Source organism: Notechis scutatus, chromosome 6, assembly GCF_049901735.1.
Source record: "Notechis scutatus isolate UNSWTSFEM ecotype Mainland chromosome 6, rNotScu1.2, whole genome shotgun sequence".
In the NCBI taxonomy this organism is placed as follows: Eukaryota; Metazoa; Chordata; class Lepidosauria; order Squamata; family Elapidae; genus Notechis; species Notechis scutatus.
In genome coordinates this window covers 49,131,021-49,183,223 of record NC_142014.1, presented here as the reverse complement: position 1 = coordinate 49,183,223, position 52,203 = coordinate 49,131,021, and the positions used below count along the sequence as shown (strand labels likewise).

The following is a 52,203-nucleotide window of genomic DNA, read 5'->3' as shown; positions in this document are numbered from 1 at the left end:
TGTTTATTAGAGAGTAGGTTGTTTGTTTCTAAGTGGAGGATGATGGATTGGTTAATAATTGATTCCACGACTTTACAGGTGACTCAGCATAAAGAGATTGGTCTGTAATTTTCAACTAGGCTGGGGTCTCCCTTTTTGAAGATGGGGATGACCGTGGCTTGTGACCATAGTTTTGGCAAGGAGCTGGTCCTGAAATATTTTTCAAAGATTATGCTTAGAGGTTCAGCTATGGCAGTGGATAGCTTTTTTAAGAAGTAGGCACATATTCCGTCCGGTCCAATAGATAGAGATGGTTTTAGATTGCGTAGTGCTTTTTCAACATTGTCTTCTGTAAAATCGATATGTGTTAGATCATTGTAGTTGTCTGTGGTTCGAGAAGGAAATACTGAGCATGATCCATTGCTGTTTACAAATACTGAGCCAAAGAATGTGTTAAAGAGGTTGGCTTTAATAGTGTCGTTGTTGCAGTCTTTACCATTAGGTCTATCAGGAGTGGGATGGACCGTGAGTCTTTTAGTTTATTGTTTACAAAACTGTAGAAAGCGCGGGTGGAATTGGTGGGTAGAAGGTTTTCTTCTTGTTTAATGTGATAATTGGTGCATTCAATTTTTATCTGGTGGCATAAATTTTTGTATCGGCTTTTGAAGTTGGCAACGTGACCAGATTTGTTTTTCCGCCAAAGTGATTTCTTTTTGGATTGAAGCTTCCTTATTATTATGGGTAATTTGTTTTTTCTGGTTTTGGGGGTTGTTAATGGTACATATAGTTTGATGACTCTTTTGACTTCAAGTAATTCTGTATTAAATATTCTGTATTGCATTAAACAAGAGATCAGGGGTGAGCAAATTCTGGTCTGAGGGTCAGATCTGGCCTCCTGCCTGTTTTTGTATAGCCTTCCAGGTAAGAATGGATGGACAGGCAATCATAAAATCATCATCTTCAATCAGGACCCCTGGTGGCTGGGGTTTAATCATTTCAGAATATGGCTAAAATTGTTTTTAGGAGTAGCTGGAAGCAGCAAGATAGAGAAAAAGTTTTGGCTGCCGTGCAGATTTATCTTAATAAGAGACATTTTCTCCTTTTATGAAATGGAGCCTGCAGAAAAAAAGCACCCATAGCAATCAGGGTCTTGTCAGATGTGTCTCTTGGGAGCATCATAATAAGTATATTGATGTAGTTGTATAAAGATGACATGAACATCAAATATAATGGAAGCTAACAAATCATGCCCTTATAAGCTTCCACATGGTTTTTGGAATGGTTGTAATTGCACATTATAGCTGCAATATGAAGTTCCATGGTCCTCAATATATTGCTGTTGCTTTAAATAAAAATAAAATAACTGAGGCTGTGTGCTAAAATCAACATAGGCAGGGTTATCTTAAGGTTTATTTTATTAACAAATCCTTAGAAACAATATAGCTCAGTGGGGGGGGAAACACAAAAACAAACCAAGTTCAGGCTCCTTTAAATACATTTGGACATACCGTGTGGTTTATATAGCCTTTACAAAGAACAGTTTACAGAAGGAGCGTTATGACAGTTGCTTGCAGCAAAAGCCCTGAAGAGTTCTGCAGCAATTTCCAATCAAGTGCACCAATCAAACACAGATCAATCATCTCTCTTATACATACACACAGACATATATATTCTCTCTCTCTCTCTCTCTCTCACACACACACACACACACACACACACGGCTGTCACTACTTAGAAGGAAATGTTTCAGACTTTCTACTCAAAAGGGCTTATGACAGAAAACAGAAACTGGTTTTCTTGGTAATTTTCTATGTACTCTTCATTTTCCAATATTGGCGCTTTCTTACTTTTGAAGAACAAAGGTGGGAACTTGTTTTAACTTTAAAACCAACTCCAACAAAAACACCTGGTTGTCTGGATAAACAATAATGACACTAACACAACAGTGAATCCTATAATACATCAGCTCACAGGCTAATGAATATGACACAGGCTTGAATCAATCTCTGTGGCCTTCTCAAGGCACCACCTCCTGGCAGGGCTTCAGGAATATTCTGCCAAACACGCGAAACAGCATCAAATGGAATGCAAAAACAGTTTCAGTGAAACCAAGGCATTTTTATCAGAGCTCACATAGCTCTGCAGATAAAGAATGCCCTAAAAATCTTGCCAAATGATGCAGTTTTCCTCCCACTAAAGTTCTGCTGCCAGGTCAAATGGCTAACGGGCAGTTTGCAATGAAATGGAATCTTAAGAGGGCCGAATCTGGCATCTTCTGAAACTGGTCTTTAGAAAAACAGCCCTTTGTTCCTTTGTTCATACTTTCCTCCCTTTCCCATTAATTCCCCTTTCCTAAGACAAGGGACTATCCAATCAGATAATCTTAGAAAATAGGATCGTAAGGTCTTTCAGGACTTGTGAACCAAAATTAAGTGTGCCTACTCTGCCCTCCAAGCAGAATATTTGTGGAAACTGCCTTCTCTTCATACATCAAATCATAGTCAGACAAGTCGGTCTGGTTATTTTTAAAACTTATCAAGCCTTGTTGAAATCACCAAAGCAAAATCACCTGGTTTCATCAAGTGGATTACCTGCTCTAGTATATTTATTTATTTTTATTTTTATTTATTTGATTTGTCAATTGTTTACAAGATAATAAGTACAAGTGTATACATAGTTGTGAATATATGAAATGGGTACATATAAGAAAAATAATAGAATAAGAGAAACAATAGGACAGGGACGGTAGGCACGTTGGTGCGCTTATGCACGCCCCCTACAGACCTCTTAGGAAAGGGGTGAGGTCAATAGTAGACAGTCTAAGGTTAAAGTTTTTGGGGTTTGGGGAAGAGACTACAGAGTCAGGTAGAGTATTCCAGACATTGACCACTCTATTGCTGAAGTCGTATTTCCTGCAATCAAGTTTGGTGCGGTTTACTTTGAGTTTAATATAATCACATTGACTATTTGGAGATAGGAACAAAGGCAGAAAAGACCTTAAAAATTAATTTCATCACTTTTTAAAGAAAAATCATATCAGCAGGCCATGTATATATGGCATTTAGCAAAAACAATTACTGAACATGTTTGAAAAGCCAGGGATAATTGACACAGAAGAATTGAGGGGTGTGATGGGGGCTATGTCTTGCAAGGTGACTTGGGAAGAATTTCAGCCTGTGGAAGTACATGAGGACAGCAACTTTGTGTGGGTTTTCCTCCTTCCTCTGGGTTCACAGTCCAGTCGGTGTTTATGGGTGGAAGGGGAGATACAGCCTGCAGTGCCTATTTTGTGGGATGCCTCAGGGCTTGGTCCTCTTTCCTCTTCTGTTTAACATGTACATGAGGCCACTGGCTGAAGTGATCTATTGGCTTGAAGTGAGATATCACTAATATGTGAATGACACCTAACTTTAGGGTTAGGTGTCACCTAACACCCAGGGTTGGGGCCGAACTATTTGGTGCTCCACAAGCTCCTTGCTTATCCAAATTGCTGGTGGCCAAGTGTGTGTGTATGCACCCACATTCCAAGTTTGGGAGTTTTTATCCACAGAGGAAGGAGAGGGCTTTTTCCCAAACCCAGGCATGACTGGCAATCTCAAGCTCAGATGTGGATAAGTCTCCAAGCTTGAAATGGTGTGTGTGTGTGTGTGTGTGCACGCGCGCGCATGTGCATGGGCTTCCCGGACTGGAATAGAGCAGAGAGGCCTTCCTCCACAGCAGCTGAACAACAGAGCCAGTGGGGGAAAGAAGGAAAGAAGGGAGGAAAGAAGAAAGGAATGAAAGAAGGAGGAAAAGAAGGAAGGAAAAGAAGAAGAAAGAAGGGAGGAAAGAAGAAAGGAATGAAAAAGGAGAAAAAGAAGGGAGGGAAAGAAGGAAGGAATGAAAGAAGGGGGAAAAGAAGGAAGGAAAAGAAGAAGAAGAAAGAAGGGAGGAAAGAAGGAAGGAATGAAAGGAGGAAAAGAAGGAAGGAAAAGAAGAAAGAAGGGAGGGAAAGAAGGAAGGAATGAAAGGAGGAAAAGAAGGAAAGAAAAGAAGAAGAAAGAAGGGAGGAAAGAAGAAAGGAATGAAAGGAGGAAGGAAAAGAAGGAAGGAAAAGAAAGAAGGAAAAGAAGAAGAAAGAAGGGAGGGAAAGTAGGAAGCCTCCTGGAGAGGCCATTTTATAATGGAATATAAACATGAAATGTGCTTAAGAATACCTACACGCAAAAGCCAGCTTTGCTGCTCAGGGATGGGGGTGGGGGTGGGGGTAGAGAGAAACCCATAGCCCTACAGACCACACCTGGAGAGAACCGGCCTGGGACAGGCTGGCAGATGGAGGCGGCTGGTGAATGAAGGCTAGAGCATGGTCTGGAAAGCACACACATGCCCTGCTTGTGCTTCCTGTTGACGCCTCTACTGCAAGGGTGGTGCAGCAGTTGAAGAGCATTTGAAAACTTCAGCTGATGCAGTACACGGTTGTGTGGATAGTAAATACACATCACATGTAACAAACTACTACATGAATTGCATTTACTACTGGTATGCTCGCTACACAATTTAAGGTCCTGGTTATCACTTTTAAAGCTCTACGTGGCTTGGGATCAGGTTACCTGATTGCTCTACCTGTCCAAATCAACCCAGCTGATTGGGCATGCTGCAGATCCAATCAGCCAAAGCCTGTTAACTGGCGGGAACTAGAAGATGGGTTTTCTCTGCTGTAGACCCTGCTTTGTGGAATATTCTCCCCTTGGAGGTTAGAATTGTTGGAAGAAATGTTCTTCTGGGTTCAGTTCGAAGTGGGGGGGGAAAGACACTGGAAACATGGAGGCTGTTTAGAAAGATGGCTCAGTGGTGGACAAGATCACATGGCTTGGAGCTCCAAAGAAGGAAGGAACGATCACATGCTTCAAGATGAAGAAAAAGAAGGAAGGGCTGACATGCTGAGCATGCCTGGGTTTTATACCCTCTGTTGGGATTTGAATTTGAGCTTGTATTCTGATTGGTTGTCAGACTCCCATGGGGCCATGCAGGGGCAACTCTGTAGGCTGTCCTGAGTCCCAGGCTTGGTTGAGCCTTGCTGGAAGATGATGTAATGAAAAGGCTTTGGGCAATTCCTATTATAGCCCTACCTGGAGATCTTTGTTATGTAAAATAGACTGGCCTAGGCCAGAGTAATGGCCCATTAGCAAAGGTGGGGGGGCTGAGTTTCTGCTTCTGAGTTTCTACTCTTTTTAGGGAAAATATTCTGCCTTTTTAATATTTCCTAAGATATTTCATTTTTCTAGGAGAGGAGTGGGTGATAACTTCCTACAGAATGATCTCCTTTTATAAGGCTTCAAAAACTTTGCTGTGTATTTGGACATGGGGCTCTGAATGTGTTAAGACTGCTGTGTCTTGGCTTTACTATTAGTTGGTAATTATCTTAGCTGCTCTATGACTTTGTCTTTTGGATATTTTTTAATAGTTTTGACTGTTCTATAGTTTTGGAATTGTAAGTCACCCTGAATCTCTTGGCTGAGATGGGCAGCTATAGAAGTTGAATAAATAAATATGTAATTCTGAGAAAGAAAAAGAGTTGGTTGCAAGCATAGTTGTTCAACTAAACGGGTGGAATGCTAAGAATGTTTCCATGATACTGGCATAAACAGAAGTAGCAATATTCCAAATCAGCCTCACTCCTTAAAAATAACCAAAGTAGCTGTTTTTCACAACCTGCTAAAAATATTGGTCTTGATACTTTTGCCTTTGCATCTTCAGCTATGACAAAAGGACATCTGAGTTGCCAAGGCCACCAGGGACCACAAGAAGTGTTGGGTATAGCCTGCAAAGACTTCCAAAACTCCAAACTATAATTGTTTAATGGCAGGACAATAATCATAATCAATACATTGAATTTTGAATCCCATCAAATCAGTTTTGACTTTTGCCTCTCCTCGTTATTTTTTGAAGTGCAATCCTGGCACACCACTCGCATGCCAAACACAGCTTTCAGTCCAGATAAATATTCACACCCCTTATTTATTACATGATTGAGCAATGGAACTGAAAACAGATGTATCATCCAAATCTGAGTCAGTTCAGGCATGAATTAAATCCTACACTGAGGAGAAAAAGGTCAAATCAAATAAGTTTTATTTATTCAATTATTTATATATCAAATTTTTCAACCACCCATCTCCCTCACAGAGTTAATAAACTATTCCAGATTCTGTCAAGTTTCGACTGGTTCTTTACCATCAGAGCAACTGGGCTTGAAAGCAGATCTGGTCATTGATAGGAGATCAACTACATTATCTATCTACCTATTTTGTCTTCATTAGTTTTACAAATAACTCAAGGTGGCAAACTTACTCAACACATCTTTCTTCTCCTATTTTCCCCACAACAACAACCCTGTGAAGTGGGTTGGCCCAAAGTCACCCAGCTGGCTTTCATGGCTAGACAGGATTTGAACTTACAGTCTTCCACTTTCTAACCTGCTGCCTTAACCACAAGACCAAACTTGGATAGTTATCCTTATCCTCCTTGTTACATTATAACTGTACTTGGAAAGCGTGTATTTATTTAACACATTTTTGCCCCATTCTTCTCATATCAGAGGGAAGAATACAACTATCAGAAGGAAAAAAAGCCATAACCTTGAGAATTACATGCTAAAACTCAAGACAAGGGACACTTTTTAAAAAGAGACAGGGCTTTAATCACATAGCTGTGCCATTATCTTGACTTTTTTTTCACACATACACAAATCCCACAGATGCACTGGTTAAAACATATAAAGAAGGGGGATGAGGAGGAAGGATGACCAAAGCAAAATGACTTTAGTAAAAGGACTGTACAAAAATGTTATTAGGAGAAAAATCCATTAAGAGCAGAGCTTGTCTGCGAAACCAATTACCTGGAAAGAGGATGTGCTTCATTCAGAGGACATACTCATGCAAAGGCCAGGCATCATATCTCTGGATACCTCAGTTTGGACTCATTGGCCACAACACCCTTTCCACCTCTCTTATTCCATATTTTGATGTAAAGGGGAATGCAATGTACTGTCTTCTGAAGGACCTGATTGCCCGGTTTTGCCACTAGAGAGCAAGCAAATCAAAGGATGTTTAGATGTCAAAGAAAATTGTTTAGAGTATCTCCCTAACTTATAAGAAACTGTCCTGTCCTGATATATTTCATTACATTGTTCATTCAAGCTACAAAGCACATCCACCAGGTCATCCACAGAGCTGTTTCAGTAATGCCCCAAGGAAATTAAAAACCACAGTAAATACTGGAAAAATGCTAAATCCTATTGCAATCAATGAGATTTTATCACAAAAGTATATATCTGCTTATTCAGAAGGGACTTCTTTCAGATAATTGTAGCTAGGATGTCCATTATAAATTGGCAATTCAGTCCCACTTCGATATTCAGTGATAATCTAACTTGTCACTACTTTCATCTTCCCTTTGTCCTTCTCAATGGAGTAAAGGACTTTTCAACTTTTCTTTTGCCTGTTCTAAACACGTGTTCAAATGCCTTCAACACATTCAAAGTTTTGTTTGAAAGTGCTTCATCTGGAAAAAAAAGCTTCAAGCTAAATTTCAATATGTTCTGTAAAACTTTCCAAGTCATTTAAAAAGCAGCTTGTAGTGTTTTGTTTTCTTCTTCACCAAAGGCCATAGATCCTGAACAGAAATAAATTCTTCCCCAGAATGCAATATCTTTCTATCAATTTATACATGCCATCTATAGTGTGAGGGGTGTGATGGCTCAGTGATTAAGATGCTGAGCTTGCCAGCTGGAAAGTTGACAGCCCAGATTCAAGACCTGAGCCCCATGGGTGACAGGTGAGCTTGTTACCTGCCCCAGCTCCTATCTACCTAGCAGTTGAAAAGCATGCAAATATGAATAGATAAATATGTACCACTTCCGTAACACACGTTCTGTGAGCCTCCACATATAGTCATGCTGCTGGCCACATGACCACAGAAGTGTCTCTGGACAATGGTGGCTTCCTTGGCTAAGAAACGGACCACTGCCCCTTACAGTTAGACATGGCTGGACAGGGGAAATGTTTACCTTTATCTATCATGTACTGACATATAGCTATTTCAGAATCAACTCCCAAATTATTTTCTCTACAGAATCCTTTTTTCTTTCAACATTTTTGGTTGTGGGAATTCTTAAAACAAAAACCTATAAGCAGACACTAAGGTGAACCTTTTTGCACTCATATTAATCAGTCAAAGTCTTTTTAAGACTCTAATTAAACTTGTTGGCTGTCCTGTGACTTGTACACAGAGAGAAGCAATTTCTTAGCACAAAAACTAGAAGAAGGAGAAAATATTTTTAGCCCCAAAAAATGCACATACTTTTAACAGGTGGGGCCACTATTAAGAATGTGGGTGTAACATGATTTTCAAGTGTTTAATCTGTAGTTAATTGCATATCAAAGTAGCCTAGGACAACACATTTAAACGTAAGAGAAAGGAAGGGAAAAGAAATAAATCAAATTTATCTGGTCAAAGTACACTGGTCATACAAAAAAAAAAAATGGTTTTCTTCCTTATGTATTGTTCTTATCAAAATGCAGTTAAACCAGCAATATTTTCAAAACTCAAGTAACTCTTTAAATGCTCAGTCCTGGGGTAGTTTTGCTATTGGAAACTTAATAGAAGCTCCATGGTAGCATCTTGACTCTGGAATGCTTTTTAACCCAGGTTAAAGCATTATATTTGCCCAAGCATTAGGTAGTTTGCTTAATTTGCTCTGCAACATCAGACATCTGGGATTTATTAATTTTCAAGTATCATTCCAATCTACAGCATTTAATCAAGAGATATCTCAGCAAATCTTTGCAAAAGAAAGAGAAAATATATACATTTTTGACTACCTTTTGCTGGTCATAATACGCTAGAAGTTCTGCTAAATATATCAGACTAATGTCCTCTTGCAGTTGTGCTGGACTTAAGATGGTCAATAACGTCTGCTTTAAATGAAACTTAAAGGATCTACAGAAAAACTAGATGTATTACTTTTTCTTTTGATAAGGATCAATATAAAATAAAACGTTGAGGGGGAAATGTATACTCAGACTTTTCAAATATATAGAAGCCATTTTGGTGCTGTTGAGTTGGTTTATTTACTCTGCTTTTATTTTTAATTATTGTGAACTGCCTGCGATTATCCTGTATAAACTACCAGTAGGTGGCCATGTAATTTTCTAAACAAATAAATGTTCTTGAAAGATGGTAAACATTTTTTTTTAAAACAAGTTTTATTAAAAGTTTCAACAACAAACAAATCATTACATATTAAATCTTTCCCTGTCTTTCTACAATAATTTCCCCAATATTCTCATAAAACACAAACAAACACAAACAAACATAAAAAAATCTTTTAGTAAAGTACCTTGGCCCCAGTTACCTCTCTTTGCATGGGCTAAAATAATAGCACATATCACTCTTCACATTTCTATCTTATTTAATCCATCTTAATTAAATCATTAAATTTGTATCTTTGCCCATTCATTTATCTCTCTATCTCTTCTTATAATAAAAAAAATTTCTCCTGAAATCACTAATCAGAGTATGATGCCTTTCTATCCTCCCCTAAGTTAGTAAAATTAACATTCAGCATAACAAATACCCAATTTGGTTCTGCTTGGTACATTCTATCCACCAAAAATGTTTAAATACATTGTATCCTCCTTTCCTTCGATATTTTATTACATTTTAAAAATCAATCATTATTAAAAACTTCAACATTTTAATTTCTTATTAAATCTTAAACCATTCTAATTTACTATTTCAAATATAAATGTTACAATACCATCTTCTGTACCTTAGCAGAATCTTTCTTACAGAAAATTATATTTCATCCTTTGTCTCTAAAAAAATCCTCTTCTCCCATCCAATTTTAAAGCTTTGAGGCTTTTCTCCGCCTTTCCCCTTTCTTTCTTCCCCACCAAATCTTCCTACCCCCTTCTTCTTCTAACCTCTACCTTGCTGGGATCCCTTCTCTGTTGTGTTCCCTTTTTCTCTTGTTTGTTATCATTATATTTACTTTGCATCATATTTTTCTCTTTCTCAAATGTTTTTTTAGATCTTAAGTCCTTCATTTTCCTTGCTCTCTTCCTTCCTTCTTCCTTAGATAAGTTTTGGGATTCAATGAAGATGGCGTCTTCGTCTCTTCCTTGTTGTTCTTCTTCCGTTTCCATCTGTTCCATTGTCTGTTGGTAATTGACCAGCGCCATTTCTAGAAATAGAAAAGCTTTTTCCATGCCATCTTTGCAGGTTGCTTTTGTTTGCTCATATTCATCCCTCAGGTCTTCAAAAAGGAAAGCCATTATAAATAAATCTTTTCTTTTCTTTATTCCTCTTTCTTCTTACACCAACCAAATATTCGAGAGAAAGGCAAAACAATCCCAAAATCCACAATCCTCAATAAATCCAAGCAAGCCAAAATTCCCCTTCCTCTTCCAGGGGTGGTATCAAACAAATAAAAAAAGAATCCAAGTCTATATTTTAAAGCCTTATTAAGATTGTATTTCTGTCCTCAAGTCTTCAAGGCATCTCCTCCAACAAGATCCAAATTTATATATTTTCTTTATCCTCTCCCTTCCGGCTTAATTCCGTCGGAGGGAGAGTAAACTTTCCCTTCAGCACCTCAAAATAGCCGCTTTTTTTCTCTTGTGGAAGAAATCATCAGAAAACCATCTTTTCCAGGAATTAAATTAGATAAATCTCAAAGCCCTGGGTCGACCAAGAAGAACTTTTACTTTCAATAACTTTCTCTTCTTCCTCCTGCGCATACTTGCCCGGCTGTCAACTTCTTTGTGGCGGCCATTACGGACCGCCGCTGCACCGTCCTGGTAACAGGGGGTTCTGCCGGCCAGGGAGGGGTCTGCAACACCCCAAACCCTTCCTCCGGATCCCCTTACCTTCAGCTACCCCTGCAGGGCAGCCTTGCTCCGCACCCGTCCGGGTCGGAGCCCCAAAACGAGCTAGCGGCCGGGGATCGCGCAGCTTCAGCGAATCCCTACCGCTCGCGGAAGCCGACAAACCGGAAAACCCCCAAAGATGGTAAACATTTAATGTATCAGATTATGGGAAGCATATACTACTGGTAGATCCCTGACTGGCAAAGAATTCTTATTTGAGGAATGTAAACAGCTGCCCCAAATTATATGCTAAAATAAAAATTGCTTGAAGTTCTAAGATCCAATTTTTCTACAGAAGAAAGGACTGTTATGTGGTGACATCCAAAGCAATTCTTGCCCTCAAGAAATTTTATTTCAATTTCCCAAAGCTGGTCCTCTATCAGTGCAGATACCACCAATTCTTCACAAAATAATTCAAATAAAATGTATTAAATTACTTAGCAATGGCCTGGTTCAAAACTAGAAAGCCATTGCATGTTACTCTTCCATTTGATTAACATTTTGTGGCAATTAACCTTGTCTATTTCAGTATGAGACCTGCCTATGTCTCACAAATTAAAAAGCAAACATACACTATCCCTGAGGTCAATCTTCACATTGAATCTAGATTTTTTTTTTAATGAATAAGCTATAGTATTTAGGTTATTATATCAGGAATCACCCCAAATAACACATCACTTGGCAGGATGTATAAACCATGTGTTCATCATCTCTTCAGTGCAACACTACATCACACTCAATTGTTTTGTTTACTAGATAATGGTAACGATGTCCAACATGGGTTTTACCACTAGTTTGACTGACTTTAGAGGGAGGTGCTCATTTCCACTTCTTAATCGTTGTCCAGAGATGGTTCCATGGTCATGTGGCTGGCCTGGCATCATGCCACAGTTTAGAGTGTACGGTGAAACATGGAACCCTGTTATCTTCCTACGTACTTATGTGCAGTACTTATTCATCTACTTGCATTTGCATGTTTTCAAACTGCTAGGCTGGCAGGAGCTGGAACAAGGGACTACTACTTGTTTGCGAGACACTCTAATTCTCACTGCTGGTGACCTCTCATTTTACTCCCCCCTTTGCCTACAATGATGCCTGGATAAGCACTTATTCCTGTCTGAAGACAATCCAATGTTCTTGATGAGCTAAACTTTAATATACATAAAATAATATGCAAGACTATTAATCTTTAAGATGCAACCATTTTCTGTATGTTGCTGCAATAAATGCAGGAAACTTTCTAGAAATTTCTAAGGATACTTTTACTCCTTCAACCCTCAGCCACGATGCCATTTCACTGTAACGTTGTGTTGTCCTTCCATCTTTCATGATAGTAATAGATCATGGATCATAGGGCTGGAAGAGACCTCAGAGGTCCAACTCCCCTGCCCAAGGCAGAAGTCTTTATTCCATCGCAGAAAAATAGATGTCCAACCTTTTCTTGAAACTCTTCAGCAATGGAGCACCCACAACTCCAGGAGGCAAACTATTCCACAAATTGTTCTGTCAGGAAATTTCTTAATCCCATATCGGACCTCTCTTTAACAAGCTTCCACCCATTGCTCCGGCCCTGCTTTGGAGAATATCAACCCCTCATCTCTGTATCTGCCCTTCAAGTGCTGGAAGACACCCTCTAACCCTTCAGTTTCTTAGGCCAGACATACCTCGTCTCCTTAACCATTCTTTGTAAAATTAAGCCTCTAGATCTTTTATCACCATTGTTGCTCTTCTCTGTGTTCTTTCTACAGTTTCAGCATCTTTTGTATTGTGGCAACCAGAACTGGATAGAGTATTCCAAGTGTGGTCTTACTAGTGTAGTATAAAAGGTACTATCACCTTTTGTGATCTTGATGCTATTGATGCGACCTGCATTGGGTTTTTTGGCAGCTGCAGTTACACTACTGGTCATATGTAAGTAGTAGTCTATTAGGATATCTAGGTCTCTCATTTCTATGAAGTGACAAGATCCTGGGGATAACCGTCTGCAATTTAGGATATAGATAAGAAAAGCAAAAAAACAACAACCAGTTTTGGCTTTTTAGTTTTAAAAACTAAAAATTGGGTAAAGTTAACGGGCAATGTGTACAATCACTCTGCTGAAGTAATCAAAAGCCCATCTTGTCCAGCATTTTGTACTAGTGGAAGCCAATTAGATGCCTCTGCAAATCCCAGAGCAAGACATGAGCGCAACAGTACATACCATGGGTGTTTTATTCAAACTCTTTTTGACCTGCCTTTTTTTTCTTTAGCTTTCATCATGAGCATCACCAAATACTCTCAAAAGGACGTTGCTGAAGATGTTTTAAAAGATGTTCCTCTATTTTTCTAGCTATGTAATGCACTTTTGGAGATCCAAGGATCAGAACCATACAAATTATCAAATTCTAATAATCCCTCATAGTTTGTTTTTAAAAATAGCCACACACTCTACCCAAATCCAGAGTTTCCTGCTCAGCCTCTACCAAACCCCTTTAGCAGCATATAAAATAAGAAATCGCTTCTACTGAAAGTGGACAAATTTTGCTTTGTTGTGACCTTTTTCTACTGTAGTTATGAATAGCTGTTTATTCCCAGCCATTGGAAATGTAGTGCCCATTAGGTTATGGCATATGTACTTACAATACAGGACTCTCTCCCTCTCATAAGTTTTGTGATAGCAATAAAAATGTAAAAAATTAAGTTTCAAAATCTTATAAAACGTCCTGGATCAAAAATGCATTGTAAATGAAAATATCAGAATATTGTGAAAACTATTCTGCAAGGCTGACCAGAACCAGAATATTTTTTATTAGTATTAGTCTCTTCCTGCTGTTTCTTCGAAGAAAGTCCAGCTGCCTTCTGGCTGTCAGACTCCCCTTTTCAACTCAAACAGTCTTTCAATTCCTGCTATCAATGTAATTAACCCAGTAGCTCTCCTTGATCACAGAACTAGCTTCCCCTTTCCATCAATGGATTTATCACATGCAGCTTGGGAGCAGGAAATACCTCTCAGTCCCACCCAGTTTTTTCCCAATATGAATATACAAATGTCAACCTTATAATTATTTTCATCATTTCCTGAACCAGAGAAAGGGAGCCCAGAAGTGTAAATCTTGTAGTGAGGCGATTGGCAAATTTAATAAATAAACAGCCTGGATGTTAAAGGAGCCGGCTGATAAACAAGTCCTGACAAAGTGCCTCCTGCCACTGTCTATCATGACTGATTGGGACGAGACCTCCCCTACAGACATATGTTGCTCCTTCTGTTTTAAAAACTTCTAAATATTACTGTAGTCCTGGCTTTGGTTGTTCAATTATATCTTTGGGATTGTCAAATTGGGTGGCTTCACAACACAGGTAAAACACAGTTCCAAGAGCTGAAGCTATGTCATCAACAGGGGAATTAAAAGGAATGCCTTCAAATTCCAACTCATTAATCAGTTATCTGATGTGCTTGGGTGAAGTTTCTTTCTTAATAGTCACCCACAAGAAATGAGCCACAGCGGAAACTGTAAGACAGAAAATGATGACAAACTTGCAAAGTGCTCTCTCATTCTACTCCCTGAGCATGGCTTTGGATTTTTGCTTTTTGAGCAATCAATCTGTAACAGACAATTCACTCTGGCATAGACTTTGTATGAAAAAGAGCACCTCTTAGTGTTGGCTGTCAAGCAGAATTGCCTCAGAAATGACCTGCAGAAGAAAAACTACCAGTTAATAAAAACTTCTTTACTATAAAGACCGTGGTCTTTACAGTAAAGAAGTTTTACTAAATTGCAGAGTCCACAGAGTCATAACAGACCACGACAAATAAATATGGCTAAATGTCAGATAAACTGAAAAAGGAAATTGAGTAGTTGCAGCCATAGCACAATTACGTAAATAAACAAACACAAATTTTAGCAGTTTTTTTTTTTTAATTCTTCTCCTTTGTATCAAGTCCTTCACTTTAATATTCAAGGATCTTATTAGTCTGCTATTTGCTGACACATCTTGAACATTAGAATACATTACTTTTTTCTCCCTGCTCCACCCCATGTTTTTGCAAATTACCTTATTAAATAAATATGGACTGTAAAAAATAATTGACTGCAACTTGGGTGGTATCAGACTGAAAAGCTTCTGCTATATTCCGAATTCCACTGTCCATAAAGAATATATGGAATCTGTTCTCTTCTGCTTTCTTCAGAGGAATACCAACTGCTGTTTAGAGAGTAATAAGACTCCTACAATGTTAAAGAGATTTCCCCAGTTTGCAAGGAAAATCATTTCTAGATTATATCCATGAAGGTGGACCACTAAATTTGCTGAGATGTTCTCTGTGAGTCCTTGAAAGTCATTCTGATAACGATAGTGATGATTCTTGGATTCCAAACGGCATAAAAATATAGAGAAATAAAGTCTGATGGTATTTATTTCTGAACTTTCCATTTCTTTTTTTTCCCACCAGTAACTTTTTTCCTGACTCCGAGCGCTCCTTCTGCATCATCATCATCATCATCATCATTTGTCTCATCTCGAGAGCGTTTCTTCTTTTCCCCTTGTTGCCGCAATTCCTGTGAAGGAAACAGGAGAACGTTATCACGAGACCTCTAAGGAAATCATCACTGAGACAATGAAAAAGATGAATAGCTGCTGAAAATATTAAACAACCATTCTTTTTTGGCATGTGATTTTGCATTCAGATATTCCCATAGGTAACATTTTGAGCATTTTATTTAATAGAAGTTAATTAGGAAAGGGTCTGATAGTGGTAGCAAAAGCAAAAGGCAGCTTAGAGTTGCTCCTGAGTTAATGGGATGCTTTTAATTTTGAAATGAAAAAAGAAGAACTAGAACAGTGATGGCATGCAATACAGCTCTTCATGCAAGAATTCTTGAAATCCTCTTGAAACCAGGGGTGGGATGCTACTGGTTCTGCCCGGTTCTATAGAACTGGTAGCTCTGAAGAGCAGCAGACACCGAACCGGTTCTGTGTTTGCTGCTGTTTGGCCCACCTGCCCACGTGGGGTCTTACCTGTCCTTTGTTTCCTGCTTTTTCAACCTCAGCTGCTTTGCATAGCACAGCTGAGGTTGAAAAAGCAGGAAAAAAGAGGCTTTTCAAATGTTGCGCATCTGCGCGCTGCGTTTTTCAGCTGTCCAGGCGGCACAGCAGATGTTCTTTTTACACACAAAACATAGTCACCGAACCAGTAGTAACACCGGTTGAATCCCACCCCTGCTTGAAACCTTGTTTGGAATTTGACTGCCCAAGCAACATACACCTGAGGCTGTATAAATGCTAATATTATTCTCACAATTATGGGTGCAACAGCTACACTTCTACATAAAACAAACCCAGACCAAGCATTAAAGCAGCCTACCATGCGAGCAAATCTCTGGGCTTCAGCCACACGCTCAGTCAACATCATGACCTCTTCCTCCTGAGAGGGAAAGGCTGGCAGCTTTTTGCCAATCAGGTGCTCAATGCGCTGGAAGAGTTCCACATCATACCTGGAAGAGGAGAAAGAATCTCACCCTATTTAATTCCCTGTCAGTTACTTGAGTGTTAAAAGCAACAAATTCACCAATATTTTTATGCTACTGATTCATTTTACTGATTTTTCTTTTCAATCTTTAACAAAACAGAACTTTGTCCACTATATAGCAAAAATACAACTCATCCCCAAAGAGGCCCTGAGCCAAAACCATTCTAGACATTAGTATTATATAAGAACAGAGCAAATAATACCATAAACTATGGTCTGTCTGGAGCAGGGCTGTCAAACTCCCAGCCCATGGGACAGATGCATCACGTGCTGGCCACGCCTACACCCAATATAACAAAGGGGGGGGGAGGAAGTCCCGATACATCACGTGACACTGCCGTGACTATGTGAGTTTGATACCCTTGGTCTGGAGGATTCTGCTGCAAATACTAGGCAGGCTATCTGCTCGTCCAGGTTTACTCCTCAGTAAACGCATGCAGGGGCTTCACCCGTCAATTTATGGGCAGTCTACACAGATTAAGGCCAGGTGTAATGTAGAAACTTAATAATGTTAGGAAAAGCTATGCTTACATTATGTATGCTGGGAGGCAGAGCAATCTAGCATTGGAAGGAAGGAAGGATTAGCCCAACTCAAGAACTGTTCTCTCAAATCTCCTTCCAACCTTGCAGGGAGTGGGATGCTTCTCCTCCCCACACCCCACCCGTTTACTGCAAATTGTGGGTCCCTTGAAATAACTCTGCATTCCCCAAGGACTCTGTAGCTGGAAATCACTGCATTGTAATACATAAATTCTGATAGTGGCACAGCTGGAGTAGCAAAAAATAATATCTTACTGTGTCACAAAGGTGATTGATTTACCAGATCGTCCAGCTCGAGCTGTTCTCCCTACTCGATGAATGTAATCCTGAAAGGAATCCAAAGTAACAGAACAAGATGGTGGACATAGGACAACCACTAAGATAAATGTCCCCAAAAGAGGACATTCGCAGCATAAATGTCAATTATTAAAACAGACAGTTTTCCAAAGAAAGGAAACCATCTCAGCTTTCTAAAAGCTGGTAAGGAGAAAAGCAAGTTAATTCCCGAAAAAGCAATACAGTATGCACAATTCATAGTGCAAAATGTAAAGGCATATGTGACCCTGCTGTCATTTGAGATTCCAACTGGTGCTGCTGCCACCACTAAAGGTGACAGTCCCATCAACTCACCATCACTGCTTCATACCTACAATACGAATTCATTTTATCTATAATTCTCACTCTTTCATTCAACCTCTTGCTAACATACCTTTAGCCTTCTGAGCTTTAATATCACTCAATGCTTTCTAACTGTATATGAAATCATGGAAGAACAGGGCCAAGAGCTGCCTATTTTCTTCTTGTTTATTTTATAGATCTTTTATAATTTCCCCCAATTCACAAACTCTGAGCAGTGTATAAAGAATAAAAACATAAAAAGCAACAACATTAAATCCCCCTCCAAGACAAATGTTGCTAATCAATGAGGATTAAAGGCACAGCAGAACAGACTTGTTCCATGAACTTACAAAATGTTAAGAGACAGCAAGAGCTACAGGAACTTGGTGGGAGCAATATTCTGGGGGCCACAATAGAAAAGCCTTGCTGTGGCGCCCAGGTCTCTTAAACCTCACACAGCAAACCTTCACAAAAAGTTCTTAATAGATAGGCAAATTCAGTTTCAAAATCTGTAATGATGCTTTTTTCAAATTCTAGGCGGCAGAGTTAGTCATACCTCAGCTAACAGCTCTTTCCAACTCACCTTGGAATGGGTAGGAATGTCAAAGTTTATCACTACATCAACATGTGGTATGTCAAGACCTCTGCTTGCAACATCAGTAGCCAACAAGATGGACCGTGCTTTAGCCTTGAACTTGTTCAGTGATCCTAATCGTTTATTCTAGAAGGACAAAAGAGCACATTAGCATTTACACTTCATTTTTCCACTTCATTTAGCATGGCAAAATGGAAGGTATGAAAGCATTGTTTATTAATCACAATGTTTGAATGCGTCACACACAATCACACTGGGCAAAAAAAATATTGAAAGGGAAACAAATTTGAGGATGCATGCACACTTATTTGCTCTTTATGCACATCTGTTACTTCATATAGTAATCTAGATTCTAGAAGTTTTCTTGCAAGCACATTAGCCTGTACCTGGCTCATCTGTCCATGGAGGGGAATAGCAGTAAAGCCCAAATTTCGAAGCAAGAGTGCCGTCCTCTGAGTATTGTTGCATGTGCTGCAGAATATCATGAATGAGTTGCCAGCAAGTTCATTCAGAATGTACACAAGGTAACTATCCTAAGAGCATCAGAAAAAGAACTTAAATCAGGAAATATGAAAGGCAAAGGGGAACACATTTAAAAAGACAGCAAATACTAAAGAAAGTCCAAAATGAAAAGGAAAATTAAATTACCTTGAACTTGGATGGAATAAAAATATAGTATTGCTGAAGTTTTTCAACTGTCTGATATTTTGAGGACACTGCACATTTCACGGGGTCTTTGAGGGCTGCACGCTGGAGTTTTTGCACCTGAGAATTAAAATTAAATTTGCAGACAATAATTCCACTGTACCGCTACCTCCCAATCCTGTGTCATTCTCCTAAACAAATGCAAAGTGTCAAGCTGCCTCATACCTTTTTAGTCATCGTAGCAGAAAACAGAAATGTCTTCCTGTCTCTGGGAATTACTTTCAGGATCTTATCTACCTGTAAAGAGGACAGAGAATAGAATAGAGCACTGATCAATGTGTATGCATGTATGCAAAAGAACAGAACACTGATCAATGTGTGTGCATGTATGCAGACCTATACCAGGTATGCCTGATGGAAGCAATAGAGCAAGAACTTTCAATTTAAGCCAAGAGATTGCACTACTCTTCAGCAAAGAATGATGAGTTTAGCAACGAAAAGGTTCCAGTGGGAACAGTTCAAATTTAAGTGGGTTCACTTTAGCAAGGATGTACTGGGAAGGGTCATATCCATATTAAAGGAACTTAATAAATCTACTTCCTAGGCAGCTACTTCTAAATGACCAAGAGAACACAGGTATACATTCAATATCAGGAAGGAAAACCTGAGAGGTCCCATGAATGTACATGTTATTTTGGAACCATATTTCTAAAAAATACCTGCTTAACAATACAATGAATCATGAATCTAAAATGGCAGGGATGGGCACATCTCACCTCTGTTTCAAAATCCATATTGAGGATCCGGTCAGCTTCATCCATCACTAGGTATTTCAGAGCTCTAAGATTGAAGCCCTTTGTATTCTCAAGATGATCAATAAGACGACCAGGCGTAGCTACCAAGAGAAAGATGTTATACGGGTTCTTTATTTATTCATTTATTTGTATCTCACCTTTATTATTTTTTACAAATAACTCAAGGCAGTGAACATATAAAACACAGCTTCCTCCTCCTATTTCCCCACAACTTTGTACGGTTGATCGGGCCAAGAGAGAATGGCTAGTGCAAGTTTATCCAGTTGGCTTTCATAGCTGATTATGCAAGACTCACGGTCTCCTGCTTTCTAGTCTGTTGTGGCTCTTTTGGTTAACAGACAAAATAGGGCCATTGCTTCTCTATGCCAAAAAGTTTGAAAGCCTATCCTGAAGAGTATAGATCAAGCTAGAGCCCTAAATAGACCTGAAATTACATGGGCTTGTTGACTCTCAGCAACCCTGGGACTTGCTTCTAAATAATTTTAAATGAATTCCTCTCTAGGAAAGAGTAGATAGCTAATCCATTCATTCTAAAGCTAAATTTGATGAGGACATGCTATCCAAACAGCATATATCAGTTACTACTGTCCACAGGAAATTTGTTAAAGTGGAAGATAATGAATTACAGAAATTAAACTTAGATATTCAAAGCAAACAGAACAGCCAAAAGAACATTGCAAGTCATTGTGTCAGATATGTTTTCTCAATTGTTATTTTTTTAAAATACAAGATCAGCAGTTAACTAGACTCATGGATCATTAAGGTGGCAAGGCAAGAGATGGGGAGTGCATCAGATGGTCAATTGTATCTCCTAACCCTTATTTAGTATCTCACAGTTTTTATAAGATCAAATTGTAGGTTAGATCCTTACCAATAATTACATGGGGCTTCTTGGCTAGGGCCAGAGATTGGGACATCATGTCAATTCCTCCAACAATGACAGCTTAGGAAAGAAAAGAAAACATTAAATAATGCCCACCTCAGCAAGTCAATCTCAACACTATCCAAACAGTTTGTCTCTGTAAGTAATGTATTTGCTATATTGTCAGCTGAGAAACCGAATAGCTTGCAGTGAACGTTACACAGACATTATGATGCAAGATTTGTGTGTAAACAGGAACAATAGTTGCAAATTTTATGTATATGATAAAGAACATTTAGAACAACTAGAGGAATCTGTGTATCTTGGTAGAATATTTAGTAAAGATGCTTTTGTACCTACTTATTCTCTTAAATTTCACAATGTTTTATATTCATTTGAAGTCTTGCAGCTATACTACTTACTGCTCTGGACACCGATGGAAGATCCAAGAGCCTCAAACTGTTCGGAGATCTGAAAGGCTAACTCCCGGGTGGGTGTAAGTACCAGAGCAAAGAAGCGCTGGGGAGTTTCTAATAGTGCTTGAAGGATGGGCAAAGCAAAAGCCGCTGTTTTTCCAGATCCTGTCTCTGCTAAGCCAATGATGTCCCGACCTATGAGGGGAAAAAGTGTCACATTCAACACCAACGAGGAAAAAAAAGTAACATAGTAATACAAATTGACAGAACCAAAATTTTAGTTGAGCAAATGTACAAACAGAGAACCAGAAGTAAGACGGTTCTTTTTTCACTTACTGAAGCATTTGGCTCTTCTCCCAAACACCAAACAATCTTTAAAAACTGTACTTATCCTTACATTAATGTAGGGTTAGACTAAACAATGGAGGTGTGTGGAAAGATCCCATAAATAAATAAAAGATGCCTTGCTGTTTAGCCTAGTTCACAGACTTGGAAATGCAGACATTGTTCTGAATAACACATTAAATCTGTATTGGAAACTTTCTTCCTTTCCCTTAAATTGCAGGTCCCAGAATCATACGTACCTTGGAGTGCAACTGGAATAGCTTCTACTTGGATCTTTGTTGGTGTCTTCCATTCTAACTGGCTGCATGCTTCACATAGTACATCTGTCACTCCCTGTTATTTCAAAGGAAAAAAAAGGGAAGAAGCACATCTATGATGAGCAAGAGGCCACAGATCTGAATACAATTTCTGTGTCCAGAAAACTGAAAGTTTTAAAGGACAATTATATTTTTATTAATGTATGTTTATAGCTTCCTGTACAAAAGCATCTGAACGCAAATTTATACAATGCAAAATATAATATAAAATAAAGCAAACCATATAATAATAAAGGAAAGGAAAAATGATTTATCGGACCTTCATACAGAGAAGGCTCGGGTAACGATATAGATCTTCATCAGCTTTCCAATGTAAGTTATAACAGTGTCTCATAGCAATAGCAATATCCCTTAGATTTATATACCACTTCAGTGCTTTACAGCCCTCTCTAAGTGATTACAGAGTCAGCATATTGCCCCCAACAATCTGGGCCCTCATTTTACCAACCTTGGAAGGATGGAAGGCTGAATCAACCTTAAGTCTGGTGAGAGTTGAACTGCCAAATTGCAGGCAGCCAGCACTCAGCAGAAGTAGCCTGCAGTACTGTATTCCAAACACTGTGCCACCGTGGCTCATGAATTTCAAGAGAGAAAACTGTCCAGAGTAAAATTCTTATCACAGAGAAAGCTTATCAACAGGCAAACATAATTGCATCTTGCAATTCTAGGCAGATGCAGGAGGACCTTGTCCAACAAAGAAAGAAATTGATCAAGACTGAAATTACAAAGACAATCCCATCCAATTCAGGGCCTTGTAGAGTTTTACAAGCTTACTGGCAGCTAATGTAATTATTTTTAAACAAATTACTATCTTTAATAATATTATTGTTTAAATATTAGATAATGAATTATTGAATTGCTCAGATATCCTTCTTTAAAAAAACGTGCAGTTGATATACCAACCAAAGCTGCCATAACTACTTGATCCTCCAGTGTCAGCAATGATTTAGCAATACCTTCACTATATATTTATTCTTTCTAACGAAGTGCAATCTCATAGAAAATTCCTATCTCTGGGAACCACTCACTACCTGTTTTCCTCCCATCTTGAGTAGTTCTATTGAAGAAATGTCAAGGAGATAGTGGAACAAATGGCCATACTTCAGAGTGGAAACCACAAGGATTTATCAGTTCAAAAAAAGCATAACAAAAATGATCCAAAGAAGAAGAAGCAAGCCCAGAGGACAAAAGTAACCACCAGAATGCAAAACTCCTTTGCCCCAATGGAACTCAGAAATATTTTCAGGCCCTTGTAGATGAAACAGACTCTGAAGAAAACCACACAATGCAAAATGGGATTGCTCCAAAGCCACATTATAGTCACATATTCCAAAATCCAGTCCTCCTGTCAGACAGAGCTAAATCTACAAGTGACAGAGTCATATTTTCAATCTCATACAAAATCAGAATTCTCCCAGCCCCTCCTTCTTAGCAGAGGAAAAAGTTTTAATTCTTTGAGAACTACGGGAGAAACTTGAGTACCGGCGCTGGAAAATGGAGAAACCTAACAGTGTTCCCCTGATGAAGGTGGGAATCTGACAGAAGCTCAAAAAATCCATGAAGGCAAAAAGGGACTTGTGCATCAAGAATCTATTTGTCTCCTGGGAATTGGTAAACAAGCCCAGAGGAAAAAAGAGTGTTATTTTTTATCTTTTTCTTTCTTTCTCTCTCTAGGTTGCTAGTTAAGCCTTTTTATCTTGTGGTTATATTTTCTTGGAAAACAGAGAAAATTCTGCCCATCTGTCATTAGCTTCCCCCCGCCCCCATCAAGCTAGATCCAGAAAGTATTTTTTTTCTATATGCACTTCTTGTGAACTAAAATATAAGTAGCAGACTCTCTTCGAAGACCTTGCCCAGCCATGTTAAATGAAGCAAATTAGTGCCATCTTGTGATCTGTCTCAAACACTACATTGGTTTTTTTTTTAAAGTAAACACTTTTACTCTTTCTTTTATTTTACTTAAAATAACATGATTCTGTTTCTCTTTTACACTGGTCTGTCTTCAGAAAGGAAGAAAAAAAAAGTGGTGAAACCCTTAGGAGGTTTTAAACTGAATTCTTGGATGGGAAGAAGCAATAACTCTACAGAGCTTTAAAACTGTGTAACATAAAAATGAGAAATATTAATGAAATGGGATCCTTTCCTTTATTATTAAGTGCTATTGCTATATGAAATAAATAACAACAATAAATAAGGTTTAAATTCTTAGTACAGAAAGGCAAATAGGACCTGGAGTGTGGCCTTCCATGACTGGAAAGAGCAATTGAATTTGTTCAAAAGATACATATACAATAGAAACAGCGGTTGCACTATCTGTAAAAAAAAAACCTCTATTCCTGCCAAAATCCAAATGAATTGCTCCTCTGCCTTCAGTCTATTTGCAGAACTGGTAAAAGTACTTCAAGATGAGTGTGAATTCCTAAAGAAGGAAACACTAAAAACATACTTGCAAACAGTTGTGAGAAGGGAAAATGGAGAACAGCAGAAATCAATGTCATTACACAAATTTAGAAAATATCTGAAGACAAAAAGCACATCTAGAAAATTGGAAAAGGATGAAGTCCAGGTCACAAAAGAAGAATACAGACAAATATATGGAATTATATAGCTCCTGTCAGGAAAACTAATTCTCAGAAGAAGCTGTGTTTAGTAAGAATGACAGAAAAGACACACATATATATATAGATACATTCAAAATAAAAGGAAAAGGAAAAAATCTGTATAATAGCTGCTCAATGAAGCCATAAAATTACTAACAAATCACAAAGTAAAGTCAGAGCTATTCAAAAACTTTTCTTTTGGTTTAGTCATCTCCAAAATATTGTTTCACCAGAAAAATGTGACATGATAGCACTGAAGGTTGAGACAAAAACATGATCAAGAAATATTTGACTAAATTTAAAGTAAAAAAATGCAAAGTTAGTTGACTGGAAAATGCTAGTTGACGGGAAGTGAAGACCTCCCTATATTCAAAAATGGCCATAAACTACCGGTAGAATCAATGCAATGTTATTTTCTAAGAATCTAGGACAGATCGTAAAAGGATCAATTTGTAATCACCTTTAAGACAATGGAGTAATTTATTAGCATTGATTTGGAAAGAAGAAATCTTGCCAGCCTTTCTTTACATCAAACTTAATAAATAGTAGGAATATTGCAGACATAATGAATCTTGATGACAACAAAGCATTTGACGAAGTATGCTATGACATGCTGATTAACGAGCTTACAAGCTAGTTAAGTGTTAGATGGCATGTCAATTAAATCAGTACATATCTGTCTTTGAAAATTATACACAGAAAGTTCCCATTAATGATTCCTCATCACACTGGACACAAGGTTGCCAAGACTACCCATAAGATTCAGTCCCAAAATCTCTTATCTGTCAATATTTGTATTAATGACTTGGATGAAGAAGAGACAATCCTTAATAGATCCACTTACGCAAAATTGAATGGGATAGCTAATACCCTGGAAGACAGAAATAGAATGCATACAATTTTGATAAAATACAGAAACTGACAGAGAGTAAGACAATGAAATTTTACAAAAGAAAAACGATGTCCTTGAAGGAAAAAAAGATCACAGTCACAAATATAAGATCGGAAATACCTAGCTTGGTGATAGTTGTGATACGGGATATACCTCTGGTCACAATCATAAGTTGTTCCATAACTTTGGAGATTTCTTCATCTTCTAATGTTTCGTCTTCAGGAATTTCTGGGTCAGGGGTCGTGTTTGATCACCACCCGAGTATGTGTTTATGAGCAGGACAGACCATGTGAAACAATGGATTCCAACTGTATCTCGGGGGGAAAACTTAATACCAAGTACATTTTGACACTGGGGCCTGGAAGGATATTTTCACCGTATGTATTATAACATAATTTTAAAAACCATCTTAGATGATTTAATTTGGATTCATGCAGTATTCAGGAGATTGAACTCAGTGGCTAAATGGTTCTAAAAACCTCAGAATAATGGCAATAGTAGGAAATAGATTTAGGATCATAAGAGAAAAATGTTTTATTTGGATTTTCCATATTGTTTTGACCACTTTCTTTCCCCTTTCTCATCCTGATGCATTCCACAGTGTCTCTAATGTGGTTCACAAAAAGACATCAATTTAGAGCGCAGCCACATCTAACTGAAATGTAATGAGGAAGCAGACTTCAGTACTACTAGAATATTAGTGACAGACAGCCTCTATGTAAATGTTTGAAACTACTGATAAAGCATTCTATGCCACTCTACAGGATAACTGTCAGGGTCTAGAGCAGGGGGTGTCCAACCTTGGCAACTTTAAGACTTGTGGACAAAGCTGGCTGAGGAATTCTGGGAGTTGAAGTCCACAAGTCTTAAAGTTGCCAAGGTTGGACACCCCTGCTCTAGAGGTACAGCAACCTACTTATTTGTTGAAGCCTATCCCTACAACTAACAATAGAACCAGTATAACAGTATTCCCAATCCTTAACTCAAAAATACCAGTAAGATACCATGATTAATGGTATTAAAAGCAGTCAAAAGGTCAAGCAAGATCAAAACTCGTATTTCCTCTATCTATCCCTGGAGGTCTACTATGACTAAATTTATCTCCAAACCATGCCAAAAACCAGACTAACAAGAGATATGACCAAGTCTCTCAGGACATTTGCAACTGCATAACCATTATTCTCTTAACTATTTTGTCTTCATAAGGTTGTTTCTGGAGCAAATGATATAAGTCTCGATCACCCTAATGAGATCACACTTGGATAGTTACCTGTATGCATGTATACAATAATGCTTATTAAGTCAGCTTTGAAGTGAATCACATCCCTGCATAGCAGTCTCTTTTAACTTAGTTTACAACTAGAGCACTTAAGATAAAGAGGAAGAACACCTGAGTTTAACATCAGAAGACAATCAAGAATGATTCTATAAGGATGACTAGTTCTTTTTCTCTATTCCATCAATACAATCACCATGTCTGGCTTTTGTAAAATTTGAAAGAATATTTTAAAAAATCAAAGTCTTGAGATAAAAATTAAATGAGGCAGTGCCCCACCCCATGACTTGTCTTTGTATTTATTGTATTCCAGAGATTAGGGTGGCATGTGTATAGGGGTATGTGTATATAAAAATAAAAATCCCTTCTTGCCCCTAAGAGTGGTATATCTTCCTCAATCTCAAGTTCTTTGCCAGAGGCCTGGAAGTCTGAAGGTTCCGCACCGTATCTTAGCTGTTCCTAACACTGCACTGTTTTGGACAGAAAGCTATGATGTTGTTGCTGGGATCAGTTGTAGCCATTGTCCAGGCTTAGGAGTCACAGTCTCGAGTGCTCCCTTATCACCACTGGCATCACTTTGGCCTTTACTTTCCACATCCTCCCTAGTTCCACCTTCAGGCTTTGGAACTTTTCCAGCTTCTCATATTCCTTCTGCCTGATGTTGCTGTCACTTGTACCACTACATTTATCACCACAACCATCTTCTGGTCTTCATCTACTATCATGATGTCTTGTTGATTGGCTAGTACCTGCCTGGCCATCAGCATATGGAAGTCTCACAGGATCTTAGCCCTCTTTTTCTCCACGACCTTCTTGTGTGATATCACATCTGAACTTGGGAGGTTCTATCTAGCTAGCCCATATATTGTGCAGATGTTCCTGTAGACAACGCCAGTTACTTGGTTGTGCCGTTCAATACATGCTACTCCTGCTTGCATCTCATGCCACTGTGCATTGGACTATCTCTGAGGCTTCTCTGCCGACTCTGCACCTTGGATCCCGCCTAGTGTGGTAGACCCCTACTTTTAGAGATCTGGTGCTGTGCTGTGAGATTTCGGGGGGGGGTGTTTAGTGTGTGTGTTGCCATAATAGAGTTTGTTTCTTTGAACGTTATAGGGGGGTGGGAAACAGAAAAAAGAAACAGTAAAACAGACCACTAGAAAACTAGATATGATAGCAAGTCATTCACAGAGAGTTAAAATGAAGGAGAAGCAGATAGAAGAAACGTCAGACACTAGAAGAGGGAGGGAGATGAAGAGACAATAAATAATAAAGTTAAAAAGAGAAAACCCACTCACCAGTTGTTTGAAAGTTTCCGCGATCTCTCCCGTGTCTTCCCCGTGCTCCACGCTCGACGCCATGTTCTGCTTCAACTTTAACCTCAGAGAGAGCGCGAAGCATCTTGGGACTGGGAGTCCAAGTGCTTACATTTGTCCCTCCCACTCCAGTACAGAGAACACACCATTATCTCAAAACCTCCAGGTTCGGAAAGATGGATGTATTCGGTTTACGGGTAAAAACGTTGAACCACTTCAACATAACCGTTGAAAGACTTATTGGATTGCCTCCAGCGCAGAAGTAAAACTTTCGATGGACTTAAACAACATTCTTCCCAAAGATGGGCGGGTGTCCCACTTTACGGCAAGCCTAGAATTCCTACGTTCAGCAAATCTTGAATTTCCCCATAGATTTATATGGGATGTCACAATCGGGTTCCCTGCAGATTATGTCTATTACCTATGGAGATGCAAAAATCTGGAAAACGGCAGCAAGCAGCAAAGGGATACAGAAAACTCCACTACAGTTTTCTGCCACTGTTGATCATCCGGATTTTTGGAACTCAGAAATGAGTATCTAGACTAGTCTTTTAAATGGAAATCGGAGTTCTCGATATAGAAAAAGAGGCACCTAATTCTTATAATCTCTTTTCCCGTTGCCCAAAGCTCCTGTGGGAAGGTCTGGAGTGTTACAATACAGAATACCACTGATCCCAAAGACCGCTGCCAAGAGATCGTGGGGAAGACAGAGTTAAGTACAGTAAATGAAAAAAGAAATGCTTCCTAAACCCAGAGAAGCAAACTCTTAAATAAAGCCCTTTTATTAAGTCCGATCAACTGAAGTGAAACAAAACTGTTAGCTAACTTCTGACTCAAAAACTTTGATGACTTTTAAAAATTACATACATGTAAAGGAAGCTGCTGCAGTGTTTAAATTATTTTGCATTTTCCAGAACAAATGTAGAAAATTATGAAATGGTATTGTATAAACATTTATTTCCCCAAAATGAACAACTGTTTTGAGATTTTAGAAAGTTTTTCTAAGCCCAGATATGCATTCTGCTAGTTTAAGATAAAAACTGCTAAGGGAATAAATTGTAAATACATTTATTCTGAACTATCAAATCTATGTGGATTTATTGGGACTTATCCCAATACTTAGGAGCAATAAAGTTTTTATCCCAAGTCAAAAGAGAAGGATAGTTCTGGCTGCTATGCATAAGGAAAAAATGTAGGATCCTTGGTGCTCTCAGTTTGGTTATTTTCATTACCCAAATAGGTAATAACTGTGCTGGAAGGGAGTGAGATTTGCTCTGTTTATTCAAATGGTTCACCTTGTCAGTATTTGTGGAAGCCTTTTTAGTAGTTCCTTGATTAATCTGTTGTTTACTGTTTGTCTGAATTGGTAGTTCTTTGACTGGAGTATAAAGTAGAAATGTTACATATAAATGATCCAGTCAGCTTTTATGCTTATCAGAGAATTAAAATTCATGGTCTCCCCGTTTCTAGTCCAGTACCTTTGCCACTACACCAGAATAGCTCCCATTTTATTAATTTGTTTCTTGCCTTTATAATATTTATAAATAACTCAAGGTAGTGAACATACCTAATACTTCTTTGTCCTCCTTTTTTGGCCACAATAGCAATCCTATGAGGTGAGTTGGGCTGAGAGAGTGACTGACCTAAGGACACCGAGCCAGCTTTCATGCAAGCTTTAGTAAAAGGCTATAAAAACAGTTATTTGATCAAAGCACTTTTATTCTAATATAAGGTATATTTATTGTACATATTTACAATGCACATGTAATTTGCCAAGGATTTATAAAACTGATATACCTAGTGATTATAAGTTGTCATAGATTCGAATGTGATTTTTACAAATGTTTCTCGTTTTAACTGCCTTATTTACATGCCTCCTTTACTTTAATTCTCTGAAAAAAACACATCTGAGATTTTAGTCTCTTATTTTTGTTCCTTATTATCTAAGTAGAGATTGTGTGGCACTTTTTAGGGCCTATCCTACAAACAGAAATTAGCAGCATTACTTATACACTGTGTTTTATTCATTTAGTTTTATTCAATACTTTCATGTATTATATATACAACAGTTCTCTCTACTCCCAAATTCAGATCTCTCATGTGACCAGGAAATATGCTGTGCAGGGAGTTCACGTAGGCTAAAACATATCAGGAAGTGTATCCATAGCATGAATACTTTCCCAATTAATGGGGGGGGGGGAGGGGAGAATCCATCCTAGCTATGTGCGTGACCACTAAAGAACTATGACGTACCTGCATCATCAGTTGCTGGTATCTCACAGTGCCATATCCTCTTCTTGTATAAGAGCAGGAAATGTGTTTAGAAATCCAAACAAACTTATAGTGTGTAACTTTCTTAAAGTCCAAGCAACACAGTTGCTGTCCAGTTACAAATAATATTGTCACCAAATTATTAGTTATAAATATGAAATATTTATTTTTGCCATGTTTCTGCAACACTTGCCAGATAACAATATTTTCAAACAAAAAACAAAATTTGAAGTGGTAACATATACAGTGACCAAACATCCACCAATCGTTCATGGATTATCATTATTCAAAAAGGAGACCCATATACAGCCTTATCTGTAGGGTTTTTTTTTCTCTTATTCTCCATTTTTCTTAATTAATCTTTCTACTTACATAATCTTTCTGATTTCTCTGTTAATTCTTGGTCAGTTTCTTTTTTCACATACAATATTTCAAAAATCCACAACATCCACCTTTCCTTTGTTTTTCTTCCTTGTGCTGGATTAGTCTCCAAGAAATTTGCATTAGTTAGACCTGTTTTAGGCATTTCTACTTGGCAGTGTAAACTGCTTGTCATATTATCTGCCCTTTGTATAACTTTGGAATCGCTTATGTATGCCAGCAATCCATAGGAACATGTGATACTAGTGTTTAAATGTCCAATACAATGCAGCGTGGCATCAGAAATATACTGTATCTTTGTTAGCTTTCTAGATCAGTGATACATGTTTCCCTTCTTGGGCTTTTTGTTCATATTTGCTTGTTCAGTAGCATTCTTTCTTCTTTAGGTTTTTGAAAATACAAAGCACAGAAGGGAGATAAATGCATTCATTTGGTCATTCTTATCTTTTATTAAAGGTGAAAGTTTATAGTGAAACTAGTGCCACCATTGGCTGCATTCCATCACAATCATCTCCCTCCCTCAAAGTATATGCCACTAACATAACATGTGTGGCTGCTGAAAATTAAATGAGCTGACCAATGCAGCATTTTGTTTAAAAATGTGAAAAAAGCTGCTTGGTTAATAGTCATCTGGAAATCCTAGGGCTATGAGATCTGGACTTCAAGAATCTAGACAGCAGCAAAGTGCAGAAAGCTACCGTATTTGCCGGCGTATAAGACGACTTTTTTGCCCTGTAAAACATGCCTCCAAGTGGGGGGCGTCTTATACGCCGGGTCGCTTATACGCTGGCAAATAGTAATTGGGAAGCACTGCGGCTGCCCGCGGCGAGGCACTTTTGCGCACGGTGGAAACGAATCCCGTGAAGCCGAAAGGAGCAGCCAGCCTTCAGGCCGATGTAGGCGGGCCTCCTTCTCCCAGCTCCCAAGGACACGAGGCGCTCAGCGGCCTCCGCTCGCACTGCCCAGCCTCCGCCGCACCGCCCGGCCTCCGCTCGCACCGCCTGGCCTCCGCCCGGCCTCCACTCGCACCGCCCGGCCTCCGCTCGCACCGCCCGGCCTCCGCTGCACCGCCCGGCCTCCGCCCGCACCGCCCGGCCTCCGCTCGCACCGCCCGGCCTCTGCTCGCACCGCCCGGCCTTCGCCCGGCCTCCGCTCGCACCGCCCGGCCTCCGCTCGCACCGCCCGGCCTCCGCTGCACCGCCCGGCCTCCGCCCGGCCTCCACCCGCACCGTCCAGCCTCCGCTCGCACCGCCCGGCCTCCGCTCGCACCGCCCGGCCTCCGCCCGGCCTCTGCTCGCACCGCCCGGCCTCCGCCCGGCCTCCGCTCGCACCGCCCGGCCTCCGCCCGCACTGCCCGGCCTCCGCTCGCGCCGCCCCGCCTCCGCCCGGCCTCCGCTCGCACCGCCCGGCCCGCTCAGTCCGCCCGGCCTCCACCCGCACCGCCCGGCTTCCGCCGCACCGCCCGGCCTCTGCCCAGCCTCCGCTCGCACCGCCCGGCCTCCGCTCAGGTATCGGGCTGGGGCTGTCAGGAGTTGTTACCGCTGGCGTGGCTCTGCGCGGCTCCAGTCTCGTGTTGCCTTGGGAAGGGAAAGGCAAAACCAGGAGCCGCTGCTGCCGTTGCAAAGCACCGCCGCGGCTCTTCCTTTTGCCTTTCCTTCCTGAGGCAACACGGGACTGGAGCCGCGAGCCACGCCAGCGGTAACAACTCCTGACAGCTCCAGCCGGATACCTGAGCGGAGCCCGGGCGGTGCGAGCGTGACGCCGCTGAGCGCCTCATTTCCTTGGGAGCTGGGAGAAGGAGGCCCGCCACATCAGCCTGAAGGCTGGCTGCTCCTTTCAGCTTCACGGGATTCGTTTCCACGGTGCACAAAAGTGCCTCAAAAAAAAAAGTGCAAAAGTGGAAGGTGTGCGGAAGAGGGGTAGTCTTATACGGCGAGTATATAACAAACTCTATATTTTGAGTGGAAATGTTGGGGGTCGTCTTATACGCCCAGTCGTCTTATACGCCGGCAAATACGGTAATGCTTTCTGCTTTTATCTAGTAGCCATGCTGATTTTTGCAACTCAGATCCATGAGCTCACAGGTCAGTGTTTCTAATCTGAATTTCAGCTACAGTACTATATTAGTATCAGAAGCATCTGCTTAGTATGTGGCAAAGTATTACCTGCATAAATTTCAGATAGACCATTGTTTGGGATCTCACTTGGTTAATTATTATTTGAATAAATCATAATATGAAGCATTTGGACAAAAGGTCATGCTTGGTTTTAACTTTATAATAAGTGTTCTCAGAACAAGATGTGTAGAAGAGCAGAAGGGAGCTTAGATTAAAAAAACTAGGATCATATTATGATCATGGAACTTTATTTACCCCACTGATAATTTCTGCTGAATTTGTATATTTGAAGATGAAGAAAATAACGCCAGTTATCATAATTATTTTTCCAAATATCCTGAATTCATTAAGATGTTTAGGGAGTTGCTATTTCTGAAGTAGAATTTTAAGAATTGGGGAGAAATAATATAAATAACAAATAACAAAATTATTTCATATTTATTCTGATTTTTATACTGCATTGGGATTCTGTAGGTTTCTTGATTTTATAAATGACTGAAATAACTCAGAGATCATAATGGACGCATTTTGCTTTCCCACAGTCAGGCAAAGAATATGTCAGATTTGCAATAATGTCTCCACAAAATATACCTTACACACTCACATATTTTGGTTCTCATGCATTTAAATTCCTTCATTGCCATCACTTATGGAACTTGAGATCTCCCAAGATACTCCTTACTAATACAGAAAGAAATGGGAAACATCATATCATCTCTGGTTTGACAGCTTGATGGCTTAGTTCTCACTACCAATAAGCCCAAGCTGTGTCTTTGGGCACATATGACTGAATGCTCCCCCATATGAAAATGTGGATTAGAATTAAGCTTACATGTATACCTCAAAACATTTTCTCATTCTTCTGACAGACACATATGGTCATTTTTGCCTTTTTTTTCCTCATCCTTTCTCTTTTAGGGAGTCTGCTTCCAAATTTATCACATCACAGGCAATAATTTCCAGTTGCACATGACAAAATTTACAGAACTGACATCCATTTGCAGGGATATGGGGGGAGGGGTTGTATTACTACCACATTTGGGCTGCAAATCTTCAGATGACCCTATCTGGTGTCCAGATCTGGGAGCTCTATTAGTATGAAATTATTTGCATAAGTATATATAGATGTGTGAAGAAGTTCTCTAACATGCACAAATCAGTCCCAAGTAATTCTTAGTTTTTCCATGTAGACAGCTGAATCTTACAGATTCCTTCATGTTAAATGAATTTCAAACAATAAAATCATGGAAGGTGTTCATTACAGTATCCAATTACAAAGCAGCAACTCAACTCTTCTGTTATCTTTTGATCCCAGCATGCCTTTTCCTTTGTGAAAGAAATGTGTGTGTGGGGGGGGAAATGCTTGGCTCATTGGCTTTACCATTGTGAAAAAGTCTTTGAGGAAAGTTTTCCACCATCTTTGGTTCAGTGTTTTTTTTCTTCCTAGCCTTCTATTCAACAATATTTTCAAGCTACAAAACTGATCATTAATCAATTAAGTGAATTGGAGCATCTAATTTTTACAGTGAAGTTAATGAATACAAAACAGTTTTCATCAAAAGATTCAATCTGCAAAGGCTTTTCTTAAAAAATTATTTTTTCACATTCTAGTAAAATGTTTCTGAATATAAATGCATATGGAGATGATCTCTTAAAAATAATGCTTCAAATGAAATTTTAACAGAATTTTGAAAAAAAAAACTTGGTTTGCAACCTAATTTTTATCTAGCTTCTTTATTATATCTATTGGCAAAGAGAATGACTTCAAGCAATTTAAAGATGTTGCCTCCGACACAGTGAAGATATTTTATCTTGTGTTGACAATGTTCTTATTCTTTTAAACAAAGAGTTCATTAATATTGGCCCATATAAATAAATATAAAACTACATGATATTCTGGCATATGTGTGAAAAGAGTATATGAAAGATAGCTATGAGAAATGAGACAAAGATTGTAAAGTCTAGAAATGAAAGTAAAGAAATAATTCAGTTCTAACCCTACTTGTAGGGCAAATTTCCATCTGCTATGAGAACATCATAAGGAACAGTTCAAAAATATTTAGGCTTCATTTATCTATCTGATTCTCACAGTTCAACAGGTTTTAGACTTGCCAAATATTTTTGTCTATGCTGGCATATTCCATCATGACCCCTTGAGCATTCAAATACAATTACTGGCAGAACTTTGAAAATTATTCCTGCCTATTTTTTCCTACTATTGTTAAACATTAATTGAAATTTCATGTGTTAAGGCAACTTCAGCTTACAGTGCTATCATTTCAGTCAGACATTTGGAAAACTTTTCCTACCTAGAAAACCCAAATATGGTGCTTTGTGACAAACAACTTCCCTTGAAATGTGCTGAAAGTATAGACTACAACTGATACAACCATGAATTCCGCATGTTACGTTGATTAGCAAAAAACAAAACAAAATAGAAGGGTGCAGATAATTGCAAATCATAGGAAATGTGTAGAAGAATTCCAGGATACATAAAATCCTAATTTTAAATTACAGTACCAGTATTAAGCAGTTTTATGCCCAGGTTTCATGTCAACATACTGATCCTTTTATCCTCCAGGAACATGCTTTCCTACTTTCTAAAAGCTTGCAGATTTCATCCATATGTCTTTCACAGACTTCTATGTTTTCGGCCAGTTTCTGGATTTTTGCCTTAAGTAGGATATGGCTCACTTTTGTCACCTCTTCTGTGTGCTCAGGCACCAGAAAGCCCCGAGGACCGCAGAACACCAGGAAGCAGGCAGAATTATAAAGAGCAATAGACACATTTTTTTCAGTCTGCAATAAGAAAGGGTCGGTGGGATTCCAACTGCGGTGCAGGAACTCCAAGCAATTCATTGTTTCCTTCATTTGATTGTGACAAGCCACTGCAATCTTTTTTACTCTTTTCACCTCCTTGGAGTTATAGAGCACTAAAGAAAGGTCTGAAGTCATGGAAACAGCCCCCCCTGCAGCCGCCACTCCTAAACCCACCCCAGAAGCCAAGAGGGAGGCTCCTAGAGTTGCAGGGCTCAAAGACAGCCCCACTATGGTCATAATTGCTCCTGCTGCACTTAAAGAATTTCCCGTTAGATGCGCAATGAGAGAACATCTGTTCAGCTTATTGAGTCTCTGTAATATCTTTTGGAGTTTCTTGATGTGGTTGCATAGCCGGCTTTGCTGGTCAAGCAGTGTGTTGTAGAAGCGACATGTAGGATCGAAACTGAAGGGGAAAATACCATACTCCATAATCTTCATGGAAGAGAAGGGAGAATAAAAGAAGGTCACTAAGAAAGACAATCTCATATTTTAACCAAGAGACATACAGATATATCTGGAATCCTAAACAAAGTTTGCCCTCCTCAGGAATTCTGAGAGTTCCCTTTGCTAATATATCTAGAGGGCAGCAATTTGGCAATTTGCTTTTAACCCATTCTATAAAACTATATCCCTTTCTTCTATTTTAATGTGAGATTTAAGCCCTTGCCCCTGATTGCTCCAAGACACTTTATTCTTTTTGGTATCACTCTCTAAAATAATTCCTAAAATCTTGACAAGCAAACATTTTCATGGACTCTTTTGTAGCATCCTTTGAGAGCTATGAAATGACTGCATTCCCTTGTAAATCACCAGAAAGAAGCATATAACCCTAAGTGAAAACAAACATGATCTATTTTAGACTTCAGCTTTCTCATGTACATACTGTATAACTTTTCCCCACTATTGAAATACTTCATCCATCTTACTTACTTTGATAATTCCTGTATAATTTGATAATTTGATAGCCCCAGTAACAATCTGTTATGCTATCTTTATTTACCTGACTTTTAGTCTCTACCACTCACCTTACATCTCAACGATAATGGATGATGAAGATTAACCATTTATGATAACTTTGATGTTGCCCTTGGACAATAGTGAAATAAAGGAGTGGGGAGTATATTTTAACACTGGCATAGCTAAGATTGACTGTCTCATTCCTAGGCTAGGAACTAAATGAAAGTGATGTTATGGGGATCCAGCACAAGTGCAAGGAAAGAAATGTGAATAGATAAGGGTCTTAATGTGATATTGAATTACATTCCAAAAATATAGAATTGATCATTTCATGAAAAGCTTTAGTTTTTTCAGCCTAGGGACACAGCAAAATGATAAATTTAGGTGATTGGAAAGAAGTCTACTCTCCTGATTTTAAGAAATGGATTCAGGGTACAAGTTTGATTTTGAAAAGTTTATGTTTAAAACTGAGAAGGTGGTATAGCATGTCTCCAGGTCAGTTAGATTTAATGATAAGCCTAAGGACTGAATTAATTTTTACCATAATCTGGTGTGTGTGTGTGTGTGTGTGTATTTTGTCACATTCACTGTATAATCACTATCTTTTTAAAACTAGGATTATAGTTTTCTATATTTCACCAGTAAAACATAACCATTTTTATATTAAAAATAAACTTCTTCCCCTTCCCTTCCAAGTCCAAGAGAGTAAACTGCAGCCCAAGACATCATTATATTGCAGAAGATTTGCTGGATACCTTTGAATGATAATTTAAAATAAAGTAGAATAATAATGAGAGCCAATTTATTAGTGGTTAAGGTACAAGGCTAAAACTGGGGAACTGTGGATTCTAGTCCTGTCTTGGGCATAAAGCTAGCAGGGTGATCTTGGGCCATTCACTTTTCTCAACACTGGGAAGAAAGAAAAAATCTGAGCAAATAAACTGCAAGGATTAGTTCAAGCAGTCACCGGGAGTCAACACTGAGCAGAAAGCACAAAAGAAGAATCGCTGACTTAAATTATGTGAAGTGGGTTAGTTAGCATTCTTTTTAGGTAAAGGAAATTATTTCATAGAAAAGCAAAGATAAAAGTATCTTCAATGAAATGTTCAAAAAGTTTTCAAAGATTGAACAAGTAATAATTCCACCTACCATTGTTTTCTCTCAGACTGGTATTCTCATGAATGATTCTCAAGCTGTTTTGGGACCAGCTTTATATATACTTTCCACAACCCCCCTTTGCTCCAGTGGGATTGCTTTGCATCAGACCAGAAATCTGTCATTTCCTGGCACCCCTACACACCATCCTTCCCCTGGAGATTTCAGAAGGATATGACACTGAACACTGGCTATAGAGACAAGTGCCGCTCCTATTAGATTCAGGAAACCATCTTTAAACTGTGTGTTCGCTTTTTCTAAAATACATCTACACACATTCACAAACATACACACTACTGTTCCTGACTCTAATCAAATGTGGTCATTTCCCAAGGGTAAGACTCTACCCTTCCTCTTCTTGAAATAACTGGTGACATCATTCTTTCATTTTATGGGACTCTGTGCCTTCCAGGCAGGTGACTGAGTTGGCAGAATCTTTTCAGAAAATACAGAATGATCTCATCCAATCTTCCAGATTAGTTGAATTCTGTTTCTTTTGTAAAGGAAAAATGTGCAATGGGAATACTACTTTTGATTTCCTGGGATACACCAGGTCCAGTTATCTAGCTTTCAAAAATGCATATAGGCACCTATTGTATCCACTCTTGAAAGTTTCAAAAAGCCTTAGACAACTTTCCTCATTAAAGGGGCAGACTTAGTGGTAATGAGATAAGATAATTCATTCACTTATCATTAACTATCCTGGAGACTGCTTGGACATGTCTGTAATTATATATTATATATGTCTGTAATTATACATTAAGAGCAATTGCGTTCTCTTCGCTGATGATGTAAAGCTGTTCAATACCACAGACAATACTGCTACCCTACAAAAAGATCTTGACTATGTATCAGAATGGTCAAACAAATGGCAACTTCAAATCTCAACAAATAAATGCTCTGTCTTACATATTGGCAAAAAAAATCAGAAAATAAAATACAAGCTGAATAGTCAAGATCTTGTTGATGACCCAAGCTCTGTAAAGGACCTTGGAATACTACACCTCTAATGATCTAAGTGCTAGAGCCCACTGCAACTACATAGCCAAAAGGCATTAAGAGTTGTTAACCTAATCCTACGTAGCTTTTTCTCTGGTAATATCACACTACTAACCAGAGCATACAAAACATTTGCTAGACCAATACTCGAATACAGTTCATCAGTCTGGAACCCACATTACGTATCTGATATTAGCACAATTGAGGAAGTCCAGAAATATTTCACAAGAAGAGTTCTCCACTCCTCTACTCGTTGTAGAATACCTTATGCCACCAGACTTGAAATTCTAGAACTAGAAAACCTTGAATTAGCCGCCTTTCGGTCTGACTTAAACATGGTATATAAAATCATACATTGCAATGTCCTACCTGTCAATGAATACTTCAGCTTCAACCATAACAACACAAGAGCACACAATAGATACAAACTCAAAGTTAACCGCACCAAACTTGATTGCAGGAAATACGACTTCAGCAATAGAGTGGTCAATGTCTGGAATACTCTACCCGACTCTGTAGTTTCTTCCCCAAACCCCAAAAACTTTAACCTTAGACTGTCTACTATTGACCTCACCCCTTTCCTAAGAGGTCTGTAGGGGCGTGCATAAGCGCACCAACGTGCCTACCGTCCCTGTCCTATTGTTTCTCTTATTCTTTTATTTTTCTTATATGTACCCATTTCATGTATTCACAACTATGTATACACTTATACTTATTATCTTGTAAACAATTGGCAAATCAAATAAATAAATAAATAAATAAATAAATAAATTTTCTTGGTGAAATTTTTCAGAAGTGATTTGCCATTGCCTCCTTCCTAGGGCTGAGAGAAAGTGGTCTAAAAAGACCACCCAGTTGGCTTTGTGCCCAAAATGAGATTAGAATTCATGGGATCCTGGTTTCTAACCTGAAGCCTTAAGCACTACACCAAACTAGCTCTAACTAAAACACAGAAAAGGAAACAGCAAGAATGAATGAACAACTTTTAGTGGAGGGAAGTAAGAAATAGATTTGCGTTGGGACCAGTGCTTGTTAATGCTTAGAATGGATCTTGGCTTAAGGAAAGGCAATGAGCTGTTTATGTTTGTGGATGATATCCAACTTTTCAGTGTTCTGAAAACCAAAATGATATAATGGTAATGTGGGAATGACCTTGGGAGACAGAAGGAAGAGCTGCAGATTGGACAATCATCATGTACAGATAGTCTTGCTTAGCAATTGTTTGAAGTTAGGATAGACACCTCCCCAAAAAAGTTTCTGATGGCCTATTCCCCCACCCCCTGACCCCCCCAACCATGGTCCTGTGACTGCATTTCAGACGCTCAGCAATTGGATCACATTTAGGGCCATTTGCAGCGTCCCACAGTCACAGGGCCAGTTTACCTCATTTCTGCTGAAAAGTTCTTTTTCCTTAAACTGCAACACTAGACATGTCTTTTTATATTTTAGTTGACCATATCAAATGAGAAAAAAAAAAGCTTTTTCAAACTTGTTATTCATAGGACAATTTTATTTATTACATTTTCATGGGTTAATTCAAGGAATTTAAACAGTTACAAAGAATAGTTACAAACTAAGAACAAAATGCTCACTAGTTATGTTTCAACATTTTAGATTTCATATCAATATTGCTATTCGCTTGCTGTCCAATACAGTAGGACAGTATTGATTAGCTCTTAGGCAATACCATCACATTACCTATAATTTTATATGACAATATGTTCCAATCAAAAATGTTTCCTCTGGGGAACTCATGGGCCTGGGAAACTTTCTGGATGTCATGTGATTTCAGTATATAATCCCACATGTATAGATCTGTTATTTCTCCCACAAAATATGGTTTTTGCTGATCAGACATATTTTGTGCACCTTGATCCCGTCCAAGCATTGCTGTGCCACCTGCTTGCAGAATGTGTCCCTTATTATGCACCTTTCTGATACTACTTTTTCCATTTATCCAAAAGGCTGTAAGGCCACATACTGACTCCCAGGTGACACAGATGTGGGTCCCCAAAGTGCTAAGATCAGGAAGGGCAAACCTCACACTCCTACCCCCCATGTGTAAACCAAAATAGCCCATTGCTTCACGCAAGATTCTCAATTCATCACTTTGAGAATGGTAGGAGAAGATAATTATTTTATGTTCATCCAAATACTCAACTGCAATCCTCATACAGAGTGTGAATTCCCTCAAATTCAGAGACTGCATTGGGGATATGATCACAAAACTGCCTTTTGCTTCATTGGGAAAACTCAGAACTCTGCCTTGTAGACCTAGAAGAGAGAACATCATCATGACCGTTCAAGAAGCACGCTAAATCAGTGTTTTTACTTATGAGTTATCATAGAGCTATAACATACATAAACAGTAATTAGCATTAGTTATGAAAACCATTACATATTATAGAAGTATGATTATCAACAATAGACTGATGATACCAGTCTATACTCTGAGGTAGACAGGAGATGCTGTCAATATCAAGACCCAATGTTTGTAGACTGTGAGGGTATGGATGGGATATAAAAAACTTTAATTCTACCAAATCAAGATAGAGCTACTATTCGTTCACTAAAGTTCTTCAATGACTAAAGTGTTCTTCTTCATGGAATGGTACTATCTTGAAGGAAGAAGGGTCTTCCTGGAGTAACAGCTATTGCTAGATGTGCAAGTGAAAATCATGGCCAAGGAGGTCTTGCCTAACTTCAGTTTGTATACAAATTGTAGCCATACCTGGAGTGACAGGATGTTGTGGCAGTGACTCACATCCTTATCATCTCTCATTTGGATTATTGCATGCAATACATGAGATTGCCTTTTAAACCTGCTTAGAAGCATGGTCTCAGTTGGTCCAGAATACATCAGCCAGTTGCTGAAGGACATTCACTAACATGACCACACTACATCTGTGCTCTACATTGGTTTCTGGTACCTCCAATGTAATGACAGTGCTGGGTTTTTTTTTAGCTTGAAAGACATATGTGATATCCTCTTCACCTTGAAAGACCAACTTTGATGTCCAAGTGCTTACAGGACCATCTTTTCTATCCAATTTTGGCCCACTTGAACATATTCAACTTGAACATCTCAGAACCACCTTGTTATTCCACACATTTTTTAAATGATAGAGGTTGGGAAGAATTCATAGAGGCACTTTCATTAGGAGTATGCTTACACTTTGGGGTAGCTTCCCCTCAGAAATTCAATCCCTGCTTACTCTGCAGGCTTTCTTTAAATTGATAAAAACAAAGTTACTTTGGAGGTAGTATAAGTAACAGTGGGGTATGATTTGATTGTATTTAGCCTTTTGCTACGGATGTTGTATTGCATTTTTGCTAAGAGTATTTTCTGATTCAGGTGAAATATAAATCAAAAAACAGCAGCAGCAGTAGTAGTAACATATTGCCACCTTTTTGATCTGACACTTGTTTTGCATCTTTCCAGCCAAGCAAATCAGGGATGTTCAGTTACTACCCTTACCCTATGACTGCTGTATTCACCCACATGCCCTAGTGACCTATCAGAGATCCTCTGATAGGCTAATTGTGAATACATCTGGGCAAAGGTAGGATGACTATGCACAAACCTGAGTCAGTGTCACTGTCTCGAACAGGACTCCTTCCTCCACCATGAACTGTAAGAAATGAAATGTCTGAATGTCTACTATTCACCATAAGATTTGACAGTATCACTACTCTGACCTATTGGAAATGAAAGAGGGTCTCTCTCCTTTTCTCTCTCTCTCTCCCTCCCTCCCTTAAATGCAGATTTAAAATAATAAATGTAGGCAATTTGTCTCCTAAAACTCCCCTATTCTGATCATATTGTGCTGGAAATTTTTATAGCGCAACTTCAGGATAACTAAGGGTTATACCTTCAGACCAGTAAACCCCCCCTGTTGCAATACAGCCCCTACTACCTGAATATTTATTAACTGTATAACTTTTACCTCCTTTTCCATGAAGTGAAAGTTGTTGTGAAACACTAGATTATCTTTCCATTTGTCTGATTATTTTGCTATTGTGATTACCCCATAAATACAAGAATGCACTTCCCTTATCTCAACAAAACAAGCAACCGTCAATACTGTCAGTTAAAGGTATATGCATCTTAGTCTATATTTTTCTTACATTAGATGTCTGATGTAAAAGCAAACATCCCCGTTGTGTTGAAATACAGTACAATACAGTAAACACAGAACATTATATAAGCCATACATCCTCTATTCATAACTGTATTCACACAGTTTCTACTTACCTATATGAAGCCATGGATGTGCAAGCACCTGCACTTCGCAGACTGTTAGGTATTCATATCTCCCAGGGATTGTGATGGTCACATATTGTCCTTCCATGCCTGCACAGTTAAATGACATTGTTTCCCCACGTCCCATGCTGTTGATTGTAGCACACCTGCCAAGGGGACAGATTGTTATTGAACTGCAGACTGGCACAGCATGAATCTGAGTCCCTGAGTTTTATGTGTGAGCCCTATCAACATTCATGCTAAGAGAAGCCATGATTTCCACAAGATTCTCAGAACAGATGGGGAACTATATCTGCCATAATTACACATCTGCTAGTAATCTCTGTTCTCTCAATAATGATCCTTGTAAAATTATACTGTGCAATTTCTTTTGCTTCTAGAGTAAGTAGAATAAACTATTATGATGGTACATATTGGCAATCTTGTCATTGACTTGTAAATTAGTTACGTTTTATTGCAGATGCACTAATTCACAAGTTGAAATTTTATTTATTTATTAAATGTATTGGCTATCCATCTTATCACAGGGTAAAGTGATAAGATACATTTAGATACATTGGTGCACTGACCAAACATTGATTAGAACCTATTTAATATGTAACTCAGCCTCAAAATATTTAACCTTTCCAAAAACAATTGCAGTTTATTAATGTCAAAATGCAACATCTAACCAAAGGGTTAGTGAGTTTAGGAAAAGCTTCAAGTTTTCCAGAAATAAAAACAACATGAAGTAAGAAAAAGGGCTTGGGTCCAAAAAAACAGTAAAAATTGAATCTCTTCAATTGCTATAGAATGCTAACTGGAAAAAAAGATAAAAATAATTAGTAATGAAATGCAATATTTTGAAAATGACCTAGCACAAACTATAGCTACAGATGTGGCTATAGATGTCTGGATGACTGCTAAATACCTGAAAAGTTCTATGTCTGGATTACACAGTGGTGTCAAGAGCAGGCAGTGGATGTAGCTGCATTTCAAGCATTGGAAGGGAAGTTTAATGGGGATTTCCAGGGAAGGTATGGCAAGCTGAAAATGGCCAGCTGTAGCAAAGACCAAGAAACTGGTTAATAAAATGGTTCCCTGGAACCTTCCCACATAAGCAGAGGATGGGAAATTGAGATAAGTGAGGATACCTGCTCCTCATAAGGAGATCAAAGGAGAGCTGTTTTCCACAGCTGCCATATGATGATGAGATTAACTATCTTGCTTGCAGCTGTTGTAAACACTTTTAAACACTTGAAAACACTTTTAAGTTCACAAACTTCACTTTCTAATCACTTTCAGAAATTGCTCATTAACTACTAAGCTATTAAAGCTCCATGTGTTGACAAATCTGAAAATGCTGGATGAGTATGCCTTCAATCCCAAATGAAAGAAAAATGTAATGTTAAGCTTAAGTATTTAAAGAATGTAAAATAAGCAGCAAAAGGCTAAGTAAGGTTTTGATTTTAGAAAGGGGCTAAGGGAGCAGATAAAATTGAAATATTGTAACTTTTATAATAAGATTTTTAATTAATTATAAAGAATAAACAGCTGCTCACTGGAAATATTCTTTTTATGCTTTTACAAGACAAAACAAGCAATTTCATGAATTCAAAAATTGGACACTAGATGGGGCTGAAGGTTAGAGGAACAATTTATAACCTGAAAAATGTTGAAAACATTCTAAGAATGAATATATTGAAGAAGATTTTTGAAGACTGGAATTAGAAATAGCCACAATCTCAACAATGTCTATAATGATGTCTGCTTCTATGGATAGACTATGTCCAAAAGATGTTATAATTGAAATGACAGATGTAGAACAAATTTTAGATGACAAAATATAGTATCAAAGGTGGACTTACAATTGACAGACCAAGAAAATTACTTAAAAGAAATATTTTGGGCGCTCAACAACTAGGACACATTTACGGCCATTTGCAGTGTCATGTGACTGCATGTATGACAGTTCAGCCAAAAACTGGCATTTACCAGTTTTCAGCAAAACCAGTACACTGATTCATTTAATGACTACCACAAAAAAGTTGTAAAATTGATTTACGATCATGTGGGTGACCCAGTTTAGAACTGTCGCGATTTATGACCATGATGGGTAGGCTCTATTACAGTTGTAAGTCAAGGACTCTGTTCAAAAGACCACAGAGAAAACCTGAAATTCAATGTTTTGCAACTATATTGTGCATATCATACTACAAGGTTGTACAGTGCTGTAACATTCATTTTTACCCAATATAGGAAGTGGATTAGAATTTGTTTCAAAGTCTCACAGAAACATGTTTACTTTGAAAGGGGCAGAATGTGGTCTCATGGGATACAATGTACAACCCTTCATCAGTCTAGCTAGCCACTCTATGCATCTTATGAAGTGAGCTGCAGATCACAAAAGTGTATGTCCTTTAAAAAAATCTGACTTTTTTGCCACCATAGACTAACATGTCTCTCCTCCTAAAATTGCAACTTATCCAGACTGTTGTAATGCCACACTCAGCAACACTCCAGTTCATAGAACAGGAAATCTAATTTTTTTCTAAATTATTGTGAGTTATAGGTCTTTAAAAAGCTTCCCTTGGGTTTATCCACACAAACGCTTGGATTTAAGATTAAGTAAGACCAGGGGTGGGCTTCAAAAATTTTAGCAACAGATTCTCTCCCGGTTGCTGGGTGGGCGTGGCCATGTTGGGGCAAGCCTCCGGGAGGACAAAAACGGCCTCCCCAGGCTCCAGAGTCCCTCTGGAAGCTAGAAATGGGCTCAGTTCCAGCCTGCCCAAACTTCCGGGAGGCCCATTTTTCGCCCTCCCCAAGCCTCTGTATGTGCCCTGCACTTACCTGCAGCCAAAACAGGCCGTGTTGGGACTCCTGGAAGGGGAGAGGAGGGGTGGGCGGGGCCAACCAGGAATAGGATTTGGAGGTTCTCCAAACTGCACAGAATCTTAGCTAGGGGCTCTTCTGAACCACTCCAAACCCCCAGCACCCCACCCCTGATGAGACATATTTCTCATTAACACACTTAAGAGGACAATATAGTATCATACCAGTACCTGGGATTCATTGTGCCTCCCTTCTGTGGCAAATCTCCGATCAGAATCTCAGCTCCTTTTATCCGTGACTCACAACAATCTCCTCTGTTTGTGATCACTACTGCAGATACCTGAAAGTCTGAAATCAAATCTACCATCCACCAGGGCTCAAAATCCTTCTTTGTCAGAGTACAGTCTCCATTGGTGTAGATATTTGCAAGGGATCCATCAATGGCCTTCCTTGACTCCCCCTTTTCTTCAAATGTACTCGACTGGGATGATAGTTTTCCCACTGCTACATTAGGATCTGGCATGGAAACGGAGACAGTGGTACATTAATTGAATGCAAAAGCAAACAAGAGGGCATCTAATCATATGAGACACACATTTGAGATATCAGAAAATAATCTCTTAGCATCATCTAAATGACTACAGTGTTTCCTTGAAAATAAGACAGCTTTGTAATGCAGATCTTGGCTTCAGATAGTTGGTTGTAGCTCAGCTTTTCTCTCTAATCCCTACTTTGTGTCTTGTAATCGAATATAAATCTTTACTTTCTTGGATGTTCCAGGATTAAGTTTGTAATCCAGTTCCACATTTTGCCATACCTCCTTGGATTTGGTGTCTTTGTTTAAAAAAAGAAAAGAAAACTGGACCCTAAAGAGGGGGGGAGGGCTGATTGCTAGTGAAGGGAGATTTTCTCTTGCACTCTATCCGGATTCTAGGTGATGGAGAAGACTTCCTCATTCAATAATGTTTTAGCAGCATAGCTCCAACCTTTTTTTTTACCTGGACAGCCTGGAACTCAGATAATAGAAATGTGAGAGTAGAAATCCCAGGAAGGACTGGCAAATTGTGTGGGTAAGGACACCTTCCTTCCGTCTCTATGGATTTTTCAGAGATGCCCTTCTGAAGAATTCTGACTGCTGTAGTCCCCAAACATCCAAAGGCTACTTAGCCCTCCAATCTGAAGCTATTCACCTTGAACTGCATGAAAATGTTCTTTGCTGAGCCTTACTAGTCATGGTTACTCAATCAATTTCTTCTAAAGCCATAATTGGTTGAATTCACACATTGCCATATAAGCTATCAATCATGATTTGCCATCAAATATAATAAATATAAATGTAATAATAAATATATATAATAAATATAATATATATATTTCCAAAATTAAGCGAAGGGCAACCTGTTGCCCATTCGGTTGTTTTTAAGTGTTTTTAAGTGTTGTTTTAAGTGTTGGATATGTTCACCGCCTTGAGTTATTTGTAAAAATAATAAAAGCAGGAAATAAACAGACCAATCAATTTTCCTTCATTTTTTTAGATTAACCAAAGTCAGACAGATGGTTTCTAATCAAGAATGGAGAGAGATTTATATTATATATCCATAATTTTGTCTACATTGCTGCAATAACAATATATAATACCTTAGACAAATAGGATAGGGAAGCATTTAACTATAAATAAATATATCATGCATTGCCAAGAGTTTACCTCCAACTGGGATTATTGAAGCTTCTACCATAGCCCCACTGCCTGCACCATCTGTAAAATAGAAAAAAGTTCTCTTACTAATCCGAAAAGCAGATGGCAGTTAGTAGAGAGAGAAACATAGCAAGAAAAGGTAGGCAGAAATCTTTTTTTTAAGCCTATAGCATAGCTGCAAAACCAGCAGAGCCAAATATGGCCAGCTACTACTCAAAAATATATACATTCAAATCCAGAACAGAGATATTTAACTGATTTCCAATATCTTAACTATGTGCCATATTAACCAATTAACAATACCTTGAGTATGTGCCACATGCAAAGTCCAATACCTTAACTATGTGCCACGTGAACCAATATATTTCTTTTTCCAGCCTCCTAGGCCTCTATATAAATTTTACCAGATTCAATCAATTTTAGTCCCAGTTACTGTGCCTCAGGTAGCACAGCCTTATATGTGACATTAAATCCAATAGGAGCCATATAAATTTTGCTGAATTTCATGTACCAAAATTAGAATTAAAACCTAAATCATCCAGCCAAGTAAGCAATTGGTACTCTGTTACTTACATTTATATGTAATAAGCCAATTGAGAGTTACAGTAACCAGGACTGCAACTTTGGGTGGCATATTTTCTTTTACCAGCTTTTTCAAATACTGTACAGACGTCTTTTGCAGTGTTCAGGAGATTTTCTCTTCTTTATCCATTAATTTCAGTGACAATCTTTTTTTCCTTAGGCGGTTCTCCAATCCTTGAAAGCCAAGACACCCACGCAGCACCTGCTCTCTGGGAAAATTCTAAGTGGTGAGAAAGATCTTGAATAGTGCATTTTATCCAGTAAGATAAAGATTTAATGGGTTCACAGTGTAACTGACTGAACAGGAATAGCCAGAACACAGTGACAACTGTCCGAATTCCAGAGAGAAAATATTAGTTAGTATTTAACATATATATATACATACATACATTCATACATACATACATACACATACATATATTTTCTTAAGTTTTCGCGGGTACTTACATGTATGGTATTCAGCTTTGTTCGGGTATTTTCCCACGTCATTGTAGTTGTGCTTTTAAAGTTGTAGCAACGTTTCGGCAGAATCTCATCTGCCATCATCAGGCTTCTGTATACAGACGTGGGAAAATACCCGAACAAAGCTGAATACCATGTGTGTGTGTGTGTGTGTGTGTGTGTGACCTGAAGAAATAAGAGCTCTGCTCTATATATACAGCAGAAACTTGGATAGTTTATCTTCTTCTATTTTTCTTAGCAATTCTCTTTTTTGATTGCCAGATCTCTTCTTCTAGGTTGTGCCTGCAAAGGTCATACAGCAAAGTTTCAGTACATGATGCCACAAGTTGTATTGTTTCCAGCTGGTTTATTCAGTGGTGGAATTCAATTTTTTTTACTACTGGTTCTGTAGGCGTGGCTTGGTGAGTGTGGCAGAGGAAGGATACTGTATAATCTCCAGTCAGAGGTGGTATTTGCTGGTTCTCCGAACTACTCAAAATTTCCGCTACCGGTTCTCCAGAACTGATCAGAAACTGTTGAATACCACCTCTGGGTTTATTGCAAAGACTGGCACTGAGAGGACTGAGAGCCAATACCAATTGCCCTCCGTGCCAGTAGTAGGTTTCAAATTTTTTTACTATCGATTCTGTGGGTGTGGCTTGGTGGGCGTGGTGTGGCAGGGGAAGGATACTGTAAAATCTCCATTCCCACCCCACTTCAGGGGAAGGTTACTGCAAAGTCCCATTCCCTCCCCACCCCACTAACCTGCTTTCCAGCTCCAGTTTCCTATGCAGGGCAACCAAAGAAGACCCAGGCGATCAGCTGGGATTCAGGAGGCAGAGAATAGATGGGGGTGGGGGCGGACAGAAGTGGTATTTGCCGGTTCTCCAAACTACTGAAAATTTCCGCTACCAGTCAGAACCCTTCTGCTCCATACCTAAGACAGGACTAGAACCTGGATTTCCCCTCTCCAAGCATTTTAACCATTATATCATATGGCTCTTGGCTAGTTTATTTCCTAAAAGAGCAGGATGGTTTGGGAAGGCAAGATCAGAAAGTACAGATTATAATTTTCCTTTTGAAACAGTGTTTATTCCAAGGAATCACAGAAGATTTATTTTACAGAAATCATTTAAAAGTTTCAGGAATTGAATAACACTGAGTAACTTAGTTTTATCATTGTTCCACTGAAACATTATAGGCCTTCTACTGTTGAGTTGAAAGGTGATTCATTCACCTTCTACTGTTGAGTTTGCAGAAAACTATAAACAGCATATTTCTTGTCCCCTACTATTGCTAAAGGACATGTTTAAGCTGATATAATTAGGTGCAGGTGGAGAAAAGCCCTAGAATTCAGGGTCTCCCAAAATAGAAACCAGATTACCTAACAGCAAACATAAATGAGCTTCTGTCGTGGCAGTTGTCTGCAGGTACCAGATATAGATGCTTGAAACTCAGCTAATTTTGGTAGTTGAATCTGCAGTCAGTTCTACAAGTACAGATAGCAAAGGATGAACATTTAGAACAGCAGTGGGCAATAAATTTCCTCAAGGGGATACTTGAGAAACTGGGACTGTTGTGGAGGGCCACTGCTGATGCCACACACCCCACCTCACCCTCTAATGCCCTACTCCCTGCCAATGCCTCATTCCCTCCCACCACCACAGACTGGACAGGGATAGCCAAAGAGCCAGATGTAGCCTGTGGGCTGTAAAATGCCCAGGTCTGATTTAAAATCTGGAAAGGTTTTTATACACCACACAAGAGACTGAAAGAACAAAGAGAAAATTAATGTGGTTTAACACTATGACTCTGCATTTTGAAAGAAATTGACATGAACCAGTATGGTTCATTAAGGATTAAGTGCTGGCCTAGAAACAAGGAGAATATGAATTAGGCATGAAAGTTATTTTGGTCAGTCAATTTATATCAGCTCAATCGAGGGTTCTTGTTGTGGGGAAAGTAGGAGGCAGGAATATTCAGCATATTAATGTTCTGAAACACTTATAAGTTTTTGCAGATTTCTTGTTCTTTTTCTAATTATATACCAATGGCTTAGATATTAATAGAAGGATAGTGAAAAGGAGGAGTATCAATATTTTTGAACCTTGGTGTTAGAGAAAAAGTCTGAGATTATTCTAGACAGCCAAATAATAAAACAATGGACCATAAAACAAATAAACTCATTCAAGGCACAAATGAGCAGGCTCAAATTATCCTATTTTCATAACTTGGACATACATACTATGTGATGATCTAGCTCTCTGGAGAAGGTCAAATGCTGAGAAAGGTGGGGGGGGGAAAAGAAGAGGATAACCAGCAGCAAGGTACATCGAGTCAGTTATAGTATTCATGAGTGCAACATTAGAAGATCTGAAGGACCAGGTTAGGAATGGATCATCATGGAGAAAATCTATGTGGTCACTAGGATTCAAGAATGACTTCATGGTATGTAATCATATAATTAGTGAATACATTCATGCTCTTAAAGATTACAAAAAGCTAATGCTGCAAAGCTGGAAGAATACCCCTTCTCCATGAATTATTCAGTTGTCTGAAGAATTTACCTTCTGTCTAAATTTGAATAAGTATTCCCGCCACCCCAGAAAAAAGTATCTTAGAGAACTCTTTGGAAATTTGGAATGGATATGTTTAATTTCCCTTTTTGATTTCTCAGCTCGTAAGTGTGAATAATTAAATACAACTGAATAAAGTAACAATATTAACATAATTTAATAATTATCTTGATCTTGAAGCCCAGATGCAGAACTCAACTGTTCCTTTTGTTCTAGGATCAAAGGATGCAGAACACATTCAAGTAATAAATTGGGTATTAACTGTCTAAGATGAATTAAGTTATATGAGCACTAAATATTAAGTCACAAAATACAGTACTTATTTTTTTAAGGATCATTAGAAGAGATTAATTGTTTGGACATAAACACTATTTTCATAGAATGTGGTAATTTCTAAGATCCTTCCATTTCTAAACTTGGATTACTCTATTAAGTAATGGTCTTACCTAAAAAATAAATACCTCAATAAATACCCTCTGGTACAATTTTTACACCTGTAAGGCTTTAATGTTGTGGGCAGCACTCTCCTGGTATAACTGAAGAGGAGAAGCCTCTCTGAAGCCGTTATACCAATTATAGCCTAAACTTCACAAAAGTGTTTGCAAAGTTATTTGGGAAAAGTTTGAGGCTGTTGGACCTGAATAAGTGGACAGGGTCCTTAGGAACCCATCCACATGGTCTTTGGATCCGTGCCCCTCCTGACCAGAGATTGTTGTGAGAATGGGTTTTGGTGGTAATCTTTTGACTGAAGGGATTTTTCCTTTACCTCTTAAAGAGGCCTTGGTTTACTTCCTTCTCAAGGTGCTTTTTTCCATGATCTGGATGACTTAGAATCTCCATAGACAAGAAAAAAAATCTCCATTCTCAAGAAGCCTAGACCGCACTATCCTAAGCAATTTTTATTTGGTATCTAATCTTCCTTTTGGATGGAAGGTGTAAAGAAGGTGAGTCCGGGTTATCTGAGAGATTACTTCTTCCCAATTATCAGTCTAACTAACCCATTAGATCCAACAGAGGGAGCATGCTGAATACACCATCTGCCAGGTATCTACAGTTGACAGGCCCTAGGAAGCAGCCCTGCCCTATGGAATATTCTCCCACAGACACTAGGTTAGCCCCATCCCTTTTAATGTTTACATTTCCTTAAGTCCCTCAAGTTTCTTTATGGCAGGGGTCTTCAAACTTGGCAGCTTAAGACTTGTGGACTTCATCTCTCAGAATTCCTCCTCCAGTCATGTTAGCTCAGGAATTCTGGGAGTTGAAGTCCACAAGTTGTAAGCTGTCAAGTTTGAAGAGCCTTGATTTATGGCAACAAGGAACTACCAAAAAGACTTGTTTAGATGGTTCCACAGTTAAGGTAGATGTACTAACTCAATCTCTGCTTGGAATTTGCATGTATTTTTATTTTAAATATCTTCATTTTAATGCTGACTTCTATTTTTAAATGGTTTATAATGTATTCTTTTTACTATTGTACACTATAAAATATAGTATATATATT

The 52,203-nt window shown here is 38.7% G+C and overlaps 3 protein-coding genes across 5 annotated transcripts; all 3 read right to left on the bottom strand.

Moving 5' to 3' along the window:
* Positions 1 to 15,264: 15,264 nt before the first annotated feature.
* DDX47 (DEAD-box helicase 47) lies at positions 15,265 to 27,687 on the bottom strand. Its single transcript, XM_026694529.2, has 12 exons — positions 27,615 to 27,687; positions 21,471 to 21,564; positions 20,893 to 21,081; positions 20,480 to 20,551; positions 19,570 to 19,688; positions 19,019 to 19,090; positions 18,797 to 18,913; positions 18,535 to 18,681; positions 18,137 to 18,274; positions 17,191 to 17,261; positions 16,231 to 16,360; positions 15,265 to 15,424 (listed from the first exon to the last, which is right to left on the bottom strand). Exons 1-12 carry the CDS (start codon positions 27,675 to 27,677, stop codon positions 15,281 to 15,283), a joined length of 1,356 nt encoding a protein of 451 aa, XP_026550314.2. The 5' UTR covers positions 27,678 to 27,687; the 3' UTR covers positions 15,265 to 15,280.
* Positions 27,688 to 34,953: 7,266 nt separating this feature from the next.
* APOLD1 (apolipoprotein L domain containing 1) lies at positions 34,954 to 37,565 on the bottom strand. Of its 2 annotated transcripts, XM_026694515.2 has the most exons (2): positions 37,328 to 37,565; positions 34,954 to 35,653 (listed from the first exon to the last, which is right to left on the bottom strand). In XM_026694515.2, the coding sequence occupies exons 1-2, from the start codon at positions 37,328 to 37,330 to the stop codon at positions 34,955 to 34,957; spliced, it is 702 nt and encodes a 233-aa protein (XP_026550300.1). In that variant the 5' UTR covers positions 37,331 to 37,565; the 3' UTR covers position 34,954. The 2 variants fall into 2 exon arrangements, with proteins under 2 accessions (XP_026550300.1, XP_087824310.1); XM_087968184.1 differs by lacking the exon at positions 37,328 to 37,565 and having other exon boundaries at positions 34,954 to 35,659.
* A 2,256-nt stretch (positions 37,566 to 39,821) lies between these two features.
* On the bottom strand, positions 39,822 to 47,920 carry LOC113430782 (pentraxin fusion protein-like). 2 transcript variants are annotated; one of them, XM_087968183.1, is made up of 7 exons: positions 47,677 to 47,917; positions 47,113 to 47,163; positions 45,638 to 45,923; positions 42,588 to 42,742; positions 41,917 to 41,964; positions 41,506 to 41,559; positions 40,467 to 40,606 (listed from the first exon to the last, which is right to left on the bottom strand). In XM_087968183.1, exons 1-6 carry the CDS (start codon positions 47,735 to 47,737, stop codon positions 41,525 to 41,527), a joined length of 636 nt encoding a protein of 211 aa, XP_087824309.1. In that variant the 5' UTR covers positions 47,738 to 47,917; the 3' UTR covers positions 40,467 to 40,606; positions 41,506 to 41,524. The 2 variants fall into 2 exon arrangements, with proteins under 2 accessions (XP_026548984.2, XP_087824309.1); XM_026693199.2 differs by lacking the exon at positions 41,506 to 41,559 and having other exon boundaries at positions 39,822 to 40,606; positions 47,677 to 47,920.
* Between the last annotated feature and the right edge of the window lie 4,283 nt (positions 47,921 to 52,203).

Coding starts and splice junctions, on each gene's coding strand:
- APOLD1 (XM_087968184.1), bottom strand. CDS start 35,659: ATGAAGATTATGGAGTATGGTATTTTCCCCTTCAGTTTCGATCCTACA.
- LOC113430782 (XM_026693199.2), bottom strand. CDS start 47,737: ATGCCACCCAAAGTTGCAGTCCTGGTTACTGTAACTCTCAATTGGCTT. Junction 45,924..47,112: donor TTCAATAATCCCAGTTGGAG/GTAAACTCTTGG, acceptor TTTCCATGCCAG/ATCCTAATGTAGCAGTGGGA. Junction 42,743..45,637: donor GGAGGCACAATGAATCCCAG/GTACTGGTATGA, acceptor TCCCCTTGGCAG/GTGTGCTACAATCAACAGCA.
- DDX47 (XM_026694529.2), bottom strand. CDS start 27,677: ATGGCGTCGAGCGTGGAGCACGGGGAAGACACGGGAGAGATCGCGGAA. Junction 18,275..18,534: donor TCCATGGACAGATGAGCCAG/GTACAGGCTAAT, acceptor TTGTCCTTCTAG/AATAAACGATTAGGATCACT. Junction 17,262..18,136: donor ACATTCCTACCCATTCCAAG/GTGAGTTGGAAA, acceptor GATTCCTTTCAG/GATTACATTCATCGAGTAGG.